Genomic DNA, 72,089 nt, shown 5'->3' with positions numbered 1-72,089 from the left:
ACACATGGTATTATGGTCACCAACAGTTTGTATGACATTTAACAGGAAAATATGAGGTCTGCCCAGAAAAAGTCCGGCCATTGTTAATATAACAAGTTTGCATGATGCCGTCGACGTGACCTGGCAGCCGGGGAGAGTGGGCTGGCATGTGTGTGTGTGAACAGTGACGACTTTACCAGCCAGTGAGTGCGGCGGTAGACACTGTTGAGTGAGCGTGTGTACTGTGTGGCCATCACATTCAGAATGACTGAGTAAGCAAATCTGTATCAAATTTTGCGTTAAGCTTGAACACTCCTCCACAGAAACCATTCAGATGATTCAGGAGGCCGCAGCTATGGGCAGCTGGTGATCAGCAGCTTCATCGCAACAACACACCTGCTCATGCATCACGTCTCGTGCAGAGTGTTGCCAAAACATCAGATCACCCAGGTGACTCAGCCCCGACTTACAGCCCAAATTTCATGCCCGGTGTAACTCCTGGCTTTTCCCCCAAACTAAAATCACCTTTGAAAGGGAAGAGCTTTCAGGCCATCGATGAGATTCAGGAAAATATGATGGGGCAGCTGATGGCAACTGGGAGAACTGTGTGAGGTCCCAAGGTGCTTACTTTGAAGGGGACTGAGGTGTCATTGTCCTATGTATTGTGTTTCTTGTATGTCGTATATTCTTCAATAAGTGTCTCTATTTTTCGTATTAAAAGGCTGCATACCTTCTGGACAGACCTCGTAGTACAGCCTCTGATTGTGCCAATAGTATAAACAGTAGCATTTTTAAAATCATAGTACCATTCAGTTATTTGGCATAAATAAATAGAATGATTAATGTATGTAAAACTATCAATGCACTGTGCCTGTTACTGAGACTTTTAAAATGAAATTCCTTAATCTGTAAAGCTGTTGTTTCTCATTCATTCACTCATTCAGTTCCTGGTTCTGGTAGAAACTGCACCTTTCGCTGGTCGGTCCTATCGCAGTCATCTTGGGTTTCACTTGGAACCCTGTGCTTGGCTGGAGCATTCATCAAAGCTAAAAACATTCTGTTCTTGGTCCTGGTCCAATAGCCTAACCTCTGCCCTGGAGGATTTGTATTAAATGTAACACTTTTGTGCACTGTGAAATTTCTCCCTGTTTCAACAACACTGGAAGCAGACCCTGTGTGTCACGCACCAAAGGTCAGTGGCGCTCAGTCACGTGTCCCTGAAGGCTGCCGTCCGTCGGTCTTCAGGGTGATTGCGGTCAGTATCTGTGTTTCTTTGTTTTTTCCACAGGAGAAGCACCGTGAGCATGGTGCTGGCTCCGTAGAGCCACAGGACATTATGTGGCTTATTTTTCAATTAAGTATGTTGGACATCAGTCAAAACTGAAAAAAAAAAGTTTGAAATCCTTTTATAAAATGTCTTCCCTTTATGTCCTGAGTTTTATAGTGCTAAGATGGGACTGAATCAAAACTGTTTTGATCCATCGTGGCTCTCCAACACGAGTCCCCCTTCCAGGACTGTCCATGTTACTGGACAGGCTTCCTTGGACTTTGTTTGAAAAATACGAGAAGCTTTGCAATAGCACAGTTGAAACGAAATGGGTGCAAACACCCGTCCATATAAACTCGACAAGTTCAATTCACGGAAAAAGCTGAAATGTCAACAAGGTCTTGGTCAGAAAGTTACAACATTTCCCTGCTATGCTTATTATTATTATTATTTTATCTCTCTTAGCAACAGATGATGGTTTGTTTAAGCTAAAGAGTTCTTTAGGAGACTGACACTGAGATGATTTAGTGCGCAGTACAACTTGTGCTTGTTAAACGACGACGAAGTAATCCCAGTAGGTTTCACGAACGGCACCTGCTCCAGCCTGCTCGCGCGGTCTGTCTGCCAGGAATGCAGAAGCTGGCAGAGCTGACACACTGCATTATCAAAAACGCAGAGTGTTTGTCCTAGACGAAGCCTGCTTTCCTTTTTGCTTGGAAATTAACCCTGCATTAGCCAGTTTCAAGGAACTAAGTCGTCACACGATTTTAAACATTAACATGGTAAGATATACAGTAAATGGTATCAATTGTTCGGAGTCTCCTAAAGTATGTTTTGAGAGGGACTCAGAATCTTCTAGAGTAGCTATGGATGCAAAAATAACAAGTGCATCATTGGGTATAAAAATACTCGTCAACTTGGATGTAAGGATTTTGCAGGTTCAGCGTGTGGCTTTTCTAGTTCATGTGACTGAGGAAGATCAGCTTCTCCTCAGTGCATCCTCCCTCGTTTCTCTTCTTATGAGGACACTAATCCTGTCACGACGGCTATACCCTCACGACCTCATCTGACTCTGATTATGTCCCCAAGGACCTGTCTCAAAATACCGTCACACTGAGGACTAGTGCTTCAGCGTAACAATTTGAGGGACAGACAAACATTCAGTTCATAATAGTGTATGATTATATATTTGACGGAAATATAGAGATTAGAAATAGCTAATTTAGCAATGAGACTAGGGCTTTCAAAATATACTGATCTTCATGGTGTTTAATTAAAATGTAGTGTTGGAGCATTTTTCTTATAATGTTCATATTTCTTATTTGATGTGCCAGTGTTTTTCTCTACAGTGAATATTGTGTCCTTCTTCCTGAATTCTGTCACTGATGAATACTTACAGTATTTTAAAAAAATATTTTTTTTATTTATTTTTAGAGAGAGGGAAAGGGAGGGAGAAAGAGGGAGAAAAACATCAATGAGTGGTTGCCTCTTACATGCCCTCTACTGGGGACCTGGCTGCAACCCAGGCCTGTGCCCTGACTGGGAATTGAATTGGTGACCCTTTGGTTGGCAGGATGTCACTCGATCCACTGAGCCGCACCAGCCAGGGCCTTATAATAGTTTTGTAAGGCAAATGATCCAGTTCCTGTGAATACCAGGATAAAATATTTTACTCTAAGAAGTTTTTTTCCTATAGTTTAGTATTCCTTATTTCCTTTGTAGGCTCAGGAAGAAACCCAAGTGTTACTATTCAAGAACGTCAAGTAATATTTTAATTTTCATTTCATTCATGCCTCCTTACGACAAAGAGATTAGAAGAGGTGAAACCTTTGCTAGGAATACTGTGTAAAGTCTGCATTCCTTGGCACCCAGTGTAATTATTGTGTAAAAAATGTTGGGATTGAGTACTTCTCACATATCAAGCTACTTTTCAGTGATTCAGTGAGTCAGATTATAGAAAGTGTCATCTTTACGTGAGAGGGAAAGTTTTCTATATTTTTAATGTTAAATGTAAAGATGCTTTACTGTTATCTGGCATAAAAAATCCTGTGCCAAATCGTATTATGTCAAGTCCATTATTGAATAAGAAATCTTAAAAGTGCAAAAATAGCAGTATTATAGCAATAGACTTCTGGCTTATGTTGTGTAAACATTGTTCATTAGTTATTAGAATCAAGTTTGTTTTAATAGTTATAGTTTATCTGATTCTACATATTTGAACTACAGCACATGTTTAGGACATCATCCAGTTGCACATAAGAAAAGATGTGGATTCCTGAAAAACAACAACAAAAATGTGTAAAAAGCAGCACATTCTTGGAATATGTTACTTATAAGTAAATTCCACAAATCAGGAAATACCTGGGCATGGGGCTTACCAGACTAAGACTTTAAATCAGCTGTCTTAGATGTGCTGGAAGAGCTCAGTGAAGCTGTGGGCAAAGAATGAAAGGAGACCAGCAGGATAATGTCTCACCAAGCAGAAAAGTGTCAATAAAGATAATAGAGACTATTTTGAAAAGAACCAAGTGGACATCTGACATGATGTGCATCCATCACCCATGTATAACTGAAATGAAAAGATCGCTAGAGAATTTCAACAGCAGGTTTGAGCAGAAAAGAATAAAGAATCAGTGACATTAAAGATAGGCCATTTGGGATTATTCAGTTGGAGGAGCCAAAATACACACAGAAAATGAATGGGGTCCAAGAGACCTGTGGCAGACCACCAGCCGGACCAGCATGCGTGTAGTGGGAGTCCCAGGGGTAAAGGAAAGGAGCAGAAAGACCGTTTGAAAACATAGTGTCCAGAAGCATCCCTGATGTGATAAAATATGTAAATCTACCTGGCTGGCATAGCTCAGTGGATTGAGCATGGGCTGCGAACCAAAGTGTCGCGGGTTCGATTCCCAGTCAGGGTACATGCCTGGGTTGTAGGCTGTGACCCCCAGCAACCGCACATTGATGTTTCTTTCTCTCTCTTTCTCCCTCCCTTCCCTCTAAAAATAAATAAATAAAATAAAAAAATGTGTAAGTCTACCCATTCAAGAAGCTCAAAGAACTTCAGGCGGGATAAATGCAGAGAGACCCACACTAGGACGTGTTATAGTCAAACTGTCAGAAGCCAGAGTGTGTGCGTCACTGCTTTCCCACCAGCAATGTGTGCATTCTCACTTCCCTTGTTAATGTTCCTCCTCCCCATTAGAGCCGTTCTAGTGAGTGCGGAGTGATGCCTCATTTTTAAAGTTTATTTCTCTAGTGACTAATGATGTTGAGCACTTTTCAATGCACTAATTAAGAAAACTTTTTAAACTGGCAATTGGAGCAAACCATTAATTAGCCTTTGATCCAGCTGATGTGAAGATGATTCAAGTGACATTCAATGGAACAGATTTGTTTAGCCCCCAAGTCGTGTCGATGATCATTCTTGTGCCCATTCTACTGGCCAAACTGGGCCGCCTTAGGGACTCCGTCCTCCTATGAGGACAGAGGACAAGTTGATGGATCAAACACACAAACAAACAAACAAAAAGCTACCTGATATCTATGAAGAAACCCTCCAGAAGAAAGGAAAAGAAATATCAACCAAAGATTCCAAGGGGAACTATATCTCTGGAGAGGAGAATTTACCAGAGACCAGTGTGATATTTCAGAAACTGGTCTTCATTCTCAGGATGATTAAAAAAAAGGGCCTGGATTCTATAAAGTAAGAATGGAAAACTATAATCTGAGAATCAGTTGAAATTAAAATGTGAAGAAAATGAAAACAATAAATTTAAACACTTTAGAAGTAACAATTAAAATCTCCATTTGAGGTAATAAAAACACATAAATGGCCACAGGAAATGAGCAGGTTGGGGAACAAACATAAGACACTTACTTGAATTGATTGGGAAGTGAAAAAGATGGAAACTAGGGGAGCTTGTGGAGATCGAGGAAAGAGACTGGAATCAACAGAAAATTACAGGCATGGCTGAGGAGAAAACCAATAAAGAATATATTGTTCAGAAGAAAGTAGTTGGAAATATTGTTGATTTTTTAAAGATCATGTTAGATTCTCACTTTACTACAGAACAACACACATCTCAAATTTATTTAATAATAAAATGGGAAAATAAAATCAGTTTTTATTAAAAGTATGTTGTATCTAAGCAATGTGATTTTATAGTCATTTAAAATTATATTTATTTAGAATATCTTAAAACAGAAAACAAAATAATATATTAAAAATGAAAGATGTACAATTATAGATTGCACATTTTGTATTAGTTTAGTATTTTCATTTTTCTCTAAAAATACAGTAAAATATACAAGTTAAGAGTTTGTTAATAGGTGGAGTACTTTGTTTTTATAATTTTTTCTACTATTCTGTATCAAATTTTCTAATTTGACCTTGTATTAATTTTAAAAAAGAAAGTTTACATTACTTCTTAACAAGGAAACTTTCTTAGAGAAGAAGGAATTTTCTAAGGCACATTAAGTAGAAATGTTTGTATAATGAGTGAATTCGCAGCATTGCCCTAGTTAGGCCGATGTTGTGAACAGGCTCTTCTCGTTTTACATGACCGAGAGGACCGAGGCAGACTCCTGTGATAGGGTGCTCAGGGAAGGGTTACAGTCAGTAAGTGAAGGTGATGGGAAAAGCCCCACGTAGGATGTCTTTTCACTTTAGAATTTTGGGGAAGATAACTTATTGTCTCAAGAATTTTGTGAATGAGAGGTATGAACAAGTGAACATCACAAAAAAAAATAGAGAAGTTTTCCCGGCCTTCAAGAAGGCTGAACGAAACCAAAAGCATCAGTTTAAATTTCCTTACTGTTCTGCACATTCCGGTCTGTCCAGTTCTGCCAAAAGGGTGCTTGGAGAAGCAGAGAAATAGTCCATCTGTCCCCAAAGCAGTCACTGTGACTGAGTGCAGTTAGGACAATTCCTGGTCCACAGGTGTTCTGGCTACACCTCTATCCCGTTGCCCGAGACGAACCCCTTCGAAGGAAACGAGATCAGACTGCTCAGAAAATACGACGTCACGGTGTGGCCATGGCCCGAGGGGAGCGCTGGCTCCTGGTCACACCTCCTAGATCTATGACATGATTGGTTTCCTTTTCCCTCCTTGGCCCTGCCTCCAATAGTAAAGCATATACAGAATTTAGCAACTTAGGTACCAATTTTAAGCTAGTATGTTGGTTTACAGACCTCATCATGATGGTGGTAGATGTCTTGAAATTAAAAAGAGACATCGTGCCCTGGCTGGCATAGCTCAGCAGATTGAGCGTGGGCTGTGAACCAAAGTATCACAGGTTCGATTCCCAGTCAGGGCACAGGCCTGGGTTCCAGGCCACGGCCCACAGCAACCGCACATTGATGTTTCTCTCTCTCTCTTTCTCCCTCTCTAAAAATAAGTAAATAAAATCTTAAAAAATAATAATTACTAAAAAAAAAAAGAGACCTTGCCAGACACAAAGTTTATCCCCACTCCCTCCACTTCCCTGTAATGCCAACAACATAATCTTATCAACACTTGTCTGTAGGCATAACACAGCACCACGCATACTCATTGTATATCAGATCCAATTAGTTGGATGAGTTAAAAAAGCTTCCTGATCCCAGGAATTCTGATGATCAAAAATAAGGCTTCAATTAAACAAATAATGTAAAATAAAATAAGTGTAATCCTTAAAAAAGAGACTTCAGTAGAAACAGCTCTAGAAACATAATTTAAGTAACTTGGAACCACTGAATATGTTTTATCCCAGGAGGTATGCTGTGCCCACAATCACTTGAATGTGCTTTAGTTGGAAATATTTTTATATCATCTCCTTCAGATCAGGATAACTTTATATCGGGACCTTTCATCAGGAAAAGACTAGGCAATATTATCTGTGCACAGGAAATGGAATTCTCTAAAATTATTTAAAAGCAACTGCAATAACACAAACAAAAAAGCCCTATGATTTTTTTAAATATGCTAGCCCAAATTCTAAGAGCATGAAGGGCTTTGGGCCAAAACATAAAATCAGGACATTAAAAAATGAAAGAAAACAAAAAAAAAAGGGAAAAGACAGCCCCCAGCTTCCACAGTTTGAAAAACCATCGACTTGGCCTCTGTGAGCACCGTCCTGACCTGCAGTACATCCTGTGACTCAGACTCCGATGACTGCTGCCGTCTTCCTGGCCCAGATTGCTGGGGCGGGGGAGGGGGCGGGGGGGGGGAGTACAGCTCAAGACACTCACAGTGATCAAATAACCTCGTATACAGAGTCTTATAAAAGCTGTGCCCTGAGAAAGATGTGTTTCTCATTTCTTTGTTCCCATTTCAGTTTTATGATCCCTTCTGGAAAGGAAGGTACATTCTGTCTCTACTTGGAAAAAAAAAGAAGATCTAAGAAGTAGTACTGCCAGCATTGAAAATGCGTTATTGATGTGTTCTGTAGGCTCATCGTGAAGCTGGTGTATTTTTAATGCATTTGTACGAGGTCCTTATTCAAAATGCTTCCCTGTGACTTCTTGCAAGAAGGAAAGAGTCACTGTGCTGTCCCTTACTTGCAGGAGGTGCGACAGGAGTGCCTCAGCGATTATTTCCTTGGGCCCTTCCCTGAGGCCGCCCTCAGGAAGGAAGCGTAGGACTCCTGCCGGGTGGAGTTTGGGGCCGTGCAGGGGTAGCAGGAACACATCCAGTTTAGAATGCCGTGTGTGAAAACGATGGAAAACTGTGAGATAAAAGTTAACGGGAAGTTTTCCCAGCCGTTCCCCTTTCAGACAGCCCTCGTCATGATCACGTCATCCGTGGGCTGCAGGTATTACACCTCGGGCCCCGCCCCCATCCTTGTCTCTTGCGCGTTGTAGGTCCACCTGTTGGAAAGATTCTGACGGAAGACGATCACAGGGATGACAAAAACAAACAAACAACAAAGAAAGATCTTTATTTCAGTAAAAGAGTTCTTCAAATAGATATTATGCATTTAAATATTCAACTTTCGGAAGTTCGGTTTCCATGCAGTTGTTAAGTGTGGTGGTTCTTACGTGGCTCGGTGCGAACCTTCACCCTTTACACTGGACCCCTTCCGTCACGGTGGCTTGCGCCTGGATGCTTTAAAGGGACGTTTTCAAAGCATGACTTCATTTCTTTGTCAAAGCAACTCTCCCGTCACTAGGAAACACTAATTATTCCTTTTTAAACATTATCTTGACTATTTTTCCCACATATCTATTAGGTTATTTCTAACTGGGTTATTTCCAAAGGATTTCATTAAGTTTACCAAGAGGCTGTCTGGGATAGATTATTTTATCAGGCAGCGATATGTGAGTTACCACTAATAAGACGGTCTTTGGAGCAGAGAAAATAAATACGTGACCAGGAGCACAGGGTTGCCATTTCTGTCGTTGATGGTGCTTACTTTAAGTTGGCAGTTTGCAGAACTTGAGGAATCAGGAAAGTTTAATATATACGTGTATATATATATCTAGATATACATATATACATATGTACTATGTATGTATATAGGTAGATATATCTAGATATCTAGATAGATATCTCTATATAGATACAGATATAGGTTTTAGAAGTTTTTGCGTCACCTTCCGTAGGTTTCTTCAGTGTGGAGGCAGATTCTGTAGCTGCGGCTCTCTTTTCAAACAAGCAGTTGCAATCCAAGGAGAAAAGAGAAGCAGATCAAGGATTGCTTGCTGCCATGGTCATGGATTTTCACAGGCTTATCCTAGACGTGGGGATAGATGCAATTTCTGTTTTGTCTGAATCAAAACCAGCTTGGTCATAACCTTTGCTGGCTGAGGGACAATAAAGGGGACCCAATTACCTTATTTATATTTTAACAAGTATAAATGCAACAGAATATAAACCAGTCTGATTTTATTATTTAAAAAAAATCCTAGACACATATTTACATGATTTGGACAAGTAGAATTTCCTTGCCAACATCTCTGGGACACTCCCAACTCCTGGTAAGGCTTTTAATAAACAGTTTTTAAGGGGAAGCCACACACAATTTTGCAGGATTTGCGTGGCCTCACAGAAACTGTTCTGCTTTTAGATTTTGAGCCAGGCGGCCCCCAGAATGTTCGTTCCAGTGTGAGGGGGCTGTCATCAGGCGTGCTGAGTGAATAAAGGCTGGTTTAGTTGCTGTAGGAGTAGGAAATTTCCTATCCTCCTGGCCTTAACGAGGGCGAGATCTTCTTGGAGTATATGCAGTTTGCACAGACGGGGAGATACTCTCTCTTCTTCGGAATGAGCTGGAGGTAGGCCAGTGCACAGCAGGGGATGGGAAGGCTGTAGATACGCATTCAGTGAGTTTAGAAAGAACAGGAAAGTTGGATGGCGGATGGGACTGTAAACAGCATTGTTCTTACACACACCAGTATAGGAACTTTATTGTTCCTACGTGACAGTACTTTATTGAACCTCCTAAACCATCCGCGAAAATGGCTCACTCCGTTTGTGAGAAGGTGAGAGGGATTTCGTTACGCCTTGCCACTATGTGCTCAGAGTGATCTCCCCCAACAGATTCCGTGTTTGTTCTAGGTGACTCACGTAAGGCATGATGCAGAGTAATGGTGGGCCCTAGGTCTCGCACTTCCTCGGGACGCAGAGTCAGCTGTTGAAACGAGACTCGGCAACGTCACGTGTCGCCCATCAGATTGAAGGAGGCCGCCGGCCGGGCGGGGAAGCTCAGCAAAGCAGCGTGCACTTTTGGCCTCCACTTCGGCTTTTGTTTTTCTTTTCCTTGTTACTGCTGTAAATTACTCCATGTCCCAGCTTGCTCAGCGTTTTGGGCTCGTTGCGGGGGGGTGCTATGTAATTTAAAAGTTTAATGTCTACCTACTGAAGCTTGTCCAGTGAACTCCGAAAACATCCTACTGTTCATCCGCTGCCAGCTGTATGTGTGTGTGTGTGTGTGTGTGTGTGTGTGTGTGTGTAGGCTGTAGACCTAAATGTATTTATTTTTACTTGGTTATTTCTTACTGACAACTATGTTCATTCAGCTGGGAAGCGCTAAAGCCCCGAATGAAACTCTGTTTTAGTGCTCAATCGCATTAAGGAGTTCACACTGTCGACTACGGTTGTTAAGATATTCTGTAGTTATTCCATCTTTGATTTGATTGAAACATTGGGTTATGCGTTGGTAACAGAGAAAGACCATTGTATTTGAAATGATAGCAACAACTAGCAATTATGTGCTTTCTACCAGGTACCTTCTAAGTATTTTATGCATATTATTAACACAGTCCTATGAGGTAGATTCTATTAATATCTCCATTTTATAATGGGGAAATGAGGCACAGGGCAATGTAATCATTTGCCCCAAATCACACAGCTACTGAGTGGCGGAGCTGGAACTTAACCAGGCATTTGGCCTGAGCCTGTTGCTTTAGCCACCGTGCTCAATGTTTCCCAAAAGCCATCGGGGCTGGCTGTATTGTGAGTCCAAATCAGGGCCTTTCATCCACATGCCTGTGTTGACTGCCATCAGCATTTTTGTGTATTTTTCTATATTTACAGTGCTAACCCAGATTGTCAAAATAATACTTATATATATGCTTTGAGAAAAATAGCCCTTAAACTGGTACTGCAAGTGAATTATCAAAAATTCTTATCAAGGGAAATTACTGAATGGCTATATCAGACTTTTTGTTTGTTTGTTTAAATAACCCATATTCCAGTCAGTGGTTGTCCTCTTGCTTGTCGTACGTGGATTGGGTACCCCTTTGGACAGGACGTGTTGAGGAATTCCAGGTCCGTCCTCGTGAGGTTTGGCTGAGCCACAGGTTCAGAGAGCCGGCAGCATCTACCGCCGGGTGCCGACACCAAGTGGCAGCTTCCAGAGGAATCCCCTTTCCAGAAGGCTGTTTTTGCTTTCCTAAGACATACTTCTCCACTTCCCTTGGAGGGGTAACTTGGAAAGCAGAATTTTGAAAACTTCATAAGCTTGACGTAATAAACTCTCTTCTAAGTAAATTCCTTGAGGCTCTGAGCAGGGAGAAAGCATTAGGCAGGCCAGTTTTGGAGACCCAAGACTTGAAGATAGTTCAGGTAAGGTTTGACAACGTGGCCAGCTGCTCTGAGCCAGAATCCGGGGCCTGCTGGCAGTGACAGTGCTGTTTAGCACTCAGATAATGCTTTGTAGGAGGCGCCCATTAATCACTGGTGTCCCATGTGCACTACACACGTTTGAAGATGATCAATTTATAGCACTAGGTATTGAGGTTGAGAGGTGAAGAGTGTGTTCAAGGTCATAGCCTGGCTTATTGCTTGGGCCGGAATTTGACATACAGTTTTTCTGACTCTTTATCTCTATTGTATTCCACAAGCCATGATGGTACCTTTGTGCCCAGTTTTTTATATAATTACCTGAATACACAAAATCAGTTAAACTCTGCTTGCAGCGCCCAGGGTGTTTATAGGCGACAGTGGAAAGGAGTTATGAGACCCGGGTTCGATTCCTTCCTCAAATATGTACTGACAGTGGAATCTTGGGAAAATTCAGTGTTTTTCTTTGAGTCTCAATTTTCTTATCTGTAAAATAAGACATTTTTCTACCTCATGGGGATTTCTAAGTTAAATATAATAATGCATTATGTTTAATTATTGGTAACTCATTTTTGAGTATCTACTATATGTAAGTTACTTTTGTTTAAATTCTTAGCAGCCAATTTATTTTTAATCTGATTTTATGGGTTTATCCATTTATTCAGCAGGCATTTTATTGGATGTCTAGCATGGGTGTTGTCTCCTATGGTAAAAAGCAAAACAAGTTTTCTGGTCTCATAGACCTCAACATCTTTGCGGGGAGTGTAAAATACCTAAATAAATAACTAAAATATGAGCTGTAAATTCCATATGAGATTAATTACATGAAGAAAAATAAAAGCAGTAAGAGTGAAGGGGAGAGGTATTTGGATGAGGTATTACTTTATAGAGGGTGGTGAAAAAAGTTTACATATAAACATAGTTGAGGAAAGATAGGAGGTATCTGTGGGACATGATCTTGCGGTTTTGAGGGATGGATGCTGTCTGGGTAGGGAAAACAGAAAAGGCAAGATTTCTGGCTTCCTTAGCTTTTTCGGGACCAGCGAGGAAGTCGGTGTGGCTGGAATGAGTCCGGCAAGGAAGGGAATCGCGGGGGGAGTGGGGGAGCAGATTGCAGGTGACGTGGGACTTCGGAGGTTACGAGAAGAATTTTGGATTTTACTCTCAAGCCTAAAAGACTTTAGAAGGCTTGAAGCAAGACAGTAACATGATTTGATTTATATTTGAGAAAGCAAAAGCAAGAAGACAATATAGAAAGCCATTGCAATGGAAAGATGGTAGCTGGAAATAGAGCGTCAGCAATGGAGATCAGCCGCAAAATACATGTTGGCATGCTTGACGTACGATAAAAGTTTGGTGGATAAGCTGGAAATGCAGGCATGGGTTTGAGAGTGGACAGCGTGTAGATCCGTTTAAGGTCACGGGGTTGGATGCAGTCACCCACGGAGGAAGCACAGGGAAGCAGCCCCAGAATCCCACACCTCACAGGGGGCGGCAAGAACCAGCCCAGGAGATAAAGAAGAACGGCAAAGAAGGTTCGAGCAGGACAAGTGGAGCTGTGTTTCAAGAAGAAAGGAGCAATCGATGATACCAAATACCGCCGAACAGCTGGAGAACGCGAGCGGTATGTGACCAGGTGACACTCAGCATGGCCACCACCGTGAGCTTAAGAAGGGAAGCTCTGACACACACGTGTAGACTGGAGCCCCGTGGTCTCTTGTCCGACCTGCTGCACTAACTGGCCTTCACTTTTCTGTCTGCAGTCCATTCTCCATTCTGCAGCCAGAAGGACTTTTCAAAACGTAAATCTAATCCTGTTTCTGCTGCTTGAAAAATTTCAGTGGCTGTGTATTTCTTTCAGGGTAGTTATGGAGAGCCTTAACCTGTTTTCTGGAACTCTTACTGTATGGGATTCAGTCACACTGCATTTATTTTAGCTGCTAATATTTCTCCCTGCCCCCAGGGCTTTTAGATGGGGCTAATTTCCCTTCATCCTTCTGGTTACTTCAGATATTAGGTCAGTGTTACTATTTCAGTGACTCCTTTTATGGTCACAGTATGTTTAAAAAAAAAAAACCCTTAATACAGCCCTGGCCAGTGTGGCTCAGTGGACTGAGTGCTGGCCTGAGGGCCAAAAGGTCGCAGGTTCGATTCCCAGTTAGGGCGCATGCCAGTGTTGCAAGCCAGGCCCCTGGTCAGGGGCGTGCAGGAGGTAACTGATCGATGTTTCTCTCACATCAGTGTTTCTTTCCCTCTCTGTGTCCCTCCCTCTCATGCTCTCTAAAAATAAATAAAATCTTTTGTTAAAAAACCTTAATACAAACCCAAATAGGACAGCATAACACTCCCTCAGGTGTATTAGTTTTAACTGTACATTGTGTGTGGCCATGTAGTCCGTGAGTGTCTCACCTGATTGACCAGAAGCTCCAGGGCGGCAAGAACTCAGCGAGATTACTTTTCTCACCAGGTGCCCCCAGCACTGAGGTCACGGTGCAGTGCAGCTACTCTGCAAATGTTTGCTGCGTGAATGAACTCAGCCCAAGTTTCATGATTCTCCTTTATCTGGGAATTGTATAACTCCTCTTGGAATTCTGAAGATGGTGGCTCTTTGATGGTTCTGTAAACATCTAGGTAATTACAGTAATTATCTACTAAGACTCTGTATTCTAATTACGCCGGCACAATTAAAAAATGTCTTAGACAATACCAGAAACATCCAGTCATTTCTTCTTCCTAATTATAAAGTAAAATGTTAGAAAGTTATTCAAGAAAAGCGAGTCCTCGTGAATGCTAACTTTAGACATAAGCATTGCTAAGGCTTACAGTACGTGACTTCTAGACAGCTGGGCTAATCGTTAGGGAGTGGGGAGTTTAGGTAAGCACTTACAGCTTTCTTAGGGTGCTCCCATTGCTAATCTATGCCCAAGGCGAGCCCCACACTAGGATTCTACTCAATGAAGACTTTTTTCATTAATTAAACTTTCTGTTTAGCAGAAAGCAAATGTAAAACATTTAACCATTTGACGTCTCTCCACAAAAAGTCCAGCCATCGTTAATATAACGAGAACAGTTTGTGTGACATCAATGTAACCTGGCAGCCAAGGAGCGTGGACTGGAATGCGCATGTGTGAACAATGACGACTTCACTGTGCTAGTCAGTGGGGCGGTAGAAGCGGTTGAGTGAGCCTGTGTATTTTGTGACTGATGAGTTCAAAATGAGCGAGTAGAGCAACGAACCTCCATCAGATTTTGCATTTAGCTTGAAAATTACTCCGTGGAAACTACTCGATGATTCGGAAGGCTTTCAGGGATGATGCAATGAGTGCAGCACAAATAAAAGTGTGGCGCAAAGGCTCCAGAGACGGTGGAGAATCTGCGGAAAGTGATCCACACTCTGGAAGGCCTGCAGCAACCGGAACACCTGAGGATACCAGACCTGTACGGGCTGCAGTCAGCAAAGATCAGCGACTCACAGTGCAAGACTGGGAGCTGGTTTGGGATGCTAAAAAGCCCTGTGTCCGAGATTCTGACACAGGATCGTGGTGTGAAATGTGCCGTGGCAGAATTCGTTTTTGCGGTTTCTGCCACCAGAGCAGAAGCAACACCGTGCTGCAGCTGCTGATGACTTGATTCAAACTGCTACCAATGAACCAGGTTTCCTCAGGAAGGTCCTAAGCAGGGATGAATCGTGGGCGGGTCTACGGCTGTGCTCCAGAAACGGAGGCCGGTGGTCCCAGTGGAAGCCGTCTGGTTCTGCACGCCCGAAAAAGGCGCAGCCAAGTGGCAACCAGATTAAGATCCTGTTACCTGTGTTTTTTAGTGAAATCTTTAGGGTTTTCTATATCAAACTAAATAGCTTTTGCCCAGCCAAAGAAACCATCAGCAAAGTGACAAGAAAACCCACTGACTAGGAGAACATATTTGCTAATAATACATCTGATAAGGGGTTAATTTCCAAAATATATAAAGAAGTTCTACTTCTCCACATCAAGAAGACAAACAACCCAGTTAAAAAATTGACAGAGGACTGGAATAGACACTTCTCCAAACAGGATATGCAGATGGCCAGTAGACATAGGAAAGAATGCAAAAAATGATTAATCATCAGATAAACGCAAATTAAAACCTCGATGAGATATTACCTCACACCGGTCAGAATGGCCGTCACCACTAAATCAACAAACAACAAGGGCTGGCGAGCATGTGAAGAAATGGGAACCCTCGTGCACTATTGGGTGGGACTGCAGACGGGTGCAGCCCCCGTGGAAAACTGTATGGAGTTTTCTCAAAAAATTAAAAATGCAACTGCCTTTTCCCCACTTCTGGAAATATATCCAAAGAAACCTGAAGCACTAATTCTAAAGAATATATGCCCCCCTGTGTTCATTGCAGAGTCATATACAATAGCCAAGGTGCAGAAACTGCCCGAATGCCTTCTGTAGATGGTAGGATAAAAAAGCTGCGGCACCTTCACACAGTTGAAATTTTACCTTTTCTGACAGCATGGATGGACCTGGAGATTATGATACTGAGTAACATAAGCCAGGCAGAGAAAGACAAACACCATATGATCTCACCTATAGGTGGAACCTAATGAACAAAATAAACTGATAAACAAAATAGAAGCAAAAGGCATGGATATAGGGGCAGACTGGCAGCTGTCAGAGGGGAGGGGGTTTGGGGGGCTGGGTGAAAGAAGGTGACGGGGCTAAGGAAAACAGACAGATAGATAGATGGATGGATAGATGGATGGATGGATAGATGGATGGATGGATAGAGGGATGGATGGATAGATGGATGGATGGATAGATAGATGGATGGATGGATAGATAGAGGGATGGATGGATAGATAGATGGATAGATAGACAGATAGATGGATAGACAGATGGATGGATGGATGGATGGATGGATAGATGGATGGATGGATAGACAGATAGATGGATAGACAGATAGATGGATGGATGGATGGATGGATGGATGGATGGATGGAGACACAATGTGTTGGTAGCCAGAGGGAAAGGGGGTGGGGAGCAGGTGGAGGCAGGCAAAGGCAGCGAGAAGGGGATGGAAAGAGACTTTGCTGGGGCAGTGGGTACGGGATGCAGGGAGCAGATGATGTTTTGCTGAGTTGTACACTTGGAACCTGTATGGTTTTGTGAGCCAATGTCATCCCAATGAGCTCAATGAAAAAACCGAGTTATAAAAAGAGACACTAATGCCTATCTAGCAGTTGTGTATTCAGCCTGACCAGTTTTCTCCAGAAAACAATGATCTGTGATGTTTACCCTTCTTAACCCCATTTTCTTTCTTTCTTTCTTTTTATAAACCTGCACCTGAAGACATCCTTACTGATTTTAGAGAGTGAGGAAAGGACAGAGGGAGGGGGGAGGAAGGGAGGGGGGAGGGAGGGGGGAAGAGAGAGAGGAACATCAATGTGAAAGAGAAACATTAGTAGGTTGTCTCTTGCAGGCTCCCTGACCTGGACTCGAACCCACGCCCTGCTGGTGTGCCGGATGGCGCCCACCCTCCCGAGCCACCCAGCCAGGGCAGCAGCGCCATTTTCTTACGAAAATGTGCCCTGTTCAGAATTTTCCGGAAAGTCATGGAGAACCAAATCATGCTGCAGGATATGGAAGAAGCAGAATGAAAGCGTTAGGCAGTTTGTCTAGAGTTAAACATACATATAAAAAAACCCCAAAGTTTGTTTAGTCTTTTTGGTTAATCTCTGTGGGTATCTAATTCATTTTTTCTTTTACTCGTAAATATCATATCCCGTTTGGGGGTTGGGGAGAAGGGAGAGGAATTCAAATACTTGGGGCAAACTTCTTAGAGAATGTTCCAAGAGAAACCACATACCTCGGGCTACTCAGAAACAGAAGTAGTTTGCACTGAATACGCTGCAGAAGAATTTGTTAAAGTAATCACCTTTACTGTTCAGTGATTTCCATAGCAACCACAAAATGACTCACAGACAAAACCAGGCTTTAATGAAAGGAACAGTCAATTTGCTGTGCCAGATTATTCTGTGTTCCTGTCTTCTTTCCGTGTGTAATGAAAGCCAGAAACTGGAAAGGACTCGGCCTAGGGACTATTTAGTAAGCATTTCATATGCTATTTCATTAAGCCCTTCCTTTAGCCATTACTACCTTCATTATATGCGTCAGGGAAGACTACGAGAGTTTAAGTGGTTTGACCATCATGGCACTGTAGTAAATGCTAAAGTTTGGACTCCAGATTTGCCTAACTCTTGCTTATTTTAGTTTATATATCACATTTTTTCAAGTCACTGTGGAACTAGATTATATGTATTTTTTGTTTGTTTTTTAATTTATTTAATTTTTGACACTCATACAGATGTCCCCCATTTCTGCCCCCTCTTTTCTCCCCTTCACCAAGCCCCTGCCCCCCTGCCCCACCCCGGCCTTCCCCACATTGTCGTCTGTGTCCAGGGGCTGTGCATACATGCATGTATGTTTTTTGGCTAATGCCTTCTAGCCCCCTGGCCCTTCCCTATGAGATCTATCAGCCTGTTCCATGTATCCATGTTTTTGGTTTTATTTTGTTCATCATTTTATTTTGTTCATTAGATTCCACATATGAGTGTGATCATTTGGTATTTGTTTTTCTCTGACTGGCTTATTTCACTTAGCATAATGTTCTCCAGGTCCATCCATGCTGTTGCAAAAGGACAAGAGCTCCTTCTTTTGAACGGCCGTGTAGAATTCTTCTGTGTAAATGTACCACGGCTTTCTTGCCCCCTCACCTAGTGATGGGCACCTGGGCGGTTATAAATAATGCTGCTGTGAACCCAGGGGCACATGTATTATTTCTGATGATTTAGTGTTTCAGGATTCTCAGGATGTTCCCAGAGTGGGATTGCTGGGTCAAAAGGCAATTCCATTTTTAAATGTTTGAGGAAATGCCCCACAGTTTTTTTCTACAGTGGCTGCACCAGTCTGCATCTAGAACAAATATTCTAAAACCTTTCATGGAACCAAAGAGTCCCCGGATAGCCTCACCAATCTTGAGAAAGAAGAACAAGGTTGGAGGTATTATAATAGCTGATATCAAATTATACTGCAAAGCCACTGTAATCCAAACAGTCTGGTACCAGCATAAGAACAGACATAACAGATGAATGGAACAGAACATAGAGTCCAACCCACATCTTTATGTTCAATCCATGTGAAACATTAATACTCAAGAGGAACTCCTAATACTAAAGATAAGACTAGCTCTCCAGATAAAGATACTCTAAAGCTGAATATATTGAATATATTTCCTGTTGCTGGCTGTCTATTAAAGTTTTTTCAAAGGTAAACATAAAATAGCCTAAAATATAAAATTTGCTTTGCAATGTATTCTAGAGTTCTGTACTATTCTAGAAATGATCAGAAGTGGCAATTATTCAAATGAAGGTCTTTTTTTGGTTTGTTTTTGAGTTTTTTTGTTATTATTGTCTTTACTTTGTTACAAGGCAGGAGGGATGAAGGGCTTGGGGAGATAACTTCTAAGAATGTAGAACATAAGTTAGTTGCATGATATATATGTATTTTCTCATTAAATGACCACATTTTGATGCCCTTGAAATGGGCATTTCAGATTGTTTTGAGGAAGAAATTATGCCTTTGAGCAACTCATGCCTTTGATGCTCTCACCGGTCTTGGACGACCATATTGAAAGAAGTTAGGACCAGAGCCTTGGTGAAGTTCACTACAAATAACTAATATTTTTTTTCTGGTGGTATTCAGTGACTTACACTGTTATTTTTATGTTATTTTTTTTAAAGCTAAAGTAATATGCCAGTGAAGGTTTCAGATAATGCCGGCTGTCTCAAGTTCATGGTAATATAAATCATATGCCACAAAGCAAATGCATACACGGAATTCAAAGGGGAAGTCGAAGTGATTTCAGATGCTCGTGACAGTCACACTCCCAGCAGTCTCTGGCGCTCGCATGGTTTGACAAGCTGCGGGGACGTTTGCAGCTACGCTTGTGCAGGTCAACTGCCCTTGAGTGGTTTGCAGGATTCTGAGCCATTCCTACATGCCAAGGAGAGAGATTAAGGGAAAAAAAAATGGTGCAGAGTCTCAGGAAAAGCTTCCTAATCGTGCAAACTGTTAAAACGTGTGGATAAATATCTTCTCAGGGAACGGATGGGTGCCCCTCTCTCAGGCTTTAAAAAATAGGACTAGACCAACTTTTAAAGAGAATCGAAGGCAGAGTTCATTCCTGGCAAGGAAGTGAGCGGGATGACGTAAGGGGCCTTTTTCCTCTCTCTCACTAAGACGTCTTTGATGTTTTCATTGAAGTGGTAACTTCGTTTCAAAAGCAGATCCTTGAATGTGGGGAGCGAACTCAGGTTTCAATGGAAACCGCACCCGAGGACGTCGGGGAGGAAGGCTGCGCCACTGGTGGCGTTGGGCTCACTTTCCTATTTGGCCACGGGGGACCGCTGGGAGGCCACCTGATGCGCTTCAAGGCACACATCGGTGGTGGCTGGTCTGCTTTATCTGCTGTCCGTCTCGCCCAGTCTGGTCTGCCTCCCCCAAGAACACGCGTACGTCCCTCTGCTTGCTACTGCCGCCCGCGGTGTGCGCGGCTGTGCCCTGTGCGTCCATTCGGAACCCGCAGCCGCCTGCTCTTTGCTGCGTGCGCTCTGTGCATGCCTGTACGTCCAGTGTAGCTGGCTCGGAGGAGCACAGAAGGAGCTCTTTAGCTTTAAGAATGTGGTGGGAGGTCCTGGCTGGTGTAGCTCAGTGGATGGAGCTCGGGCTGCAGACCAAAGTATCGCAGGTTCGATTCCCAGTCAGGGCACATACCTGGGTTGCAGGGCCAGGTCCTCAGTGGGGGCCACATGAGAAGCAACCACACATTGATGCTTCTCTCTCTCTTTCTCCCTCCTAGCAACCCAGCAAGTTAAAATGTGTAGCTTTCAGTAATTTTCAAACACATTCATTACATTTAGAACCGGGTGTCTGAGTTCCAGTGACTCCTCACTCATTTCCCAGCTTAAAGCGCAGCTTGCCGGGCTATTACCGGCCTGCCGGAGCGGGCACAGCACGGTGTGAGGGGCTGTTCCCCTGGGGAGGGGCCCTCGGTCTGCCTGAGAGGTTTAGGAACACAGGCGTGAGCCTGGGGAGACAGTCTGGATTGCACCGCCACTGTGGTTCTCCAGCGTCTGCTTGGAGGGCTTGGCGCGCACGCTGTTTCAGTGTAAGTCAGGAAGAACACAGGACTTTTTCAAGATAAAACTTGACATTTGTTGTAGTGACGCTGAGGTAGGGTTTGTTATGTTCCCCTTTACAAATTGTAGCCTCCACGGTTCCTTTGAACGTTCTCTGGCCTCCCCGCGCTCGTTAGAAACATCTCCAGCTGGACCATGTTTACAGTGACTCTGCATGTCAGTCTGCTGGTCTCTAAACATAATGGTTGGGCTGATGTCTCTGATACCGTTTATTTAGTCTTTTTCTTTGAACCCCTATCTTGTTTTTTAGCCTGTCTCGCTTCCTAGGTCAGTGGCACACAGAACGGCCTCGCCAGCTGCCATCGGCTCCAGCAGCTGCTTCTGGCTCCGGGAACCCGTACGCGGGGACCCGGCCGGGGAAGGGGCGTGTACTACGCCTGACACTGCACACTGCCTTTGCTATCAGCAGGTCCGATGAGCTCTGAGCGAGGAAACCAAGTCCAATGTCTTTTATGTTTATGTTCCTTATCTGCACTGACATTGCTGCCTCGTTTGGTGCTGTGGACCCAGCCCTCTTTAAAATCATGTTTTTCTGGCATTTGATACCTTTACTCCTGCCTGGTGTATTGATGGTTTTTCTTGGGGTGGGGGGGGTTCTAACTTGTTTCCATTAGAATGTGCTACTCTCTACATTTTTATCTTTCTTCTTCGGTCTCTTACTTAGCTCAGGGCTCTGTGCTGTAAGCCAGGGGCTCTCAAGATTTAAGCTCGTGTCTGGCAAATGTGGCTGCAGGTCAGAGTCACGTATGGGACCGTGGGCCACTGCTCAGAAAACTCGGGTCAATTTGGGGGTGTAGGCCAGCACCTACATTTTGAAAATACTTTGCAAATGATTTTTATGAGCTTTAGGTTTGAGAATCACTACCCTCAAAAATTATTAGTACCTATGCTTTCAGCCAAATAGGCCAGTGGTTTCAGAGTCTTTATTCTGATTCCTGGCTTCGGACTGACCATTCAGATCTTCTTAAAAAAAATCTTAACCTGGATTATCTACGGTTATTTCAAATTCAGCATGTTCAATCCAACTTATTATTCGCCCCTGTCTCTTCCACTCGTTGTTTCGCTCCTGTTCTTCTCTTCCTTTGGGTCACCGCCGACCGAGGGGAGAACCTTGTTCGTCCTCAGACTCCTGCTGTCTTCATTTCTGTTCTTTCCAATCAACCTTCATGACGCGTCTGCGGTGGTTAATGTTACGTGTCAGCTCGGCTGAGCCATGGTGCCCGGATGTGTGGTCAAACATTATTTTGGTCGTTTTGCGACAGCGTTTTTGGAAGAGATTAACGTGGAAACCGGTGGTCTTTGGGTGAAGCCGATTGTTCTCCAAATACGGGTGGGCCTCATTCAATCAGGTGAAGACCTGCATGGAACAGAAAGGATGCCCTTCCCGTAAGTAAGAGACTAATGTATCAGTAGGCAGCCTTTGGACTTGAACTGCAACATTGGCCCGTCCCTGGGCCTCCAGCCTGCTGACGACCCACTCTGCAGACTCTAGACTCGGCAGCCTCCCTTGTCACATGAGCCAGCTCCTTAAAATAAGTCCATGTACATCTGATTGGATCCGTTTCTCTGGAGCACCCTGACTAATACACACACTGATACACACACCCTGACAAAGGCAACAACCTCAGATCTTTTAAATCTCCATCTTCTATTTCCATGGTTTCTCCGTAACTTCAGCCTCCATTAACCTTTGCCTGGGAGGAGCCGCACTGTGCCTCACTGCTATCAGTCCCGCTTCCATGCACTGCCTTTCCCACACGGCCTTGGACACGGTCTTTCTGATTCAGAGAGTCTGGTTCCGTTGTTACCCTGTCACTTAGAAGCCTTGGGTGTTTCGCTGTTGCTTCCCGAAGGGCTAAACTCTAAATCCTTTGCACACAGACATTTGACTTCATTTCACGTCTACGTTTAAGCATGAGCCCGACTCGGTTTCCAATCTCTCTCTTTGTGTCCTGAAACACCTCCCCCCCACAAAATCACATGCTCTTTTACACAATCTTTTTTATCATCTGTTATTCCACATGTAAAAAACCATTACATTTCCCTTGATTTCCAAGTCAACTGTTTTGCTTTCGTGGGGTGCCAAGCAAGTGAAAGATGTAGCTGCATTTTATTTGGTTACGAGAAAACCTTAGGAGGGACCTCTGAGCTCCCCTTTCCCGGAGAGGGGATTACAGAAGAACGGGTGTCTGAAGCAAGTGACATTTATAGACATGTAAACCGCATTCCACTTTCAGAGTCTGAGACATTCTGAAGATTAAGAAGCTTAACGAGGAGATGTTCATTACTTCCACATGGACGTTTGTTTACTGACTTAGCTTCCTTCTGTTATCAGGGAACTTCTGGGGGCGCCCTCTTGCCCCCCTCGGGTGACTTCTTGCTCACGCATCACCGTGAGAAAGTTAACAGCCTGTGTTCCTGGCGCGAGAGGGCTGTGCAGGCTGGAAATACAGCCCTATTTATTTCAAAATCTGTGACTGCTCAAAAAAATATGGGAAAAGCCCCTAAATGGCCCTGTGCTCCCATTTGACTTTATTTTGGAAGTGCTTGTGTTCCTAGGATTTATGAGCGTTGCCTCTCGGAGAGAGCCGCAACGCCTTCCAGCTCTCGGGGCGGACTTTAACGGAAATAGTTTGCTTTTACGGATGAAACGTCTCTGAAGCCCTTGCTCCCAAACCAGGACCTCTGTATCGTGTCTGGAAAATCACTAACAGAGAAACAGACAGAAAGGGAGCAAATCTGTTTTTTTAATCTTCTTTCTGGAACTTCCTGTGTAATAGCCCGCGTCTCTGTTTAAGCTACGGGACCAACAGCGGCATTCCATGTAACCATGAAAGGGCCCGTCAAAGAGAAAACACTTTTTACAGATAAAGACTTACAAAACTGTGGTCAAGCCTTAATTACCCAATGAAAGTCACGAGGTGGCTGGTGTTCTGAAATAATGGGTATTTCTAAATATTTGACATGTATAAACCTACTAAACTTTCACACAGAAGATGCACCTTTCAAATTAAGCTTAAATTAGGTCATTAAATGTAGCTGATATTCCCTAAATACAACAGTGGAGAGGGAAGGCAGTCGCTTCGGGTTGTACTGAGTGGCATAATGTTGCTCAAAGATTTTCTTCCTCGACTTTGATTTAAAATAGTAACTTCAGTGCACATTATTTTTAGTCCAAGGAGAAGTCTGTTTACTTTATGCATTCAGACATATTTCCTGAGAATCCTAAAATCTTGTGCTTGTCATAAACCTCCCTTAGAGTTACCCCCGTAGGTTCTCAGCCATCTCTGTTCTTTCCAGGGATGACAAGTTCACCAGCTCATGAACCTGATGGTTCCTGTGAAAAATAACTTATCCCCAGGACCCGCCGTCCCATCAGGTCAAGTTTACGGTCTACACGTCTAAAGAATATTTATTCACAATCTTAGTTAAAATAAGTTGAATTATTCTAATAAAGTAATTTGCACACAATTATGGAACTGGAATTCAGAAATACAGTTGTCTCTTTGTCCTCTTGCTCTGATGTAACATAATTTCTGTACAATTATATAACGGCACCCACGACACGGGGGCTGTTGGTGGTAAGACATGCATGTCAGTATTCTGACCAGTGAATCGTTTGTCTCCAGTTTACTTATAAAATGAGACGTTTGGCTTAGATTTTTATTATTTCTGAATTTTGCCTTACCCTCACCAAATATTTTGCAAAAAAAATTTGGAATTTTAACTGTATAATATGCCTCGTTTCTTCTTCCATCTTTCCCTATTTCCAACACCAGATAACCTTAAGTTATTTTGCTTTACTGAGTGAATTCATTGCTCTTCCTCACAAAAGAATAATAATTGCTAATTGAATGTATTATGTATATTTTTATCTCATTTATTTTATTTTTATTTTTTGTTTATTGATTAGAGAGAGAGAGAAGCAGAGAAACCTTGACTTCTTGTTCTACCCATCCATGCATCAGTGGTTGATTCTTGTATGTGCTGTGACCAGGGATGGAACCCGCAACCTTGGTGTGTCAGCATGGCGCTCTGACCAACTGCACTGCCCGGCCAGAGCTGTGTTCTGTTGACTTTATAAGTTTAACAAGGCAGAAACCTGCCCAAATGAATGCCCAGTAACTCAGAGATCATACTCAACGGAGACAAAGGAAATAAATACAGATCGCATTGTACTTCCAGCTGTGGAAAGTCTTTCCTGTTTAACTCCCTTTTAATTTGAAATAATTGAAGAAAATCGAAAGGAATGTATACAACTAAATGGCAAAATATTTTAACATTGAAGATTCATTTCACCATGATTTTTCTATTTATTAGCACATACAACATCTTAGGGGAAACAGCTGTAAATTTTTCACTTCTTACGAGTTATGAGGCGTGGGAAAGGTATACATACCTTGGTGGAAAAGAGTTTTAACAAAGGGGTACATGAGTGCAAGTGAACTGAAGAGGTGATTGTGTTTCCACATGTAGCAGGTTGAATAGTGGTTCCCCAAAAGATAAGTTCACATTTGAATCCCTGAGTCCTGTGAATTCTACCTTATTTGGAAAAGGTGTTATTGCAAATATAATTACATTAAGGATTTTTAGCTGAGGAGATCATCCTGGACTAAATCTCATGACAAGTGTACTTACGAGAAAAAAGCAGCGGGAGATTGGGAAAAGGAAGACACAGGGGAAAGTGCTGTGAAGGTGGAGGCAGGAGAGAGAGCGGCATGGCCACAAGCCAAGGAATGCCTCCTGACGGCAGGAGCAAGAAGTGGTTTAAGAGACCGACTCTACCCCTGCAGCCTCCAGGTGGGGTGCAGCCCTGCTGTCAGCTTGAGAAATGGGAGAGAACCCATTTTTGTTGTGTCAAGCCACCTGCTTGGGGTGAGTTGTTACAGCAGCCACAGGAAGCTCATACATTGTATAAGCTCAATAATACCATATGTGCTCATCAAGCCCATTTAACTGCAAAGTCCACGGGAAGAGACCTGTAAGACTTTGTCCATTGCTGTGTTTTGCCTGGCTAGCTTGGTGGATGAAGTAGAGTTCTTAGGAGGGAGGGTACCCAGGCACATGGCTGGTATGCAAAACAACAAGTGTGGAGCTGGGTGTGGCCCGGGACTATCTGTGTGAAGTATAGGAGCACATGTGAAGGGGAAACCAGAGGGGTGTGCTCTCGACAGGAAGGAGCATCATGATGGATGAGCAGGAGCCACCACCTTACGTAAAAACCAGATCTGTCCTGGTGCAGGATGAGGCGAGTTCGAGAACAGAGGCAGTGCCCGGAGGAACAGTGGCATCACAGTGCTGTGCCACCCTGGGATGCCTACACGGACCTTTCCATAAGAGAGGTAAAACGCAGGTCGAAGTTCCGTCACAGCTAAAGGCAGTTCTAACTAGTACACAAGATAACTGGCCCATAACATTTGCTGAGTGAGTTGAATGAAGTTATGTAATTATTCATCGTAAATATGTTATATCAGTGACAGTTTCTTGGGGGAAATGAGAGAAGGAATTGATCTGAAACATTCATCACCTGAAATACCTTTGGACTCAGTCTCCCATTCGTTTGCACATCAAGGGGTAAGAGATGATCTGTATATAGGAAAGGAATGTAATAGAAATATGTACATTGCGTTTGTATTTCTCCTCTCCTGCATGCAAGCCATGAGATATTTTTGTTGGATGTTTCTAAATGTTCATTATATAAATGCTGAAGAGCCAAGTATCAGCCCTATTTCCTCATCTGCTGTATCACTAGATTGTACACTTTCATGGCAAAGAGCTGTAATGAGATCAATGCTTATCATTTTAACTCTCTAGAATTAAAATTTGAATTATTTAAACCTTAAATGTCCATACACCCCCATTTCCTAGCACATTTGAAAATGGAGGCACACTTGAAAAAAACAATGTTTTATAGACGTGTAAAAGTATCGCTTTCCCCATAAGAGTGTCGACTGTGTAGAATTTAATCTTTGCTTCCTTATTCACATCCGTGTCCTGCTCGATTCATGTCTGCTGCATTGATCTGCATCTCTCAGTTAAATCCTACAGAGACGTTTCTCCCAGAAATACTGAGTGATTGTGCATATTCTGGAATTTAAATGTATCCTATATCTTGTAGTGTGTTTTGTTGCATTACCGAAAGGTGATGTTTAATTCTTTATTTCCATAGAAATATGGATCTCCCTTTTCAATGTTCTATTCATCAGCCAGTTTTGCCCAAATGGGTGGCAGGAGTAAGACAGCTGATGGACATCTAATAGTGTTTTTGTGGGAAGACCTTGCACATAAATGGTCAAGCAACTCCCCGCCCCCCTTCTTTCTCCCTGTGTAAGGCTCACAGTCACCTGCTCATCCTCGAGACTCATACCATTTTACTCTAGGTGAAGACTCTCCTGACCCATGCAAGTAGAATTAACTATCTCATTTTCGTTTCACCCTTAAACTTAACAGTAGCGCCATTTTTACACATTTTACTTTTTGGATGGGAAATTGAAAAAGGAAAACATTCATGAAGTTCTGATTATATGGTAATTTCTCCGATCTACTCATATTCCTGAAAAACTGCCTTTAATAGAGTCCTTCCTGCTGGATGAGGCAAAGAGAGCCACAGCATTGCTTCTAAATGCTGAAGGTGGGAGGGACGTGGGGGGGGGAGGTGCTTGCAGGGTGGGCGGGGCCCCAGGGCGGGGCTGCAGGCCCAGACGGCCCTGCTGGGGAGGCAGAGTGGACTGGCCCCGTGTCTAGTGCACACGTGGGGGTAGCCAGGCTCCGAGCAGACCTGATTGGGGCTCACTTTAAACAAATTACACAAATACTCAGCTACACAGGAAAAAAAATGCAGCTCTAAATAATTGAATTTTAATAGAAACATTGCCCTGGATGGATTCACTCATTGTGGATGAGTTCAGGAATAAAAGGCATTTCATCCTCTCCATCCAGAGTTTTTCAAAGAGCACGAAGATCACGAATGGGTCTGGACACGTGCAGAGCGTGCACTACCGTGAGACACGCACTTCTGTCGCCCTCCCCGCTGGTGGAAGGAACCAGCTAGATGCGGCAAATGGCTGTGCCTGAAGTGTGGCTTGAAACCTGTGATTTATTCCTTTCCTGGGTTTTCTTCAGGAGTTTCCGATGTACAATCAGTGTATTTGCTCCTTTTTGAAATATGTTAAGACAGTGCCCTTGTCTGATTTCAGCAATCTGTCTCACACAATTAATAGTGGTTTTCATTTCCTGTTCCAGAGCTGTGGATTGCTTTTCCACAATAGCCTCTAGCTGAGCTGGGCACTAAAGCCTGATTCTTGTCATGCCACACAGAACTACCCCGAGAGTTGTTTTGCAGCAAAGCAGTGGCGGTGTTGGCCTTATCTGTTATTCAGCCACCTTGATGTGAAATTCGGTGTGGTCAGTTGCGTGAGAATCAAGGCATGGTCAGCAGACAGACTGCTTGGTCCGCTCCGGCCACAGGAAAGGGACGTGCGTCTTCAAGGCCAGCTCAGCAGTGAACATCTGCGTGGTGCAGCCCATCCAGACACCCGGCAGAAATGTCATCTGTGAAACCGAGAAGAAAATATTTATGACAGACTTTTTCTTTGGATTTCCTGGTGTTCCACTTGCCCAATTTAGAAAGAAAAAAAAATCTTGCTCTCTGTACTTTCCAAATATTTACTTTTTTTAAAAAACGGGGAAATCTGGGACCAGCGGCAGGAGACAGGATTGCAGAATGAGCCGCCGTAATAGTCAGCACCAAGGAATAACGTGTTCCCGGCCCCCCCCCACCACCCCAAGGGCACTCACTGACTTGGCTCTGATGTAGTCAGTGGAGTGAAGGGTCTCTAACAACATCTAAAATTCCCTTAAGTACTTGACATTTAAAATGTCAAGTCTATATATTTCAGGACGGAAGTCTAAGTAATAAATAAATATATACATTTAATTCAGGATACAGCGTTGAAAAATTGTTTTTCATCTCAATGAAATGGCCTGGTCCTTTTTAAAAGGAAACGTTGGTTTCCTGTTATATACCGTGTCTAGGCTCTTAGGGCAAACGTGATCTATGAGCGTAACCACTTCACCACACAGGTGCATTACCCTGTAGCCCCTGCCAGCAGGCAGCTGCCACGCGGCTATCATGGTTCAGAGCTTGAGTGTGAACTCCGATCTGACCTCCCTGCAGAGTGCTTCTGCCTGGGGCCCGGGCTGCGCACCGAGCCACAGGGGGCAGTGAAATGCGTGCGCTAAGTGAGGTGCAGTGTGGGCGGGGCATGAGGGATGGTGATCAGAAGACCGCCCACCAGCTAAGGCTCCTCCCACTTCCCCTCCGCCACAGTCCCCTTCACCGAGGCGCCTTCCAACCCACCCATTGCTCTGGAGCAAAGGGCGGGCTTATAAACAGGCACACCAAATTATGTCACCCTTCTATTTATTTTACACTTGTTTAAGGTGAGAATTTACCGTCTATAGAGCGTGCTACAAGGAATAATGCAGACACTGAAGATGATTTTGGAAATGCTAGGCCATGCAGAGCACTCTGAAAATAGAAAGGAAATACCTTCTTCCCTTAGGCTGGGGGTGAGGAGGGTGGGTGAGTGCTGCTAAACTCTTTTTTTTAAAGGTTTTATTTATTTATTTTTAGAGAGGGAAGGGAGGGAGAGAGAGAGAAACATCAATGTGCGGTTGCTGGGGGCCATGGCCTGCAACCCAGGCATGTGCCCTAACTGGGAATCGAACCTGCAACACTTTGGTTCGCAGCCTGCGCTCAATCCACTGAGCTACCCCAGCCAGGGCCCGAGTGCTGCTCAGCTCTTAAGAGCGTGAAGGACTAGCCGGGTAGAGAGGAGGAGGAGGAAAGGTACGATAGACATGGCCCATTTTCGTCACCCTCACCTGAACTCTGGCGGCAGTAGGAGTGTCGAGGTAAGGCAGCATTTCCCAGTGGTGACCATCTGTACTGCTGAGAAAGCAACACATACCTTTCGGGTAGAAACAAAAGAGGAAGTGAGAACTTTGAAAATATCTAGTAAAATTACATGTACCTTGACGCTGTGGTCCAGAAGTCTCACCTCTAAGAATCTAGCCGCCGTAGAGGGGTCCCAACCAACCAGGTCAGTCATTGTCCTGAACCGGAAGAAAGCGCCTAGCACTTTGGAGGATGAAGACATCACTTCCATTATTTGAGCTGGGGAACTGTAATGGTCACATTTGCTTTTTTGGTGGCATGTTTTAGCAGAGCTGTGGAAGGGATTCCCACGGGCAGCTTAGGTTAGGGTCAGCACAATTTTTCCATCAAGGGCAAGAGGGCAGGCCCTAAGCTCGCTCTCACACTACTCACCTCTGTTGCTGGTTGTGCAAGCTGGCAAACGCACTAGGTGAGCGATGGCTGGACTTTGCCCACAAGCTGATTCCGAAGAAGGGACAGCAGTTTGGACATGCACCTAGGTGAGAGATTCTGGCGGCGTGAACCACAGTGGCAGCCGTGGGAACGGAGAGAAATGGCACAGAAGTCGCTGAATCCGAGTGCATCGGTAATTTATTGGAATGGGCTACAAGGCAGGGACAGGAGCCAGGGACAACGGCCACCCTTTTATCTGGAGCATTTTGAAGACCGGTGATGCCATGAGTCGGTGCAAGGAATGCGAGGGAAGAGCTGGTTTCCACGGGGAGTGTGTTGGAATCCGTGCTGGACGAGTGAGCTGTGAAGCGTCTGTGGACATGAACGTGGAGACGCTAGTAGGCGAAGGGGCATGTGTATGTGCACTGCAGGGGTAGATCTGAGCTGAGGGGAAGGACTGGGAATCGTCATTCTCTGACGAAGGCTGAGTTAACAGGGTACATGCACCACAGGGAAAGTCTGGGTTAGGGGCAGTCCCTTTGGGCTGCCATAGTGCCTGCTCTTTGCCTCGATTTGGCACTCAGTTCTACCTGTCTCGGCTTCACATAATTGTCTTTTCTGTATTTACCATTAGCTTGAAATTAGCATGCGGGAAGAAACTATGTCTTATTGACTCTAATTCAATCTACAATACTAAGCTGTAAGTATTTTTGAATGAATAACTAGTGAGAGAGGTAGTAGGCAATCCAGAGAATTCGGCTATCCCAAAAACCAAAGGACGAAGCGTTAATTGTCTGCCTCCAGTGTTGTGCACGGGAAGAGGAAGAGGTGACTGTCCCCTGGCGTCAGCAGTCACGCGATAATGAGGGTCTCGGCGAGCTCAGTGGGGGCCTTGCAACTGGTGACAGTAGAGGGGACAAGAGCGGGGCACCCATAAGAATGAATGGGTGAAGAGCAGGCTGAAAAATATATTTTTAATAAAAAGAAAAGTACTAAGCCCTGGCTGGCATAGCTCAGTAGATTGAGCGTGGGCTGTGAACCAAAGTGTCACAGGTTCAATTCCCAGTCAGGGCACATGCCTGAGTTGGAGGCCATGACCCCCAGCAACCGCACACTGATGTTTTTCTCTCTCTCTCTCTCTCTTTCTCTCTCCCTTCCCTCTCTAAAAATAAATAAATAAAATCTTTAAAAACACTTTAAAAAGTAGTAAACATAAAATAAGGCAATGATTAAAAGTATTTGTGGCAACAGTGCCTTTTTTTATTCTATGGCTTATTTTTGTTAATTTTTTCCCTCTGGCTGAGTTGTGCATGGCAGGAGAGACAAGAGGAGACAAAGGCAATGACGGGGCACAGGTGCAAGGACCCAGGGCCCAGCGGGGGACGTGGCCCGAGCGACGACAAGGCAGAGGGGGTGCTGCCCGAGGACGGATCGGGAAGGAGGCGCGGGCCGGGCGGGGGGTGCAGTTTTTTTTGACTTAGGGGGACTCCAGCTTCCTCTTCCCAAACAGAACACAGAGCCCGTTCTCAAAAGGAAAGCAAAGCACTAAAGAAGAAACGCTTGAAAGCATCAAAGCACAGAACTGGGTTTTATTTCACATGACGCCCAAGACCTTGTATAGCGCTCTCTGTGTAATATTTGGACACAGACAAGGGGAGGCGTTCTTGTTGTGTGTTTGAATTCCAGTTTCTTCGTTTGCTGACTCTGTAATCATAAACGAGTCATGGACTTTCTGCGCCACAGGGTCTTTCACTGCAGTCTGTCGTCCTCATTGGCTGGTTGGAGGAATTCAATGAAATCGCCAGAAAGCACTCCAGGTAGCACTTGGTACACAGCAGGTGCATAAGACAAGTGAGATGCCTTCCCGTGAAATACTTCTACAATAAAATTTAGAAAGAAGGGTGTAGTCACAGGTGTTGGGATTATTTTGGTTCAGTTTCAATGTGAATATCTCACCTTTGTCTAGAGCTCTGGAAGATAAAAGGTAGTGATGCAGAAGGATTCCAAAAATCCAGAAAGGCAAGCTCTTCGTTTTTAAAAATTCTAGAACTATTTGAGTCTCGTAGTGCAAAACTGAGTAAGTTTAAAGTTCCTACGATTCACTTAAGACAGCACAGAAATACTGAAAGATCTAAAAAGTAAAAATTCCACTTTACACCCCTTGGAGTGTTCCACAGTGTCATCGTAATTCCCAGGGAAAATAAATATGCATTTGAGAAAGAATTATTAGCAGTAGGTTGCATGTATCACAAAACCCTTGGTCCACTGAGAAGCATCCTGTTATTACGAGATCACTGCACATGTTCTGAAGATATAAGTTTGCATCTGCTCCAGGGGATGAGGCACTTTTTCCAGTGGCCTTGACCCCATGGCCTTCAGGCAGCTGCACGCGGCGCACAGCTGTAGCCTTGTTCTCCAAGTCGCCAGTTTGTCACGGACTTTCTTTTTGCCAAATACATCTTTGCCAAAGATGTAATTTTAATAATTTATCAACCGGAACAGTAGACAGAAAACACATTATGACAATTAGAAATATCTCACTTATAACAGGACTTTATCCACCCAAAAGCTTAACTTTATTAGTTGAGCTGCAATTGTGACAGAATATTTATCTCATGCAGGAGACTGTAAGATGTGATTTCACCCAACTGTAGCGTCTTTATTTGGGGAACAGGAGAGGCACACTACCCTCGTGGAAAAGAATGTGGGCTTCGGAGACAAGTCCTGTGTTGGCAACTTAGTGACTTTGTACGTGGCCAGCATAGGGATCTTGGGCAGGACACTCGACCTTCCCAAACTCTTCCTGTCCTCGTGAGCAAAATTGGGAAGATAATGTGTCATAGTTCAGGTTTCAGGATGAACATAAAAATATGTCAGAGTACTTCGAAAAGAGTAAATACTCCCACCTGTCATCTAATTATATTATTTACTACAGTTAGGAATGGGGTAGAAAATAACAACCCACTCTTGTTATCTTAGCCCGCTGTGTCCACAAAATAGAAAATACTTAATATCCTCCAAAACACCAAGGGTGATATAAATCATTCCCTTGTACTCCTCTATCTCTGTCTACCCTAGAAAGCTTAATGGCAAGCTCCTTCTTTTTATTTAAGGAAAAATTAACAGAAGAAGAAATTTTAAAATACAGTGAGGTTTGGCTTTCTGTCACTCTCCTCAAAAGAGCCGTGGAGGTAATGGGCAGGAATATTCTAGGTAAATGGCTAAGGGTTAACCCTTCACCTTCACGTGTAAGTTGCCAAGTACATTTATTGAGGGGGGATTTATATTTACAGAGACGGGGCCCTATATTTCATTCCATATGGTCCTGAAAAAGGTTGTTGAATCTGGCCAAAACTTGCTTTTTTTTTCCTTTTAGATACTAAAAATGCATCTTCACATCAGCTGAAGGCAGAGAATGGTTAGACATTCCACTCGGTATCTGCGTGTATGTGTTTCAAACTATGTTTCCAGTCTTAATATTTTAAATTAAGTTAGGAATACAATGGGTAGAGTTTATTTCTCATTTCTAATTTGATTTAACTGTTTATAGTGATAATAGTGGTAATATCCACCATGGCATTAATTTCAAAGAAAATAACTCCGCGAGTTCTTCCCATGTTTCCCCAGAAGAAAAACGGCAAAGATCCACATTACAGACTCAGTATAAAGTTCGTCCTCAGCTCTGCCATTCATTAAAAAACACATCTCATTTTCAAAGTCGCATTTCATGAACAAATTTAACTTGTTTAACAGCATGCTCAATCTATCATACACAGCCATTGTATGGTATAGTCAATTTACATGGAAACATAAATTAATTTTAAGAGGATCACTAAAATTTCACTGTCATTAGAGGCAGATGGAAATTGAGGCAATTGGATGAAGGAGAAAGGAGACACTAGTGGGTTTCATGGCTTCACCATGCCTTTCCCCCAGCAGCCCTCTCACCCTGGTCCATGGCTTTGGCGAATCAAGTTTCAGGAGCATGAGATTGTCTTGGTTTAAATACAAGAGCAGTTACAAGAAGAGCAGAGACAGAACCATGGACACAGCATTTTGATGGTCGCCAGACTATCAAATTGGAGGGGGTGTAGGGGAGCGGGTGACGGGGTGAGGGGATGAGGAAGTACAAATAGGTGGTTACGGAACAGCTGTGGGGACGTACAGTGCGGTGTAGGAACCGGAGCAGCCAAAGAACCCACGCACAGGAGCTGTGGACAGGGACAATGGTGGCGGGTTGTCTGAGGGAGTGGGGGGTGCTGGGTGGAGGGGGACAAAGGGTGGGGGGAATTGGCACAATTGTAACAGCATAACCAATACAATTTAAAAAAGTAAATGGAGCCATTTAAATTGAATGATGGTCCTTACTCAGTGCCTATTAAGGATACTGAGAATGAGTGGGTATGGATTTGTTTTCCAGCAAAAATATTTATTGACCGTGCAGGAAATCATGCACGTTCCTGCAGGTTCACCAGGGCAGGTTCACCAGGGCAGGTTCACCAGGGCAGGTTCACCAGGGCAAGTTCACCAGGGCAGGTTCACTAGTGGAAGTTCACCAGGGCAGGTTCACCAGGGCAGGTTCACCAGGGCAGGTTCACTAGTGGGAGACCACCAGGGATCAAACTGAGGAAGGGCTTCTGTTTTGAACAGAGGCATCAGGTTTCCACTGGAGACTGAGAATCACCGTGAGAGACAGGGAACAAGAGACTAGTTCTAAGGCTTAGATCTCACGTGGACTTGTGAGCAACTCCTCACACCTGCCTGTTTCTGGCTGCCTGTGAACAGCCTCTACCTGTGGTGACCTGAAGGCGGTGCTGGTGCCCTTGGCCATGGAGGGGCACTCGTCCACGTTTCAAGACGTGAGAAGTTGAAGGTCGAGGGCCTGGCTGTTCCCTCCTGTCGACAGCGAGAGCCAGCGGACCAGCAGCAGCTCGTGTGACCCGCTGCAGCACCTGGCCCAGCACCGGTTTCCGGAGAGAGCATGATTTCTGCTTAACTTGTACTGTGCACATCTAACCCAGATTCTCCTGGTGGTCAGCCTTAATCTGGACACGTTTGGGGAGGGGCATTCCGTGAAAGTGGTTCCTGCTTAGTGAACCTCCTGGAGCACAAAGCCACGACGGCGTTTACACCGTCTGGGGAGATCACTTGAATCGCAGAAGCTCAGGCACGTGCAGAAGTGTGCCCCGTGCAGTATGATGGACCAGAGGGGCAAGGAGATAAAAGGAGTCCACTGGTAAGGAAAGTTAAAAAAAAAGCTCGAACTTTCAACTGAACAATGAGAAAACTTTTAATAAGCAAACTCAGAGCTGAAGAAGCTTTTTAAAAAGTGGGAAGAGTAGGTGCAAATACGTGATGAGAAGGCCCACAGCGCGTGCCTGAATCCATAGGTAGAATTTAACCTGGACTTATAAACATTAAGTTCTAGAGCTACATGTAGCTATACAACTGCGTGTAAATATTGTTACAGACATACATCTATGCATGAGATATAATTATAGATATTTACAGAAAGGTTGAAACCATTCGATTTATAGACAAATTGAAAGATAGATATGTAATATATACAATGAAAACAACTAACGCACTCATCTTTATAAATGTTGACGTTATTTTAAATCAAGGTTATTTGCCAGTCCTTAACTTTCAGAACAGTGATTTTTGGTCGGCGTGCCACAAGAATTTGTAAAACATGCAGCATCTGACTGGGTGGCTTAGTTGGTGAGAGCGTTGTCCCAATATGCTGGGGTTTGGGTTCCATCTCCAGCCAGGGCACATGCAAGAACTAGCCAGTCAGTGCAATGGCAAATCGATGTTGCTCTCTCTTCCCCCGCCCCTTCCTCATTCTCTCTCTCTCTAAAAAAAAATGACCTGACTCTTTAGTTAGGGACACTTCATGTTTTCTCCCTTAGGTTGTCAAACTTAAAAATGACAACACCCAACACAACAATAGTCATCTGGTGTGACTGAATCACAATTATACCTATTTTCTAGTTACATCAGCAAAAATATATATTTTTGGTGTGCTGGAGAACTTTAGTAATTAGTTTGTGTGCCAGGAGGTGAAAAAGTTGGAGAAGCACTGCTTTAGAAGCTTAAAATCCATCAATGAACTAATGACAGGCCTCTCGGAACAAAGAAAATAGGTAATTATGAAATATTTTAATTCACTCACTCACTCATTTGTCTGCCTACGCAGTCCCAGATTGCCGTGGGAAGACCTGGGAATGCAGTTACAGTAGAGTGTGTATCTAGCCAGCTGACTTAGAGGGTTTGCAGCTCAAAGACAGCACACGGGGAAGTAAACAGCTAGAGCACATGGGAGGTGTGTGTGAGACAACAGAGCAGGAGTGGGTTCGTCAGCCGGGGAATAATATTGGGAGTGATTTAAAGAATGGATTGTCGTGCAGCAGAGCAAGCGTTAAAGGAGTTCCGACCCAAAATGATCTCCATGTGCAAATGGACCGAAGCGTGAAAGCACATTTATTTAGTCCAGCGGACTCGTGACCAGGAAATAGAAATGATTAGATTTGCATCTAAAAAAACACTACTATTGAAATGAGATGAAAGGTGGGCAGTACCAATACAGCAATGGGTTTGTTTGTTTGTTTGTTTTTGTGTTTGTTTTTTTACTCAAGGTTGCTTTTTGATGTCTTCGTCTCCACTCCAAACTCATAAAAAGATTGGACTGGCCCCCTGAATCCCTTCGTGTGTAACATGTTCCCGGGCAGCTCAGAGAAGGTCACCTAGATGTACTCAAGGGCACTGATGACTTCAGATCTGTAGTATGTTAGTGTAGTCCTGTCCATTTATTCAATAAGCATCAACATGTGTTCAGCCTAATGCTAGGTGCAGCGGACAATGTGGAGGAAAAAAAACTGAAAAACAAAAAAGGTATGATATGAAGAGAAGAATCAACTCAGATGATAACAGAGGGAATGTCTACTGTGTGACCTGGAGGATGAGAAAGAGGGAGCCATAACAGAGATGGAGACAGTGGTCTATCGGAACAGCAGCAGAAAATCATGCACCAGTAACTCCGCGCCGTCCCGTAGCTGACAGACGGAGGGTGCCCCGCTGTGAAGGCAGCCCGGACTAAGAAGTCACACCGAGGGCGTGGATTGGATTGTGTATATGGGGGGAAGCCACTGAGTTGTCATGTGTCTTCATGTAAATACAGTGAAAGGATTTAAATAAGCTTTACTGGTGTTTCTGTAGCCAGACAACAAACCAGCTTTGGTATTCACCCCTTTTAATGGAATTTTACAGAAAACTGTCCCTACTCTGTTTTCCTTCTCCAGCTCAGGAACTTGAACTTTTGGATTCCTGTTCGTAGTCAATGTTTTATTCATACAGTCGGTAATTAAGTAGTTGAAAAGAGCTTTAGACACCTTAATTTACTTGATATTTCCTGTATGAATGGAGAACACGCCATACAACACGGATTGTGCTGGGTTCTGGGGAGAAAGCGTTCAACAGCACGGAAGTCGTCCTTGACCTCAGGGAGCGTGTTTTCACGTACTGAATGCACGTGAGCCGAGGTGCATCTGTTTTTCACAAGCTGTGTATGGCTTTAGCCAGTTTATCTACTGGTGTCCTGTATAAATATGGTTACTATGATGTGTAACTCACAAAACACAGAGAAGCAGAGCAGCAGACAGAAAGTATCTAACAGATCATCTGGAGCAAGATATGCATTCAGTAAATATTTCATTTACAATTGCTGTTGCTGTCATTAAATATTTGCTTCGTATGTCTTGAATATCAAGAGGCTCTGATTTCATCCCTCAGCCATTAATAAGGTGTGTGTGCATGGGGGGGGGGATGGAAAACTTACCCAGTTTGTGTTCCAAAGAGAAAAATGAATATCCCTCTGTCACGAGTTCCTGTCTTTGGTGCAGAGAAGAGGCTGTGAATTCAGACCCTCTACGTTTGAATGCTGGCTTCTACCACGGACCAGCTTTGGGCATGTGTTTAGATGACCTAACCGCTCCTGTTCTGGTCTGTCGTGTGTAGAAAGAGGGTAACAATGCCTGTCTCTTGGAGATGTTGGAAGAACCAAGTTATACAAGTCTGGAGTAGAGAGTAGTGCCCGATCTATGCTGAGCGATCAATCCTCTTGTTTCTCTTCTTTGGGGATTTGCATGCTGCCTTATTTTTAGTATTTGCCGCCTGGGGACCTGGAAAAATGCAAAAATGCTAAGGTGCCTTGGATGCACAATGTTGCAAGAATTTAAAGAACAAAAACAAATACACAGACAGAAAAACAAGACACCCTTCTAGAAAAAGGAAAACACAGATTGTTTTTTTCACCATGGGGAAAGAAATGGACTACCAGGATCTCTCCATAGCCATGGTAACAAGTGAAACTGAGAACAGGATTTAAACCTAATTGAGCAATGGCAACCGGCTTCAGTGAATGGACCCTTGAAGACGAATCAATTAGTGATAACCTCGTGCCTTGCAAGTCACCCAGTGGGCAGTCGACTCACTCCGGTGACCGTGCTTCTAGGGGTGACACTGAACCAACACGGCCTGTGCAGCTAACCCAACACAAGATGCGACTCTAAGGCTGATGCCAGCTGTTCTTGTTCCTGTACAGAAACACACGGAACGACCTTCTCCCCAAAGCTCTACATAACATTAGCAGCCTGCATTGCTCAGTGCGGCTGTATCTGACCAACACAGCTCTCTCTCTTTTACTTAAACCAGTGATCAACTAACCCACATATTTTGTTTGACGTTGAACAAATACCTATTTAATTTCTGATCTAACCATGCCTTTTAAAAGTAACAAATGATTAGGAAATATTTTGAAATGAATGATATTTAAAGTACAAAGTGACAGAATCGGTGATATAAAGCAGTACACAGACCATAATACCATTAATTGCTGTTGTCAGGGGGAAAAACATAAAACTGAAGACTGAGATTACAACTCAAAGAATGAGAAAAAAAGAAGTGAAAATTAAACCCGAAGTAAAACACAATAAAATAATAAAGCAAAGAGGAGCAGTCAGTTCACTAAAAATGATAAATGAGAATCTGTGGAGGAGAAAAACCCAAAGTGGTTCTTCACGAAGGTCAGTGAGACTGATGAGCCACCGAGTGACCCCATTATGAGCGAGGACACGGTGACATCACAGAGCCAACGGGCACCGAGAAGCAGTGACCACCTCACGGCCACTCTTCGGCGGCAGGATGAACTGCTACACAAAAGTGCGTTCAGGTGTCAAGGTGGATGATGCCACACACCTGCCAAGAAGACGTGAGCATCTTTATTCCTTACATGATGAGGCTTCTGGGGCCGAGAAGGGCAGGGACCCAGGCTGTCTGAAGTCGGGTTGAGGGAGCCGGGAAGGAAGACGGGCGTGGGCCTCCTCGGTGTGGTTGGGGGGTGCGATCTGGGCGAGGGGTCCCTCGTGCGGGTGGAGGCGAGCGGGATTCACAGCTTCATCGGAGTCGAGGAGGGAGCCCACAGACTGTCTTCTCGGCTCCCCCAGACAGCAGGCGGAAGGGCAAGACGGACGGACGGACGGCTGAGGTTCAAAAGCTGCCAGCACTCACACAGCAGCAAACAGAGTCAGGCTTTTTATTATAGAATACGGTGAACAAATTTATGCCACTAAATTTTATAGCTCGAGTAGACAAGTGAAAAACTCAAATAATCAAAACTTACAAAAGAAGCAATAGAAATCTGAATAACTGTGTATACGCGTGTATGTATATATAGGCATTGGAATTCTCCTTACCCAGAAAGCTTCACTGTTGAGTTGTGTCAGATATTTCAGGAAGAAGTAGTGGCCATGTTATGCAAACTCGTTTAGAAACAAAGGAAAAGAAAAGGCTTCCCACTCGTTATTTGAGGCTGACAGTTCCATGATGCTGGAAACAGGGTAACACGTTGTAAGAAAAAAATTGCAGATGTCATGAATGTAGAACAGAATCGCTAACAATATTTTAGCACATTAAATGAAATACTTTTTAAAGAGAATAATATGTTATGGTCAAGTACAATCATCCCAAGGTTGCATATTTGGTTTAACATTCAAAAATCAATCTCTATAATTCTTCATGTTACGGAGCACAAGAGAATACAGTGATCATTTCTACAGAGAGAAGAAAAGCATTGGCCAGCATTCAAAGCCAGTTATGATGAGAATTCTCAGCAAACTAGGAACAAAGGGAGCTTCCTAAATGTAATAAAAATCATCTACCCAACATTTACAGCTAATAACATATTTTGTTGGAGAAGTACTGAAGTTTTCTCTTCAGCTCTAAAAAAGAAAAGGATGTTCACCCTCCTCACTTTTGTTCAATATTGGTCCTAGCCAGGGTAGTGTAGCAAGGAAAATAAACAATAGTCAAAGAAGTTTGACTATTTAGATCCTGATATTGAGACATTGAAAATCCTAAGAAATATATTTAAAATCTTTCAGAAATAAGTCAGTTTAGTAGAGTCAAGTTCTACAAGGTCAACACAGAACAAATGGTATTGTGTTAAGTTAGAATATTATTAAATATTCAAGAATGAATTCTAAGTTAAATAAATGTTCCCTTTTAATAGCATAACAAAGATAAAATATTTAGTAGAATTTAATAAAATACATTCAAGACTTGTAACATGACAAGCTGAAATACCTTAGCGGAGATAAATGGAAGAGGTTTACATGTGGAAAGGGATGTATCACGTGCATTGATTAGAAGATTCAGTGTCATTCAGATGTCAATCACCCTCAAACCCATCTACAGATTTAACAAAATCTCAATGTAAATTTGACCACACATTTTTTTAAAAACTTACAAGTTGATTTTAAATGTATAAGGATGTGGAAAGACCTTACAATAGCCAACATAATTTTGGAAACCACCAAGATTGGAGAATCTACACTAATGGCTTTCCAAAACTCCTACAAAGAAGGGTTTCTCAACCTGGACACTTGTGACATTTGGGGCCAGATCACTCCTTCTTGGGAGGAACTTTCCGCGGCATGCGGGATGGTGGCAGCAGCATCCTTGGCCTCTCACAGCCCCTAGAGTTGTGACAACTGGAAATGTTTCCCCACTTGCCAACTGCCCCCTGCAGTCGGCATCACCCCCAGTCCAGAACCACCGATACAAAGTTATAGAATTAGAACAGTGTGGTATTAGCCAAAGGATACAAATAAAGAAGCTTGAAACAAAACAGATACTGCAGAAAGGAGACCAACAGAGTTTATTGAATATTTTCACAAGGTGCCAAAATAATTGAAGGGGAAAGGATAATCTTTTTAACAAACGGTTCCAAAATAACTAGATATCCATATGGAAAACATACACTTCTGCCCTTACTTCACAGCTTACACAAACCTTACTTCAAAATAGATCCCATTCCTAAGTGTAATACCTAAAATCTAAGCCATCTAGAAGAAAACCCAGGTGAAGATATTCATGACAATTGAATAAGCAAATATTTTTAGATCCTGTCACTGAAGTGCATACCAAATGAGAAAACCTTCATAAATTGCAGTTCATTAGAATTGATAATTTTTGTTATTTTAAAGACACTGTGAAGAAAATGAGAAGCCAGACCACAGACTGAAGAAAATAGTCATGATACTCACAAATGACTAGAACTCTTGTTATCAAGAATATATTTAAAAAAGTCACAATACTCGTGAGTGGGTTTCCATAAAGAACACAGAAAGAATTCTTATAGTTGGGTAAGAAGATAAATTGCCCAAATTTTAAAGGCAGATGGTGTCAACATCCTTCACAAAAGCAGTGACACAAATAGTGGTCACAAAAAGATGTTTAACGTAATCAAGGAGTGACTGTAAACGCAGTGAAACACCACTGCATTCACACTAAAGTGACTGAAATCAAAATGACGGAGGGTACCGGTGCCCGCGGTTACCTGGGGCAACGGGCATTCTATTGGTGGAAAGAAGAGGTGCAGGTGCTTAAAAACCAATCAGGTGGCTTCTAATGAGGTTAGTGAGCACCTTCCGTAGGACCCAGCAATTTTACTGGAGGCGTTTACCCACGAGACGTGAAAATACACGCCCAACCAAGGAGCCACACATGAATGTTTCGGGTGCTACTTGTGGCCGAGTCTGAAGTGACCCAAAGGTTCAATCTCAGATGAAATGGATGCGCAAATTGCGGCATATTCACGTACAGGAATGTTCCTCTGCCATAAATAGGAACAGACTCTTACACGTGATGCATAGACCATGTGTGTAAATCTCACAGACATTGTTCAGCAAAAGAAACCAGTCACAGAAGTGTGTATATTGCATGATTCCGTTGGTATGAAAGTCCAGTATTGTGACTCCAGCAAAGGAACTGATCGGAATGGAGACAAGCCACCTGCCAGGGGCGGAGTCCAGAGCACGGGCTGTGAGGGTGCTCCACGTTGAGTGAGAACCTCAGCAGCGTGGGTGTATTTGTGAAGGGGCAGCACGTAAGGACATTTGGGGGCCATAGAAGTGTTCTGCCCCTTTATCTGGATGTGCCTTACTTGAGCAGATACATTGACTGAGTAGTAATTCTTTTCAAATGTGTCCATGTTATTGTACGTAAATTATATCTCAGTACTGGGGGGTTGGTTAAATCGTTCCGTGTCTCTGGGCTGCACTGGAAGAAGCAGCGCTGTCTTGGGCCACATGTTAAGTACACAAACACTGATAAAAACCAACGAGCAAAAAAAAAAAAAAAAGGTTTTAGATAATTTATGATTTTGTGTTGGGCCACAATCATAGCCATCCTGGGCCTCATAGGGCCCTCGACCTGTGGGCTGCACACTCCTGCAGGGGAGAAAACAACAAGTTACATGGGAACAAAAACTAATTCTTTTCCAAAATTTCTATGCAAAACTTTTATAGAGTTTAGTTCTCTGGAATGTAGCCTCAGAATGAATTCCAGTTTTTTTTATTCTCTTATTTCTGATTCTTCAAAGATTATAAAAAAGAAAAAGCAACCATTTTTTGAAAGATTCTGAGCCAGAGGCATGCCCTTTTGGAGTTGTACGCACTGGGTGGGTATTGACACGTATCTTTTAATAATAGGAGCATGCTCATTAACTTATTTGATGAAAAGAACCAATTTCATTGTTCTCACTGTAATTGAAATAATATTTCCTTAAACAGAAACTCATTCCTTATTGGGTTTCACAATAGCGAGTTGCATATACAATATTCTTTTAACTTTTTAGTTAACTGTTTTTTAAAATGCTGCGTCAAAACACTTATTCTAATCCTAGCTAATTTATAACTACTGCAGTTGCTGAGGATATACACGCATACAGATCTATAAATTCATATATTTACGCGTGAATGTTTAAATAAAAAGTAAGCAAGTTCAGAGATCTGTGCGGCGATGACGCGGAAGCTACCTGTGCAGAGCTTGCGCTGGGCTTCTCTGTTCATTGCTGGGGTTCTACTGCCCCCTGCCGACCGGCGCGCTCTGTGTTGATGGGGGAAGGGGATCTTAGGAACCCTGTGACTCCTTGCAAACAGACCCGCGGAGGTGGATCACAGAGTCATACTTCAGGTTCTTCCCCATCAGCTGACCGTATCCACTAAAGGAGAAACGTGAATCTACATAGCGTTCGTGTTGCAGCAACTGTAGCCTGTGAAAATGTGAGGTGGCTTCAGAAATCACTGATCGATGCCTTTTCATTTCGTTGAAATCACGTTTGAGTCTCCCCAAATTGATGCGAGTGTATCCTACTAAACTCGGTGAGTCGGTGGTGAATCCAGAAATACAATATAGAGCTTGCCTTTATTCAGACAAACTTCAGCCAAGCTTTGGTTGAACGTATTTATCACACATGGTCCAAATTATTTGTAACAACCAGAGACAGGCAGTATTATGAAAAATACTTTATGAATGTAGCGCTGTTTAAGGCACCCTTAACATTGCAGGGTTTCTCTTCCTTCCCTTCCTCCTCCTGTCCTTTCCCCCTTCCCCTCTTTCCTCCCCTCCTACTTCCTTCCTGTTTTCCCCTTTGGGTATCAGAACACTAGTTACTGAAGATACTGTTTCTGGGTGATGGGGGCAGCTCGGGGCTTGGTATTTGATTTGAGGTTTAATCCCATTTCCATCATTGTACACGTGGTTCTCGGGCAGTTGAAACTTCGGTGGTGTCAACTGCCATGTGGATGTCAATGATGTCGTGCAGTGACTGTGAGTATTAAACCAGATCATGAGCGCTCAGTTACATTCATTTAAAACATAAATATAAATATTAAAAAGTTGAATTTCTGCAAGACCTTGAAGTGGTTATGTATCCAAGGCGCTCAGTTACATTCATTTAAAACATAAATATAAATATTAAACAGTTGAATTTCTGCAAGACCTTGAAGTGGTTATGTATCCAAGGGGCTTAGAAAATGTTCAGTGGATACAGAGTTCGATGAAATGCAGATGGTATTATTATTCCTACTGTGTTGTAGTTTTACTCCCAAGTGTTATACTCATTTCTTAGTATGTATTATGGCCAGACTATCACTGGATAGTTAGTGTATTTCAAAACTCTGTCTGAAAGCCAAAGTGCTGTCTGCGCAATTTGTAAGTGATATGATTTTAAAGATCCTGAGAGTTTCTCCTTGTCCACATTGAAATTAGTGTGTCCATCAGTCATGTCATGGTGGATAGAAGTCTTAGTGCGTCTTTGGGTGAAATACTGACTCATTCTGTTTGAATGCCAGTTTTTATTTGGGAGGAGGAATGCACAGAGCTGTTCCTCTCTGTCGGTGTGCTGTAGGCATGAACCGAGGAAAGGAAGGCAGAGAGGGGCGATGGGATTGGCACTGTGTCACAGTGAGGGATGTGCAGGTCACCATAAGACCTTGGGCTCTGGGTGCGCTCTTTGCTATTGGGGTTTGCCTTTAAGAGCTTCACCTGACATCGCAAGGAAAATTGTGTCTGTATGCCTACTTGGTATCTGCATATCTATAACTATTGATATAGGTGACCCTCTATGGCGATATTACTCTAAAGCTGAACTCATAGGGATGTTTCAAACTCTAATCCGTGATCACAGGACTGTTTTAGTCCCTCCTCCTGGTCCCACTTTTTCTGTAAACTCTCACTTCAGCGGTGAGAAATCGGGCTCCCACCATCTGCCATTCGCTTAATTGCTCGTTTCCAGTATGCATTCACACCGGTACCAGAATTGCCAACCTGTCCTCCCATGGGGAACTGTATCAACTAACCAGAGGGCCGTGTCTCTGCCCATGCCCTTTCGCCTTGTGTCTTACAGACTCCATTCATTTCCAGAGTTCCTCAGGGCAGCCCCTGCTCCTCCGGTGATTCCCGCCAGTGGTTTCCATCCATTCATTCGTGATGGTTATATTCTCTCACCGCAGTGTGGGTCCCATTGTGGGCTTTCCAAATTTCCTAAGTAATTACTTTTTAGAAAATTTACAGACATTAAGGTTCAGTTTTTTAAATATATTTTATTGGTTATGCTCTTACACTTGTCCCATTTTTTCTCCCCTTTATTTACCTCCACCCTGCACCCCCACTCCCACCCACATTTCCCCACCTTAGTTCATGTCCGTGGTCATATATATAAGTCCTTTGGCTTCTCCATTTCCCGTACTATTCTTAACCTCCCCCTGTCTATTTTGTGCCTGCCATTTATGCTTCCTATTCCAGGTGCCTTTTCCTCCATTTTCCTCCCTCCTCCTCCCCACTGATAACCCTCGATGTGATCTCCACTTCTGTGATTCTGTTCCTGTTCTAGTTGATTGCTTCGTTTTTTTTTGTTTGTTTGTTTTTGTTTTTTAGGTTCAATTGTTGATAGTTGTGTTTGTTGTCATTTTTTCATATTTTTTATCTTTTTCTCAGATAAAGTCTTTAACATTTCATATAATAAGGGCTTGGTGATGGTGAACTCCTTTAATTCTCCCTTATCTGGGAAGCACTTTATCTGCCCTTCCATTCTAAATGATAGCTTTGCTTGATAGAGTAATCTTGGATGTAGGTCATTGCCTTTTATGACTTTGAATACTTCCTTCCAGTCCCTTCTTGCCTGCAAGGTTTCTTTGGAAAAATCAGCTGATAGTCTTCCCATACTATTCTTAACCTCCCCCTGTCTATTTTGTGCCTACCATTTATGCTTCTTATTCCAGGTGCCTTTTCCTCCATTTTCCTCCCTCCTCCTCCCAACGGGAACTCCTTTGTAGGTAACTGTCTCCTTTTTTCTTACTGCTTTTAAGATCCTCTCCTTATCTTTAATCTTGGGTAATGTAATTATGATGTGCCTTGGTGTGTGCTTCCTTGGGTCCAGTTTTTTGGGACTCTCTGAGCTTCCTGAAATTCCTGGAAGTCATTCCTTTGCCAGAATAGGGAAGTTCTCCTTCATTATGTTTTCAAATAAGTTTTCAATTTCTTATTCTCCCTCTTCTCCTTTTGACACCCCTATAGTTTGGATGTTGGAATGTTTAAAGTTGTCCTGGAGGTTCCTAAGTCTCTCTTCATTTTTTTGAATTCCTGTTTCTTCATTCTGTTCTGGTTGAATGTTTACTTCTTCCTTCTTCAAATTGTTGCTTTGAGTCCTGGTTTCCTTCCCTTCACTATTGATTCCCTGTACATTTTCCTTTATTTCACTTTGCATAGCCTTCACTTTTTCCTTTATTTTGCATCTATTTCTGAGAGTATCCTGATTACCAGTGTTTTGAACTCTGCATCTGATAGGTTGGCTATCTCTTCATCACTTAGTTCTATTTTTGGAGCTCTGATCTGTTCTTTCATTAGGTTCATATTGTTTTGTCTCCTCATGCCTGTTGTATAGTAAGGGGCAGAACCTTAGGGATTCACCAGGGCAGGGCGACCCATGTCTCTGCGTTGTGAAACTGTATGTGGGAGAGGGGCCAGAGAGGGAATAGTGCCACTTGCTCAGCTCTCTCCCCACTTTCAGTCATGTACCCCCACTACCCATAAGTAAATTGGGTCTCTCTGGTGCTAATTCCCAGGTGGGTGGGTTTCTGTATGTTCTAGGACCCCGTGGGTCTCTCCAGTGAACTCTCCTGTGAAGATGGGAGTTTCTCCTTCCACCATAACCCCCACAGGTTTTTACAGTCAGAAGTTTTGAAACTGTGTTTCCCTGTGCTGGAACCCTGGGTTGTGTGGTCTGTCTTGCTCCCCAGTTGTTCCTCCCGGTGCATCTGCACGTAAATGTGGCACCGCCTGGTCCACCATCTGCTGCCTCTCCCAGTCCACCAGTTGCTAACGTGCCACGAGTCCTCTCTACCCCGGCTGCCCATCTCTGCCCCTCCTACCCACCTGGATGAGTGTTTCGTCTTTAACTCCTTGGTGGTCAGACTTCCATACAGCTCAATTTTCTGGCAGTTATGGTTTTTTTTTAATTTGTTGCTGACCTTATTTTGGTTGTGTGAGGAGGCAAAGTGTATCTACCTATGCCTCCATCTTGGCCGGAAGTCTAAGGTTCAGTTTTTACGCTATATAGCTCTATGGGTTTTATACATGCATAATGTCATGTAACCACCACTATGATATCCTACAGAATAACTTCACCGCCCCCCAAATCCCCTGTGTTTCAGCTATTCAACCCTCCCCCGATCCCCTGGAAACCCCTGACCCTTTTACTGTCTTGTGCTTTGCTGTATTCAGAATGTCTGTGTGGACACACAGTATATAGCCCTTCCCGACTTCGGCTGCTTCCACTTAGTAATGTTTTTATCCATTGGCGGAAGTGTGTGCCCTTGTGTCAGTGGTTGTTGACTGGGGGTGATTCCAGCTGCAGGGGGCAGTTGGCAACGTGGGGAAACATTTCCAGTTGTCACAACCGTAGGGCCTGGGGGTCTACTGTGGAGAGGCCAAGGATGCTGCTACCACCATCCCGCATGCCCCGCAAAGTTCCTCCCAAGAGAGAGTGATCTGGCCCCAAATATCACAAGTGTCCAGGTTGAGAAACCCTTCTTTGTAGGAGTTTTGGAAAGCCGTTAGTGTCAATTCTCCAATCTTGGTGGTTTTCAAAATTATGATGGCTATTGTAAGCTCATTCCACATCCTTATACATTTAAAATTAACTTGTAAGTTTTTTAAAAAATGCATGGTCAAATTTAAATTGAGATTTTGTTAAATCTGTAGATGAGTTTGAGGGTGGTTGACATCTGAATGACCCTGAATCTTCTAATCAATGCACATTTGATATTTCGACATGTGGACCTCTTTACAAGTCTTGAATGTAACAAATGTCTTTGTTAGTATACAGTGCAGCAGCAGCGTGATGATGAAGGGGGGCCTGCATGATGTATTTTAAGTTCTACAGGTCCCTAGTCTCTTTGCTTTGTAGTTTATGCCAAGTGGACTATTATATAGAAAGAAAAAAAGGTATTCTTGGTTTTTCCTTAAAAAATCTCCTTTGAATTTATTCCAGATGTTTAGCCATGTGACTGCCTACAGAACTGTGTGGCAAACAATGTATACATTTTCAAAATGTGGTTTATGGTATTAGTGACTTGTTTTTCCTTAATTGGTAAGACGAGGAGATTCATGTTGGAAGTCGGAATGACTTCTGCTTCAAATAGACAAATATCACGAGTTGGCAGGCTGTAGTCAACTAATATCCAATATGACAGACTAGGGGCCAGATCCTGGGATAAGCTTTGAAAGTGCACGCAGTGATGTGCTCCTTCCTGCCTGGCAGGCCGAAGGGTTTGCAAGAGGCGCCCAAGTGGTGACTGGCTTATTGTCAGTCAGAAGATCCTGGCTCTTTAATGTGCCGTATTAGCTGCAGTTGGGTTCAGCTTGATCGTCTTCAAAGATGCAACTTGGAACATTAACGTGATAATTAAACCTCAGTTTCTGATAACTGCTGGGGAAATAGGTTTGTTGCCTAAATACCAAAGAAAAGGTGAACATGTTTCAACTCCTTGAAAGTTTACTTTCAAAAAGGCATTCATTCTTAACCTGGGAAGACACTGGAAGACTTTTCTTCTGAGCTTCTTGCTGATATACACACTCGCTTACTTAACATCTCCACTGTCTCTCGCACTGAACACGTTTAAAGCCGCACTTTTGATCTTCCTCACCCACAGGTGACCCCTGTTTTCCTCCTTCATCTCAGGAAGTGGTCCCTCCCTGTTCCTAGGCACACGAGCCAAAATCTGCAAATAATCCTCGACGTCGGCCTCTCATACACATCCATGCCATCTACAAAAAACTGCACATTTTACCTACGAAGCATTTCTCACATATCTGCACCTTTCCCCTGGTCCCTTGCCGCCAGGTTATTCTAAGCCTTAGCCCTCTCCTGGAGGAGTGAAATAACTTCCTAATTCTCCCGACTTCATTCTTGCCAGTCTCCGTCTGATGTACATGCAGTTGTCAGAGTGCCTTTATAATGTTTTTGGATCATTTTTATCTCTCATTCAGAGATTTTGAGTGTCACCTCATTTCACTAGAAATAGAAGAAAAATATTTGGTCTTGTGTCTTCTGTGCCCTGGGTGTGTGTCTGTAGTCTCTTACGACACTGTTCCCCTTCCACCCGAGGGTAAAGTTAGGGGTGGAAGAGAGCACTGGGGCTCTAACGCACGTCTTGAACAAAGTGCCTACATCCAGAACAACTCTGAAATTCACACCGCCAGCCTTCCGTATCCCCAGCCTCTCCCCTTTACCGGCATTCGTAGACTTGCTGGTCACTTTGCCATGTTAGCTGGGAATGTTGGTACTGGCCGTTTTAGGTATTTTTCTGTCTTTTTTTTTTCTTTGGGGAATATCAGTATCCTTGTGGACTTTTTCATACACTGTTTTCATATTTCTTGACTTCAGGAACTCGAATAAATATTATGGATTTTCCAATTTACTAACTTATAGCCATAGCTATTTCATATTGTTTTATCATCTGTAATTTTATCGTGCAACAGGCTCACCACTCCAGGCCTCCTTAAGTATTTCCTTCTTTTTTCGCCAACTCACTTCCTCATTAGAGTCTCTCTTTTTACTGATGTACTTTCCCTACCACTTTTAAATGTACAGTCTTAAAAATTCTTCCAGGTAGTAACAAAAAGTTAAAGGTATAGAAAGTATACATTCAACAACTAATTGCTAATGAATCTGTAAATTTTATTTAATCATCTTTCTATCCCATTCTACTGTAGATAATAATTTTAACATATAAAGGCATAGCCAGAATAAAGATTGCTGAGAAGATGATAAGGTGGAGCACCCCCAAATTAGGTGGCTCACAAAGCACACCCCCGTGAGGCCTGCCTGTGGAGCCGGCACCGTGTAGCCCTCCTGAGCGGTGCCCTGGTCACTGTGTGTTGTTGGGACACCAAGACGAGAAGCAGCATCTCATGCTTTTCACGATCCTACTGCATAGCTTGTGCACGGACACATCGGCCACTCTGTGAGTCACTCGGAATTCTGAATTCAGCCTGACCTGGCTAGGCGGCAGGGTCCTTCCGACCGGGCAGACAACAAGCCAGGAAGGCCGTGCCTGGCCATAGGAGAAAGGAGCAATGTCGGAGGTCCTTGGCTCTGCTCTAACCCAGATCACCGCCCTATTCTGTGCCCCGAGGAGCTGAGCCTGAGTGCTGTCTCCCTCGGAGAGCCTGGGCGTTGAGCGGTCTTGGTCTGCACGTGTCGCTGGCAGGTTCCTGATGTCGGAGAGGGGTTGCAGGGAACTTGCTCCCTTCTTTCCTCCCTGGGCGTGGCCGTGCGCACTTACAGTCTCGTTGGGAAGCCCCGTTCCACTGCTCAGCTTCTGTTAGGCTTCAGTGTCACGCTCATGGTTTCTCGCCCTCTGTTACTTGTTTCTAGGGGTGTCACCACCCCTTGTGGGTTTATCGATGCTGCCCAACTTCTGTAAATAGTCACTGAGTTAAATCATTATTAAAGCCCCTGGTATGCCGTCCCTTTCATGGCAGGACCTTGACTGATCGGAAATCTATGTTGCGTTGCTGCTGGTCTCCCAGAAATGTCATCGCTGGTCAGTGCGGAAAATGCTCTGGGAAGTTCATCTCAGCCCAGTCAGCACCCCTCTGTTCCACAAGGTGTCCTGGGGTTGGTCGTCTGATCGAATACTCTTTCCCCGTCATGCGTTTCCTCCTCCAGTTGCCCACCTTGCCCTCACAACAGACTCATGCCTTTGGTCTGACGTTCCATGACATCCCTTCCTTCTCTACTTCTCGTTATGTCTCTCCTTGATGCGTTTTTTAAAACTACAGTTCAGTGGAATGAAGATGCTAAGGGAGAAGGGAATCGGATCACCTTGATGTTTTTAGCGTTGGTAACTGAGAACCTGGATTCAACCAGCCTGAGCTGTGAGAAGTGTATCAGCTCATCAGTGTGACTCCCGGAGCAGGCAGGTCTCAGAGCTGAGTGACTCGTTTGCCCAGCAGCGGCATCTGGCCCCCAGGCACCACCTCCCCCCCCACGCCTGCGGGTCTTAGCTACCAGCGCTCGCTCCTCTGCCGCGTGGTTGTACGGTGGCGCCGAAGAGCCATCATAGGTGAGAGTGAGAGTCTGCTCCTTGGTTCACTCTTAAAAGAAAAAAATGTGAACATCCCTTTTTTTTTCTTTCTGCTTTGATCTGGAGCAGTGATTTTCAGCCAGGGTGCCATGCAAATTTTTAAAACACGCGGTGCCTGACTATTTACTCAGGGGCATGGACCTCTGTTCCCTTCGGTTGTCAAATGAAACATGACAGCGGCCAACACAACAATAGCTGTCTGATATGAATGTGTCCACATGATACCTATTTTTGTCAGATTGGCAAGAAATATGTTTTTGGTGTGCCACAGGGTTTTAGTCATTGGTTTGTGTGTCATGAGATGAAAAGGGTTGGAAGTGGCTGATCTGCCGTGTGCATTTCCATCCACGAGATAACCCACGTGTTGAAAAGGGTCATCACGGCTGCTTAGGACGGAGCGCGGGGGGGCAGGGGGGATGGATGTGGGAGGTTCACCGCAGCGGTCACCTCGGCGGCGCTGTCTGAGCTCTGCCCTCAGCGGACACTTGAGGATAGATGACGCTGGCGCCATGGTTCCACCTCATTGTGGAGTTGAGGGATTAGCTCAATAATTTCCAATAAATATAGATGTACATTTTTCTTCTTTTTTAGGCAATTCACAGGGAAGCACACTTTTCTGTTATTTTATCCGTCCACTATGCTCGCCTCCAGCGCTCTTGCCTAGATCTAGTGAGGCCCCGAGAACCCATGCTGTTCACTGAACAGGAATTTAAAAGTCTTAATTTGTTCTTGGTAGTACCTGTGATTGGTCATAAATTATTAGTATAGTCTGGGTTTGAGGAGAAGCTAGGGCAAAGTTTTAAAGATCTGTGTTTTAATCTCTTACCTGACATTTCCTCCGAAGTGGCTGCATTAGCGGTTTGTTATGCCAAATGTCTAAAATTACTACATGACTCACCTGCACTGATGTTGCTCAGGGGCTGGGCATCACCCCACCGCCGAAAGGCTGCCCTTTGGATTCCCGGGCCGGGCACAAGCCTGGGCCGCGGGCCAGGTCTCCAGCTGGGGGCGTGCGACAGACGGCCAGTTGTCAAGTTTCTCTCGCACATCCCTGTTTCCCTCTTCCTCCCTCCCTTCCCCTCTCTCTCAAAATAAATTAATTAATTTTAAAAATGACTCCTTGAGCCCTGGCTGGTGTAGCTCAGTGGATTGAGCGCTGGCTTGTGAACCAAAGGGTCGCTGGTTCGATTCCCAGTCAGGGCACATGCCTGGGTTGCAGGCCATGACCCTCAGCAACCGCACATTGATGTTTCTCTCCCTCTCTTTCTCTCTCCCTTCCCCTCTGTCTAAAAATAAATAAATAAAATCTTTTAAAAAAATTACTACATGATTTTACTAAATTTGGGGTATGTTATTTTTAAATTCTCTAACACAAGAAATGTAGTTTTAAAATAAAATATGACTAGGTTATTATTTCCTTATGCACAGAGGGTAGGGATATCTACTACATAATGCTTAAAACTGAAATAGTGTATAATTAAACATTTTTGTATCACCTGTAAATGACTTCTGGAATGAAGTCTTACTACTCAAACATAAACCATTTTATTTTCTAACTAAATCCATTCTAACGAGATGTCAATGGGACTTAAATCCTACTTTAAAAGACTGAATGCTATTCCCACCATTAAAAAATAAAGCGTTTCTGTTTCAAATCATTATTGGTATTTATGTGATTAAGTTACAAAGGTGCACAGTTATCTCGAAAATTCCCAGGAGGCAGCAACACCTGAGCACGTTATTTCCATTCAACACCCGAGTGCTTTAGGCATAAACCCCGAGTCATCCCTGTAAAGCTGCCGAGATCAGCCGTCCTTTTCATCTGGAGTCCACCGGGAATCAAAGAGAGGAGCGTCTGAGCCTCAGCTGGGAATTCCTGGTGGACTTGGAACGTCTGAGTTTCCATGCACTTTCGTTGCTCGGGTAGACTCTGGGGCAGATCGCACACAGAGCGTCTTCAGATTTAGTTCACTTAAAAATTCTACGACCAGCTCCCTTCTCTTCACGCAGCCCAGCACCCCGCCCCCCACACACACACACTCACACTCATCTCTGTTAGCACGGCTCACACTCATGCCTTGGCCTGTGATGTCTTCTCCGTAACCTCTTCCTGGAGAAATTTCAGTTGTCCATTCTGTGAGTCACCTACAGCCAGTCTCTCTAAAGAAACAGCTTGTGTACAGTTTTTGTCCGCATCTTTCCGTGTCTCGTGCACAGCCGGGTGCCAGATTTCTGCCCCCTCCACACCGCTGGCATTCCTCCCACAAAATCACCAGAGCCTGACTGTCAGGTATAGGCATCGTTTCTTCTTTTGTGTTTAACATTTCTTATATTACATTGCTACTCAAAATGCCACTTCCACTTTCTTTGACTTCATGACACCAACGTCTCAGGGTTTTCCTGCAGTTTTTCTGAAAACCTCCTTCAAGCGGTCACCCCCAGTCAACTGAATTAAATGTCGGCTTAGGGACCTCGAGTCTCATGTTTTCAGAAACTCATCTCACTTCCCACCCTGCGTTCCATCCCAACGGACTGCTCTCTGCTTCTCAGCTACATGTCCGGTTCTTAGGTCCGCGTGCGGGGGGCCAGGCTGGTTCTCTGCTTCGTCATGCCTTCTTATTCTGAGTATTTCTGGGTAACCACCAAGTCCAAAAATTATCCCTTATTCTTGCACTATTAAAATCACCATTACACTTGCTTTTGTCTTCAGTCTCATTTCCTGTAATCTGTTTTGCAAATTTGCCCATTTAAAAATGGGGTTTTATTTTCTTATTATGTTGAAATAATTATTTACATATCCTGTGTCAGACCTGTGCGTTGTGAATATTATTTTCCTACTGGTGCCTTGTGTTTCATTTTCTTAGTGGCGTCTTTGAAAAGAGCAATTTTTAAAAGTGTGCTTTTTGTTGTTCAAGGGGCTATCTCCACCAGGGGCTCAAAATTTCCCCCTGTGTTTTCCCATAGAGGTTTCATAGTTTTATTCCGCTGCATGTAGGTCTGCGGTCCGTGCTGAATCCATCTGCACTGCGCCCTAGGGAGTGAGGGCTGGGTCCCTTGGGGAAGAGCCGCTGTCAGAGCAGCATCCAGCGTTTCTGACCCACAAGTATGACCGATCTCTCCCTTTATTTGGTGCTTCTCCAGTTCTCTCCGATATGCTTTTTAGTTTTTAAACGTGAGTTTTTAGGAATCATTTTTTAAAAGATTTTATTTATTTATTGTTAGAGAAGGGAATGGAGGGAGGAAGAGAAACATCAATGTGTGGTTGCCTCTCATGTGGCCCCCACTGGGGACCTGATCCACAACCCAGGCATGTGCCCTGACTGGGAATCGAACCTGCGATGCTTTGGTTAGCAGCCCACGCTCAATCCACTGAGCTACGCCAGCCAGGGCAGGAATAATTTTTAAATATGATATCCAGTACACCTACAGACAACTGAAACACATGGGAGGCAAGAAAAATGGAGCAAGAGCCAGAAGCATACGCAGAAGCACGGGGTTCTGCAGAGGCATCCTTGGCAAGACTCTCAGGGACACTGTTGTCAGCACAGTTCCCCAGAGACGGCAGCCGACGGCCCCGCCACACGCACCCTCTGTGTGGACTCTGCTCTGTGTGTTAGGAGACGTGGAAGTCAGGCTTGGAAATGTCACCGCCCATTTGGAAACGATGAAGGTGGTGTAGCAGATTGGAAACGGAACCAAACACACATTTTGGAACTGAAGTTCCAGCAGCCATGTTTTAAATACCAGGAGAGGCTTAACAGTTGCTCTTCAGTTGCTCTTCTTTGGGTGAATAAAATTAATTGTCTAAAAAGCAGATCAGGAGAACATATCTAGCATTTACAATGGAAGTAGAAAGGGTGGGAAAGAACAAAATGAGGGTGAATTATAGAGCTAATACTTTTAAAGTTCTAAAATATGCATTTTTTTCCTGAAAGGAAAAGAGGAAAGAATTTTTAAAAACCTGAAAAAAAAAAACCCAACAAATTCCTCTACTGAGACACATACAATGAAGCTGAGGGGAAAAATTATAATGAGAATTTTTTTTTAATTTTGTTTTTTATTTCTCAATTATAGTGTACGTTCAATATTATTTTGTACTGACTTCAGGTGTACAGCATAGTGGTCAGACAGTCACATCCGAAACATCCGTTTCCCCCCAACGTTTCCAGTGCCCACCTGGCACGTCCGCATTTGTCACGTGTGATTGGCCGTGTCCCCTGTGCAGCTCGTCACGTCCCTGCGAGTGGTTTGCGACTGTCGGTCTGTGCGTCTGAGTCCCTGTGTCTGTTTCACCCAGCCCCCCAGACTCCCTCCCCGGCAGCATCTTAAAAAGAGAAGAAGAAAGGCATATTTTCTTCAAAGTTAAGTAAATAGCTGTTGCCTTAATTGCAATAACATAGTCCCAATAATATATCCCAGAAGATACTGGGAGAGCATTTTCAATACACTAATAGGATGACTCACCGTTCGAGGACCTATAGTCAACACAAACATCTTCAGGAACGAGGGGAAACAAATTTCAGGTGAGCAGGAATCAGCGGGCTTTGAGCTGCAGGTGTCCTTCAAAGGACACTTTTCAAATGAAAAGACATACAAAATAAAATATGGAGACGCAGGAAGGAATTAAGAACAAACAAGTGTTAAGTATATGGGTAAATATAAATGCCTACTGACATATAAAGTATCAACATCTTGGAACGTTTAAAAATATGTTTCTATTTGAAATTAAAATACATTATAAGAGCATGCATGTTTGGACTTACTATTCTAAATCTTTTACAAGTTTTAAAAGGAAAAGAATAAAGGTTTAAAGTAGTAATATTTATAGTTACTTCTAGGTTAACTACTATATCAGTAAACAAATGGTGTAAAACTTTCATGAAAACATGGACAGGTACAAGTACTCTATCAATTTGAGAATAGAAGTCAGAGAACATAGAAAATACATAGTAAAAATAGAGCCATAATTCCAAAACACACCACCAAATGTATTGATTTGGAATAAATGAAGGTGGAGAAATTGCAGTTAAAAGACAAAAATGACCTGATTGGATTCAAAAGTCCTGATAAGGTTAGGTGGTGGTGTTGCCCTCTCACACAGAGATATAAAATATGTAGAACAATTAGAATGTAAGGACAGGGAAAGGCTGAACATCAAAGATTGAAGATGCATGCTCTGCACACCCTAAAAATAAAATCATAGTAGCCATATAAATATAAGAAATAGACTTTAAGGCATAAAGCATTATTACAAGAAAAGAATATCATTATGGTACTAATAAAGTGAATTTAATGATTAGATATAACTGTTCTAATTTTGTATGCCCCTAACCCATGACCCCATCTAGCTCTAAAAGGAGGATTAGACAAATCTTAAATCAGAGTTGACTATTTTAATAAACTTGGTAGCTGATGGGACAATCGGAAAAAGTGTAACAGGGATAGAAGGCTGGAACACAGCACAATACAATGAACACATTTGGGTCAGTGCACACGATCAACACATACCTTTGACTACAGAAGACAGCTTTTTTTTCAGGTGCACAGGAAACATTGAAAAATCGGCCATACGTGGGGTCGTCATAAAGCCCATTTAAATAAATGTTTAAAGTTGAAATCGTGTGAAATATGTGCTCTGGTTACGGTCATAGTATGCCGAACAACAATGACAGGAAGAGAACTAGAAACCCCCAACATTTTTAAAAATGAAGAAACATATTTAAAAATGTCCAATTATCAAAAATGAAATCAAGGAAATTAGAAAATAATTTAAACTAAACATGATTTTTAAATATCATATTCCAGTATTTCTGGGATTTGAGGTGCAGGCCAGTGGCGCAATGGATAACGCGTCTGACTATGGATCAGAAGATTCTAGGTTCAATATTTCTGGGATTCAGCCAAAGCCAGGTTTTTAGTAAGAGTGTATATTCTTAAATGCACTTATTAGGAGAGAAGCAAGGCTGATAATTAATGATGTAAGCATTTATCTCAAGGATTCAGAAAAATAATAGCAAGTTGGACCCAGAGGAAAAAAGAAGAAAATAGAAGCAGAAAAATTCCACTGAACAACATATATACAATAGAGAAGATAAGTAAATCCAACTATGTTCATTGAATAAAGTATTAAAAGTGGTAAATCCTCGATGATACAGATTAAGAAATAAGAAACACAAATCACCAATGTTATGCTTTTAATGGAGGAAGAATTCTTTAAATCCCTATGATGAAAATGATTCTAAAAATAATTTTATAGCAATGAATTTGAAAAAGTTCGTAGAGAAGTATTTTTTATTTCATTTAGTTTTTTAGCATAGTAGGAGTAAAACATCTTATAACTTACTGAAAGAGTAAATTTGTAATTAAAATATTCCCATAGTTAACTATTCCCATAGTAGGGCTCCAAGGAGCCCTATTACGTACTTAAGAAAGAGGAATTGCCAATTTTACATACATTCTTCCAGAGAATTATGTATGTTTAGCATAACCTAGATACCAAACCCGACATGGTATAATGAATGTAAACATTGTTACAGAGTTAGTAAATAACCTAGGAAGGATTCGTTCTTAAGTTTTTCCAGAAAAACTTAATCTCATTGCTGTACTGTTTCCCGTAAACGATCTCGTGTTGATCCGTGGAGGAGTAGACAGATGCCCTTCTCTTGAAGGGGACCTTATCTCCAGTTTAGTCTCATTTTAAAGGAATAGAAATACGGATTTCCAGCTTCACTAAATGCTGTGGCCCCTCCAAGCGGGCTGGAGAACACTGTGGACACCCCCCACCCCCCAGAGGCCCTGCGCGTGTAGAAACTGCACGTGCCCCAGCCCTCGTGGTTCACCGTCTACGGTCAGAAATGGAAGTGGCCAAGTGACTTCGTGCTCCTTACCAGTAGCAGCTCCAGCGTTTCCTGCCGACGAGGTTGCTAACTCTCTCGACACTGAGTGAGATCCGTGTCAGAGTGAAACCGCACACCTGGGAAACCCTGAGGTCCAGGGGAGGGCCATGGGAAGGAAACCACCGTCACAGGCTCTCTGCTCAGAAAATCTCGTCTCGGGCACACGAACAGTGAGAATCATTTGCGACGAAAACCGTCCTCTCTGCACGCATCCAGCTCCCATTGGTGCGCACCCACCACTGGTCGGTTGGTCTCCGCAGGGAGGTAAGGCACCACTCGGGGCTGCCTGGAACAGGCCGCGTCACGCTGTAACCATAGCTACACGTTCCGATCACTGAGGCGTGGGATTTGTTCCGATGGGATCACTGGGGCTGGCGTAGCGCTGTCAACCAGCTGTAAACTTCTAAGCAGAAATAACGGACTTGAGATTTTTTTAAAAAGATGTTTCAAGTCTCTGTGGCCTCGGAAGTGGAGGAGAAGGAAGAAAGTTAAAAGCAGATTGGAAGTTGAATTTGTCCCGCCCGAAAAGTGGGGGTGGAAGGGCTAATGCATGAGTCCAGGTGAGGGGCTCTCGGAAAACCTTTCACAGGTTATTAGTAGAAAAGAAAAATGTGTATTCACCGAAATGAGCAAGGGTTTATTTTAGCTTCCATTCACAACCGCTGAGAATTCCCGTTGCAGCCTCACCTCCTGCGGCTGCCCGAGTCCTGCCTCATGCTCCCAGCTCGTGCAGACAGGCCGTTTCCAGCCACCAGGCCACTGCTCAGCTGTCTCTCCCCCCTGAGCTTCGGCCCCCTCTCCTGCGCTCGAGAGGCCAGTGTCTGCCTGTGCTCCAGGTCCCTCTCAGGTAGCCCAGCCTTCGGTGACTGCGTCGAGACGGGTCAGGCGTCCTCCCTGTGTTCAGGAAGTTACCGTACTCACTCTTGGCAGCGTGCAGGTATTTAATGAACCGTGCAGGGGCCTCTGCTTTGGATATTACTCACCTTTGCAACTGAACTTGTGACACAAAGCTTCACACACATACTCTCCTCAATAAACATTTGTTAAATCAGCGAATTACTTGAGTGATAGAAAGCAGTCCATTCACTCTTCTGGGTGCTCACTTTCTTATCTTAAGGTCATGTGATATCACTCTTCCCCTTCACCAGTACATGTCTGTATTTCTCAGAGTGAGGGCTCTGCTGTGGGCCTCTTAGTTTGATATTGGAAGGGGTCCATGAGTACGAAACTTCACGCCAGAAAAACTATACAATAAAATAGGGCGTGCTTTACCATTGTAGACCTCGCACTCACTGGAGAGGCCTGTAAATGAGACTTTAGCGAGTGTGTGTGCTGCGAATATCATGGCCCTCCTGCATCCTGCATCCTGCATCCTGCATCCTGTGTCCTGCATCCCGGGAGTGTATTTTTAGTATCGCTTTGTGTGTATGGCTCTGTATCTGTGAGCTAGTTTTACTTTAATGGAACACAACGTTAGGGGAGGATTTTATAGTCCAAATTTTCTTGTTTTATGTTCGATTTTATGGTTGTCCATAAAACTGTTGTAAAACTGGAAAGTTTTACGTAAAACCATTGTAAAACCGAGGTTTTGCCTAGAAGCAAGAGATGTCCATTGCCACAGGATTTCATGAAAGGCAGCTACAACTGAAGGCAAAGCTTTCTTTTTGTTGTTAGAAATTTACGCCCAATGGGAAGGTAGAGCCGTGTGAAGGTTCAGATTAGACCTGAGTAACCTCCCCTGAAAAGGTTTATTCAAGAATTAACTTATACTTCAATACATTTCTGTTCCAAAGGAATTGGGTTTCTTGCAAACTCAGAGTTATGAAACCAACTTTTCACGAAGCGTGAAGAGCTATGCTTTCTATCTTAATTAAAAAATGAACCAGTACAAGAAAAACATGCTATTTTCCTGTGGCTACTTCACCATGGTTACCCGAGCATGTTCAGGGGGTTGGCACTGGTAAAACCATGAACTGGATGTCTGGTCTCTGGCATTGCCAGCCGGACAGCCTGCCTGGGGCCACATTTAAGCAGCAAGTGCACCACCGGTGCTGCCCTCCACCTGTGTGGCGGGAGGAGACAGCCGTGGACCGACGCCCTGGAGTGGCTGTGGGAGTCACCCTGTGCGGCCTCAGAGCGAGAAACACAGGCAGGGTCGCTGGTGGGTTCGCAGGAATGTGCTACGATGGGGAAATGCGATGGGCAGGCAGGCACTTCTGTCCACTGACAATGGGGAGTAGAAGGGACCTCGGTGTCAAACAGGGTCACGTCTGATGGCCCCTGTTCGTCACCGGTCCCGAAGCAGACCACGGAGCTTGCCGTAGCTGGTTGCCGGCAAGGCGAAGGGGCTGCGTACTCAGTTCTCTGCGTACGCCTATAATCACTCCATGCACTAGGTGATAGCGGCTGGGGAAACGAGGACATTTTTCAAATAATGAGAAAACGGGCAGAACAAGGAAATACCTATTACTTACAGGTGGGATATTTTGGTTTAATGTCTCAGTCTAAAGTTCCATGTGCTTTGCTTTAAATTAGCTACATTTGAAAATTTAAAAGACTTGTTTAACCAGATGATCTAGACACTTTGGTCCTTTTCAGAAGCACGGATCTTATCTTCCAGTTTGAGTTTGCAGATAAGAAACCCTGATACTTAAAATATCAAAATCTCCAATCAGCCAACATAGTAATTTCCCAAGAAGACAGAAGCACTTCCTAGCAGATTATTCACTCGACCAGGCACAGAAATGCTGGTCTCCCACCGCGCTCTCCTCTCAGGGGTAAACGGGTTGCCGTGAGAACCATCGAATACGCACAACACACCGTCTTCGTGGGCGGGGGGTTAGTGTGGAAGACGGCCGCAGGGTGGGGGGCTTAAACAGCAGGCCCCTTCCCCACCTCGGGAGGCGGGGAGTCCGAGGCACGGGTGTGCAGACAGGTTTGGCTCCCGACAGGGCGCCCTCCCTGTTGGCGGATGGCCGTCTCCTCCTTGCGCCCTCACCGGGCTCAGAGAGGGAGGTTCTGGTCCCTTTCTCTTCTCGCAGGGAGACGAAGGCCATCCTGAGAGCTCCGCCCTCCTGGGGTTCCGCCCCCGAACCCCATCTCCGGGTACCAGCACGTTGGGGGTTAGAGGATCAGCAGGTAAATTTGTGCCGATACGAACACAACCTCTGACAGGTACTTCATTCTTATAGGTGCCAAATGTTCTAAAGGATATGTGCAATTTTTTTCAGATGTGTATGTTTAATCTGTGAAAAGAATATAGGCCAAATATTTCATGAATCCCCAAGTTTTCTAATTTTACTCAATTGCCTCCATTGAGTAAAATGTACTTTATGAAATGCAGTAAGTATAACTCAAAACTGTAAGCTGCCCATGCCGATCATAATTAGAGTTAATGCCCACCGGACTGCAGGTGGTGGGGGGCATGTAGTTTTGCTCACTAAAAAGAATACCGCCCGTCAGTGAGCCCACCGCCAGAGAGACTCACATTCTCATGCCCTGGACCCACGGGCTCGGCTCCAGTATGCCGGCTGTGAGTGAGGGATCTTGGAAATACTGGACTGGACTGTGTTCCTATGCCACCAAAGAAAGTCATTTACATTCTGGGAGAGATGCCTGCAGGAAGCCTCCTAGGTTCAAGGTTCTCCCACAGGAGGAAATGCTTCACCATTCTCGGTCACTCCTTTCAACACGTGTTTGGGTCCTGCATGGCGAGCCTGAAGAGGTATTTATCACAGGAGAGGAGAGAGAGGCTTAGCACTGCCTCTTTAAATTCTCGCTCCAAGGCACTGTCCTGCGTCAGGGTCACACCGATGGAAACCAGTACAAACTGTTTGCTCCGAGGTGTGGTGGTGAAAGGTGTGGGGCACCCCCACCCCCAGAGGCATCTCTCCCCCCTCCCTGGTCTCCACCCTCTGCTCACAGGCCGCAGAAGGGAAGGAGCAATGAATGTAGCTCACACTCAGCTGTTAGGGCGACGTGGGCTGGTGCTGGCTGCAAACAAAACGTCCAGGGGAAACCTGAGGGTCAGAAATTGAAAACCACAAGGAACCCGAATGTCATGGAGTTCAAACTGTCCTGTTTTAAAAATCCATACAAGTGGAGTTTCAAAAAGCTTGCGCCTGTCTAAGACCACACAAATTATAGAGTAGCCGAGGCAGGTCCACAACCCCCTGTTCCTGCCTCTTATGGGAGGAGAAAGTATATCCAGAGCCTTGTGCCAGGGGGGTCTCACTCAGTTTGTGCACGGCCGCGGCACTGGAGGAACGACAGATAAGCCCAACATCCGGTGTTAACGCTCTGGCCAGTGGGTCATTCCCTGAGCAACTGTTTATTGACTGGTTTACGGGCGGTTCCTGGTAGCTACTCCTTCACTCACTTTTGAAGTGTGACTCTGAGGTTTTGCCGGCAGAGCAGAGTGGAGAGCCAGAGTTGGCAGTGGCAGTGTATCTAGTAATGTCATCGCTCCACAAATAAATCGGGAGCAAAGGAGAGATGTGTCAGTATGTGGGGGCACAAGCATACGTCAATGTGTTGAAATGTGACTTGCTCGTGCAGTGCATGTACATGTTGAGTAGGATTAAAAGGTACTTCTTTTTCCCCCCTTTCCAGCATATTAAGTGTGGCTATCTGGCCAATATTCCTATACTTGAAAATGCAGAAAAGTTATACAGTTCAGTTGCATTTCAATGGATCAGCATTGATTTGTAAAATGTCACTTTCTTGATCTGACTTAAAAACAAAGTAAAACAGAGTGAAAGATGTAACTTTCTTCATGAAAGTTATGGGAGTGAAACACCCAAACCCCTTGTAAAGGAACACGCATTCAGAGCACACAGTGTCTTTTTACTGGGAAATATGTCCGCAAACTCTAATGAGAAAGCCGTCTAGCGGCGGGCACAGCAAAGAGTGGGCACAGGCTACTGTAATGTCCATTTGTGTAACTGAGGTATGTGAACACGCTCAAGATCTGGAGACAAGAGAAATGCGGAAAAATGGAGAGAAACCCATGTAGTCTGATGACTCTGGCATGAGTGTAAAGCACAGAAGCCGAGGAAGCATTTGCTCACATCAGAGGAGGAATTCATCGGACACCACTCAAGAGTGTTCTTCCCCAGGAGACAAAGTTTCCCACACTCATGTCCTCTGACCTTTCACAGGTGGCGAGCAAAACCCCGACGCTGGAGGGCGCTGGTGAGCTTGAGCCTTTGGAACTTTGGACACGGAGCCAAAATATCTAAAAGCTTGCCCAGCTGGGCAGGAACATTTGTTAAGCAGACTTCCTTAGAAGATTTCCTGATCTTTGTGGGAATTTCCTTTCTTTCTCTCTCTCTCTCTTCCTTTCTCTCTCCCTTTTGTTCTCTCTCTCTCCTTCCTTCCTTTCTTCCTTCCTCCCCCCTCCCTCCCCTCCCCTCCCCTCCCCTCCCCTCCCCTCCCTCTTTCCTTTCTATTTATTGATGGGAGAGAGAGAAAGAGAGAGAGACACTGATTTGTTGTTCCATTTATTGATGGAACACGGCTCCCGCTTCTGAAACATGCGACCTCGTGCCCTCCTTGTTGGGCTTTCAACACGAGCCTGTCCACTGGGCCAGAACGCCCTTCCTGCATCGCGGCATTCACCTTGGCTGCATGTGCCCTGCTGTCCTTGGGCTCACCACTCAAGAGTGGTGAGGGTGCAGGTTCAGATGGAAGGAGGGAGGGTCCCCGGGGAGGGTGCAGGTTCAGGTGGAAGGAGGGAGCTTGAAGTCGCCTAATTTAGAGGGGCAGGTAGAACATTCTCGCAGACCTGCGCATAGAACAGGAGCTTGCCTGGTAAGAGCTCATCAGCCATCACTGCCTTAGTGGTTACCAAAACTTCGTCACCCATCAGGGCGCCCGAGGGCTTGTTAGAACAGGTGGCTGGGTGCCACCCAGTTTGTTTCTGATTTATTCAGTGATGGGACTGGGGCTGCCTCTGGGGACCATGTTTGCAGAACCATGTCTCTAACAGACGACTGAGCCATACACATCCTCCGCGCTTGCTTGTACTGATGTCTCTTGGACTTAGTAGTGGGGAACTCAAAAGTACACGCTGTTTTCAATGGCTGCAGATGGTATGGATGGACAGATCGTCAGCCAAAAGCTATACGGGATAAGAATGCGTGGTCTTGAGGAAGTACATTTCTTTCTGATTCATACTTGCGAGAGGCAGTAGGGTTAATTGGTGAGTGTTCTTTATAAATCAAAATTTAACTCTGGCTAATACATAGGAGTAAGAAATGCACATTCTTGAGTTAAAATTGTGATGATAATGACATATTTAAAGCTTTCATAGGTTCAAAGGAGCTGTGTTTTATAAGTGGTAGCAATGGAAGTGTCAGCTGAGACTTTATTATTACTTTATCACTAACGGCTTGACTCTAAGATGTTATTGGCATTCAGCTGGCTTGCTTTACTTTTATTCATGAACTGGTGACTTTGTGTACCAGCTCCGAAGTGAATGGCTTTCCCGTTGTAAAGGTAAACACAGCCATGACTAATTCATGGCCGATCCCTCTTTCCCGCTGTGCGGGGTGGGTGGTTGACTCTTCGGACACATTCAGACAGCACCGGCTTCTCTACAGAAAGAGACAGACATTGAGAAGAGAGAGCCGTCTGTGTAGAGAAGTGACCGTCGGGTCTTAGTTTCAAAACACAAAGAAAAAATCCTAAACTTTCCCAAAACTTCTTTACTTAGCCACCAGGGGAAAAAGTCACTGTATGTTATACAACATTTAGGATAATTTTACGTTAGATTATAAACACTGCATGCATTTTCAACATTTTTTAATTGGCAGTTACATTTGTCACTCTGGATTCTTAGTCCATTCAGGCTGCTATAACAAAATACCACATACCACTGGGTAGCTTATAAACAACAGAAATGTATCCCTCACAGTTCTGGAGGCTGGAAGCCGAATATCAGGGTGCCAGTACGGTACAGTGTGGTGTGGGCCCTCGTCCAGGTCACAGACTCCTCCCGGTGTCCTTGCACGGTGGGAGGGGTTCGGGGGCTCTGTGGGGCCTGTTTCTGCATCGGGCACTCTGCTGCAGCTTGTGCTTCCGTGTCCTCAGGCTCGTAAGACTGTCTCCTGTAACCAGGTTTGACATCTTTATGAATGAATCCTCTAGAGCCAAGGTCGGGCAACTGTAGCCAGAGGGCCAGTTCCCGTGGCCCGCTTTGTAACGCAGTTGTGTGGGAAGGCAGCGACGCCCCTGTGTTCAGGTGTCATCTGTGGCTGGTTTCACGCCACAGCGGCAATGGTCAGTGGTTGCACAAGGCCGAAATAGTCACGCTCTGTTTCTGTGTCAAAAAGTCAAGGCCACCTGTGCTCTCGTGGTAGCGTTTGCACATTTCTTGCCATCCTACTGTGTCGAGTGCAATCATCGTCTTCATTGGTCTTATCCACTGAGTTGGCTTTAAGTTGCTGGTAGCGTGTGTGTACTGATATGGGTGCCCTTTTTAATATACTTCCACAGAAGAACAATAAATAGTTGTTGAGTTCAGTTGAATCAATAACATCTTAATGTTTCACAGGTAATCAGGCTTTCATGTATGTTATACCTGAAGCTGGTACACTCCGTCTTTTCCATCCTGCCGCCAGGGTGCAGTGCAGCCCGGGGGCATCAGGGGACGGCACAGTCACAGATGGAAAGAGCATGGCCAGGCCATTTGCGCTGGATGGTTGCGCAAGTGAGAAATTGTCCTTATTATGTTCACCCTGGGACACCCGCAGGTTGGTTTGTTTCAGAAGCTAAGCCACACGACTGAATAATGTTACAAAGGCAATTGCTTTTTCTACATCCCCCACCCCCCCAACACTTGACTGTCCTCTGAGGTCTCACATTCATTAACTCATGAACAGGTCAGCATTTTTTCCTTAAAATGACCTCTTAGGTCTCTGGGCATAAGACTCACGTGAGATCTGTACAAGGGAAGCAGAGCAGACCCACTTAAAACCCCCAAGATGTGGCTGAGTGACTGTCTCCTTCGAGACCAGGCCCCGCAGCCCCGGCACGCACCCCTTGCGGGAACAGCGTCTTGTGCGCGTGTCTGCGTGTTTCCATGTGGGTCTGTGTCTGTGCGTGTCGGGCCTCCCCGAGCCCCCCTGCAGCAGAACCGGGCCCGGGGTCAGGCAGACGGGCACGTTTTTTTCTTTCTTAGATCTGTCGCTTCCCTTAGCTTTCTTTGTCATGAGTGCGCTTAAGTCACATGCTGTGACAACAAGGGGACTGACCCAACAGATCCAGTGGCACCAGCTTGCTCTTCTGTACGGCAGCTGCTGTCTCCTTTTAATGTTTGGTGCAAGTGTTTCATTTCATTTTTACAGACTTAATCAGATTGAGTCCTTTATTTTCTTTTGACAGAAATAGAATCTTTACTTCTGTATATGCCAAATGATTCTCATTGAACCTATATTTACTAAGGGATATTCAAATGTCTCTTTTTTTTAAGCTGCAGAACTTTTTGTTTAATGGAGAAGCTGTCCAGAAGGAGAAAGGGATGAAGGTCCCCATACTCGGGGTGTGACGGGGGAGCGTGCAGAGGGCCAGGCCTTGCCCCCCCATCTGTGCGCAGGCCCCGCGGAGGGCCCCAGGGAACCCCAGCCCATCTTAGGGCTCAGGTCTGCCCACTGGGGTAGAGATTTAAATTGACTTGGTGAATTTTCCTTTGGACAGTTGCATGCATTTCTTTGGTTTACTGGAGTGCTGCACAGGAAAAAAAGAAAACACTGCTAGAATGTATTCAGAAGAAGCTGCTTTTAGAAACTTCAAAAAAATTTCAGTACCATGCACCCGAAATTTCCAAACCATTATTCACCCTACCATCGCTTATGAATATACAATCAAGACATTTCATTTTGCAGCACTTAACCTTTTTAGAAGCTTTGTTTCTAAAAATCCAGATGATTCCTTAAGTGGAAGAGGAGAACCAGGTTCTCCCGTGACGGGTGGCGACAGGACGCGGAAGCTGCAGCGTCCTCCTCCACACGGGTCGGTCCGGCGCGTTCTTCCACCTCGGAGTAGGAACAGGAGCGAAGGTGCCTGTGACCATTTTTGAGCCTTCAGTCAGAGCTACACTTATTTAAGTTTATTAAAGCGTCTTTGTCAGTAACATAAAACAGGCATATCTGGTGGGTTAGTATTCTATTTCTCACTGACCTCATCGCCAATTTTATACCATAAATATCCATTTAATCATAATTTATTTAATTATGTACATGCGCTTATCATCACAAAGCAAATCTTAGTAAGGTGCATGGTGAGAGCACATACTCAGTAGAAGATCGCTTTTTCGTCTTTGTTTATAATGACGGAGTCAGACGTCTAGAATTCGAAAATGAATTGAGCAATGCACTGTGCTGCACTCGGGAGGAACCCTTAGACCTCAGGGGCCCTTTTCGTAGAAATAAAATGGAAGACTACTCCTCCACCTAGTGGACACACGGAGAAATGGAAAATTGTGCCAAAATGCTGAATTTTTCTTGAGCAGAGTAACACCTGCTCTCTTTATTGTTTTCGGCAGACATTTTGAAATTTTACTTATATATGGAATAAGATAATTTTTAAAAAGCGGCTTGGGAAAATGGGACTCAGGGAGTCTAAGGCAACGAAAAAGTGCTCAGTGCCAAGTGAACGTTTTGTTCACGACATACAGCGGACCGAGAGCAGGACGGGGTAAGAGGGGCAGAGAGAAAGGAGGAAGGCAAACCCGACCTCTTCATGTGAATTGTTTAAAAGGAGGGACAAATTTTAAAAAGAAGCGTTGTTTAGAGAAATTCTAAAGCTCAAACCAGAAGTAGTCCCCAGGGCTGAAGGCATAATTCTTTAGTGGAACATACAGACAGTTTGGCAGGCAGGACAATGCCTTCTGGAAGAAGTGCCAGGGCCTGGGAGGAGGTGGAGACGGGCCGCTGGAGAGCAGCTGCTGGAAGGGGGCGTGGCCTGTGTAGGCACCTGCAGCTGGAAGGGGGGGCGCACTGGGGCACCTACACCGGATGGTCCTGGGAGAGGAACCGGGAGGGAAGCATCTGGGTACAGGAGACCTCCTGATAAACTGGTTGAACCCTTTGCATTACCTCGCTAAGCGAAATAGTATCGTAGAGAAGGAGACTGCCACATGACCTCTCGGTACTCCGAGTGGACGGTCAGTCTCGGAGTGTGCGGGCCCTGTGCCCCTGCCCGGTCAGTCCTTGCAGGGCCTGTCAGCTGGGCAGTTGTCCCGGGGCCTGACAGGGTTATACTGTCGTGAAGGATGGAGGGCTTACTAGGACAAGCAGGCAGCCGGGTATTCTGAAACTCTTGGTAGCCAAGTTCACGGAACTAGTAATTCTCAGCACCATCGAACAGTCCGCAGTGTGTGGGACAGGAAGGGAGTCCCCCGTAGTCAGGGGGAGAGAAGCTGAGGACCCTTAGTCTGGGACGGGATTCTTGGCCTGGCCCGCGGTGAGGACGGGTTGGGCTCTGACCCAATTTATTTAGTACTATTACGAAAGTCTTAGACTGGCGTGATAATAAATAGGGAATAAAATAAAATCGGAACTCCTAGTATTCTTTATGAAATGAAGAGCACATGTCTGGAGACAACACGTGATGTCCCACTGATAGAAAAAGGATACCACCCCTTCCCTTGCCTGCTCTTACGTCCCGCCTTTCTGCAGGACAAGAGAAGCGGCAGGTCATGCAGCAGGCACGGAGGCGTGTGCAGGCAGTCGGGTGGAGGGGGTGCCGTCAGTGCCCCCCAGAAAGCACCTTGCTGGGATCTGAGGCTCGGGTGGGACCACCCCAAGGCACTGAGAGAGATCCTGCTAGTTAAAGGTTTCCGCCCAGAGAAGAGAGATTCCTGTGTGCTTTCCCGTAAAGGAAAGATTTCCATGTCGACAGGGAGACAAAGATAGGGAAAGAGTGAAAAGAAATAGGCAAGAGACAGCCAGAGTCCATGGTACGGAGGGTCTGAAGAAATTGGACTCTTACACCTAAGGCGACGGTAGGGTGTTGAAACCAGAGAGTGCGTCCCTAGTGTTCTAAGCAGCTGCTCCTGCTGCGGAGGGGACGCCGGGGGCAGTCAGGACACTGCCCACAGGCCGGCCCTGCTGTGGAAGAGAAAGGACCGATTCTTACAGGGTTTGTAGGGCATGGGAGTGATGGTGCGTCTGATGGGGGAGTGGGGAAGGGGGAGCTGCCAGGGGTAGGCTCCGGCTGTTTATGATCACCGTGCACAGCGGGGCTCTTTCCGGAAGAGCAGTTTTCCATGCCAGGCTGCAGGTGGTGATGGGGCGGCTTGTTGGCAAAGGATGGGCCGAGTCCAGGTTCAGTGTGAGGTGCTGGAGGGGCTTCCGAAGGGGAGATGCGCAGGAGGGAGTTGGGGACGTGTCACTGGGCCATCCTTGATGAGGCGGGCCCGTTCCCCCACGGGCAAAATCATGTTTGTTGTTTGTTTGTTTGTGTTTGTTTTCCATCTGGACAGCAGAGCCCTGAGCCTGAACACATGCCTCCTCTCTCCAGAACGGCTTTCGAACGCAGAAGTATCTGATAGACTCAGCGCCAGAGAAACTGTTTACCTTACAAATTGACTTTGCCCCAGGCTGTGCCTCAAAATGTAATTCAGAAACTTCAGCCACGAGGAGCAGCAGAGCGTGGCACAAGAGCGTTCCCCTTGCACTGACGGTGCACAGCCTCGCCCTCTGTGCGCCACGGAAGCCTGCCTTCCCTGCTTGCCCACGGGCTCCCCGAGACGGCGGGAGAACCGGCCCCCTCCGTCACGGCAGGCCGTCGCGTTCGCATGGAAGAGCGTGTCTCTCACCCACGAGATCTAGCTGTGCGAATGGCCACCCGCAGGTGCTGGTATGAAATGAATGCATTTTTGAATTTGCTGCCACATTTGCCCATTTCCAGACGTCTCTCTGTGTGTTCAACAGGACTGCCCACGGCATGGAAACCCACCGAAAATATTTTTCTCCTCCCTGCTGGAGAAACGTGGCCAGGGGAGAAGTGAGCGAGTCGTAGCTCTGGAGAATTTCCTTAACAACTGCTCATTATCGAGGAAGATGGTTCAGTTTTGAGTATTCCTTCTGAAAACCTTAGGATGTTCTTCTTAGCCTAATTTAAACGGAGTGTGGTGGATAGGAAGGCGCCAAGCAGGGCCTGGCGGCTAGGTCACCTTCTGTGTCCCACTGAAGCAAACATTGACCTGCCAGCTGTGTCCTGCTCTCCCCCCACTCCCCGCAGACTGTCTGCTTCTGCTGCAACCCCACCACCGCCCCCCCCCCTTTGTCCTTTGTCCGAAACGACACACATACCCAGTGCCGCCTCACGGTCTTTGGAATTTTCATGCTTATGTGAATTCCCCGTGCGCACCGATTCAAATTTGTTTTCCTCTTGTTCATTTGCCTCTGTTCATTTGATGGTTAGCCCAGCTAGAAGATCTTAGATGGCGGGAGGAAAAGTGTTATTATTTCTTAGCCTCCATAGTACACATAGGAATAAAAACACAGTATATATGAGGCTCAGGACTATCCCCCGGGGGGTTTGCAATGCATCCCTCATGGGAGAGGAGACTGCTGTGTCATTTACCTGATGCTTTCTCGTCCCAGCTTACACTTCCAAGGAAACTGCGCCGTTTATGTCTACTGGAGGGGGACGCAGCCCAACTATTTCATAAGAATAGTGTGATCACTATTTGCTGTCGGACAGGTTTTCCACGGTGTGGTTCCTGGAACAACTGCATCATGTCCCCTGGGGGCTCCTTGGGAATGCAAATACGTACCTGTCAGCCGCAGGTCTAGGACTGGAAATGTGGGTGGGGCCGTGCCCTGCACGGCTGGGGAGCCCTGCCCTGGGAGCTGGCCTCTGAGCAGCTGGAGCTGAAGGGGACTGGCTGGAGGAGGGTGGCATTGCCACTCTTGTCCCCAAGGTAGTGCTGACGATGTAACTTCCTGCACTGGTGTGAGGAATTATGGTCCTGAGCAGCAGCGGTGGGGAGGGAAGAGAGTGGGCACTGTCCTTCCCTTCTAGAGCACAAATGTATTGGCCAGCCGTGAGCAGAACAGGCAGAGAACACACGGGAAGAGAAGCAGAGAACCAGAGTGGACAGGCTGGAGGAGTCCCTGCTGCGGAGGGAGGGGGCTTCTGCTCCCACGTCCGCACACAGTCTTACAATCCACTTCCACCACGTGAGGCGTTCGTTTACAGGGTCTTGTGTTCTGTGATTTAGCGGCTCCCCGGAAGGGAGAAGGTGTACAGTGACCGAGCCAGGAAGGTGGGGATGGGGCGCAGGAGCAGGCTTTGTTTCTGTTCTGAGAGGTCGACGGTGTTGCTCCCAGAAGGGTCAGATGAACCAGCTCGGAGAGAAAATGTCCCTTTCAGATATACAAACGCCTTCTGCAGAGCAGCTGACCGGAAGTCCCAAGTCTTAATGCTGACGTGTGCTAGTAACTCTGTGTTGCATACTCCTGGGGCAGGACGCTGGTGTGTGTGTGTGTGTACGTACATACATGTACAAATACACAAAATATCTGAGTTTATGTGATAAAGGTGTTCGGACTGTTACTCTTTGTTTCACAGCTTTACCCATGATAACGTCATGTGTAGGTAGAGAGGATTTAGTGACCTCGCCCAAGGACACGCGCGCACTCTGGTACTAAGTAGGGGTTTGCATCCTGGCGACCTAACGCCAGTGCCTGCGGGACCAGCTGCAGTGCTACGCTGCTTCCTGATGGAAGGTATTAAATTAATCCTCCAGGTTGGAGATTCCATAAATTGCTTGTTTGTCTCTATGGCAACCATGGTCAAAGTTATACGTGCTTTCAGACCCATTT

This window comes from Phyllostomus hastatus, unplaced genomic scaffold (assembly GCF_019186645.2).
Source record: "Phyllostomus hastatus isolate PE091 unplaced genomic scaffold, TTU_PhHast_1.1 phas_contig_159, whole genome shotgun sequence".
Taxonomy (NCBI): domain Eukaryota; kingdom Metazoa; phylum Chordata; class Mammalia; order Chiroptera; family Phyllostomidae; genus Phyllostomus; species Phyllostomus hastatus.
Note: the sequence above shows the minus strand (reverse complement) of the source record.